The 72,089-nt window shown below is 37.8% G+C and overlaps 2 protein-coding genes across 5 annotated transcripts in view; both read right to left on the bottom strand.

Moving 5' to 3' along the window:
* Positions 1-13,672: 13,672 nt before the first annotated feature.
* Positions 13,673-45,597, bottom strand: spsb4a (splA/ryanodine receptor domain and SOCS box containing 4a). The gene is made up of 3 exons (XM_058395733.1): positions 45,145-45,597; positions 34,654-35,471; positions 13,673-14,759 (listed from the first exon to the last, which is right to left on the bottom strand). The coding sequence occupies exons 2-3, from the start codon at positions 35,357-35,359 to the stop codon at positions 14,632-14,634; spliced, it is 834 nt and encodes a 277-aa protein (XP_058251716.1). The 5' UTR covers positions 35,360-35,471; positions 45,145-45,597; the 3' UTR covers positions 13,673-14,631.
* Positions 45,598-71,999: 26,402 nt separating this feature from the next.
* slc25a36a (solute carrier family 25 member 36a) overlaps positions 72,000-72,089 on the bottom strand; it is a 21,354-nt gene continuing 21,264 nt past the window's right edge. For all 4 annotated transcript variants that reach the window (XM_058394360.1, XM_058394361.1, XM_058394362.1 and 1 more), the window contains one exon: positions 72,000-72,089. This exon is cut by the window's right edge and continues 2,628 nt beyond it. The gene's annotated coding sequence lies outside the window, so the exon portion shown is untranslated.

Raw genomic sequence — 72,089 nt, 5'->3', positions numbered from 1 at the left:
TTTGAAAAGACAGGAAGCTAGCATAACCTTGGCATTAAAACCGTAAAATATTTAAGGGAGTCATTAAGATGTATAGAAAATCCAAGAATGCACTAATTGAAGAGCCTTTAAGAGAACTTTGTACTGGACTCTACCTTTCTCTGAAGTGGTCCTATTCAAAGACTCAAGATTAAATGGTAGTATAATGATCTATATACTCCCTTTCTGGTATAATAACATTAATATTAAATACTTACATTCACAATGAATCCAACTGACCATTCATTACACTTCAACTGATTGTTCTTCAGCAAAACAACATTACATTCTCAGGTGCTGCATTTGTCAAATCCTTCTTTGTTGGTTTGTCAAATTAAAATCAATAAAAACAATAGAAAATCAATAAGACTCTGGACTTGCATCTGCCAAGCTTTTGTAAATCTCCAATGGGTGCTGGCCTTTTATGGTCAGGTGCAATGCAGGAGAAAGAATTCCTGGAACCTGGAATCAGAAGGGACTACAACAAAAGGCTTTGCATTCATTATGACCATGAACCCAGTCATCAATATGGTCAAGACGTCATGCGAGTGAGGAGTGGTGCAGTTTTTCAACCCCACTGCACCCAGAATGTGTCGAGAAACACCAATCATTCTTTCCAACACTACTCATGAGGGATAAATGAGATTCATTCAGTGTCATTGTACAACCTTGGTCCTGTAAGGAGGTTTTTTTTTTTTTATATCTGGGTCATATGGTTAATCACGAAACTGAAGGGTTACATGATTTCTGTCACTTCCAGGTGAGTTCAAACAATGAAAATTATTGGTCACTTCTTAATACCTTAATACCCCTGTTACCTCAAGTGTAAGAGGATCTGACACCCTAAGGTCCAAACATATCTTGGTGTACATTAATAGTAAATGGTGCGTTTACAGCACTAGACATTTCTCTTCTGTCAAAGCTTTCTACAGATTACATACTGGTATATTTATGGATCGCACTGGATTCCTCTGAGAAACCTTGGGGCCACTTGTTCAATGTAGTGCCTCACTGTTAATGTGGCAGTGTGATGCATTGTCCTTACCTCAGAAAGAATATGCTGAACAAGTGTCCTAAATCTGATAGAGACACCCAAGACCAAGTCCAGACTTGTTAGCAGTGTGTCATTCAAAGAGATACCTAAGTGATTCGGTTTCTGTGAATGGGATGCCCCAAAACCTTGGAAGATACAAGCATTCTTAACATTTCTTTCAGTGTAAGAACTGATTCTATCTGGATATCTGTATATTATCTCCATAAAATGGATAGTGTGCTCTTTTTTATGCTCAAGAATCTAGATATTGCTTGAGCAGGAACTGAGAACTAATGTCTGTCCATTCCTTAGCACATGGTCTTTATTGTTATTAAGCAAGCTTTTGGCAGGCTCAGACAGACCTATGACAACCCAATGTAGGTCTAGCAGCTAAGAATATGGTGTCATTTGGAGCCAATTTAGCTGCTTATATATGTTATGCACTCTAAGAATATCTCTTCCTAGCAAGTTGAGGACAGAATGATGAGTTTCTAGGATTTTGCCTGCTATAGGTCAAAGATGGATTGCATGGTTTCCAATAGCATTGCTGCCCCAAAGCTCCACAGTAGCTCCTTGAATCCTGAGCTCAGGTTACTGCTCATGTTTTGCCTTGTATACATGGGATTCCTCCCAACTCCCAAATACATTCAGGTAGGACTAGTTATGCTAAATTGCCCCCCAATAACGATGAGCATGCGATGGACTTGCCTCCCACTTGAAGCGAACTCCCTCTCCTTGTACCCAGTGTTCATGACACTGCAGCTCTGAGCAGGATAAAATTGTTTACTGAAGATAAATGAATGAACAGTCTGAGGTGAGGCAGCGGTGATATATTACTTCAAGATTTTGATTGAAGATTGTATTAATGCAAATGATAAATGAGTGGCACTGCTGACACAAGACAAAACTGACTCATTATTGCAAACCAATAGGGTTACTGTTATTATTGTTGATTTTTGAAATGTTGAATATTCGGACAGCATTGTCTGAACAGTGTCAGAAGTTTTTTCCACCATGGTACAATTATCTAAATGTAACATTTCAACAAAGTTAATGTACATAATGGCAGCGATAAGGCGTGTATCTAGCTATGCAGTGAGACAAGTAAAGAGTGCAACTGCTAAGCCTTTCTCCCTGACTTCTCTTTATTCTGTATTTGCTGGTTTTATCTGCAGTAATTCTAACAGTTCCAGCCACCTCTGCATGTAGTAATATTTTTTTTGATCATTTTGCAAATAAACAGGTGCAATACAACCATGCTGTAAATCCATAAGTGTAAAGAGCTCTTCAATGAAATACTACAATAGTCAAAAGCTTATGAGAGATGTTTTTTAGAACCTACCTTTTTGTGTCTGGAGACATTGAATTTTCATTTTCTAATAAGTGGTAGGACACTGTTGAGGTGGCTGAAGCTGCAGATGGCCAGGCCACAAGGTGAATGAGACACCACATTAGCAGCAAACTAAGATTAATGAACCAAAACTGAGTAGAGAGACTTCATTTATTAGCTTCACTTTTTCCTCTCTCAGTTTTTCTAAACCCCCCTGATTCCCATCCACCATCTGTCTGAAGACAATATGAATCTGTTCTGTTTATTCCATTGCATTTACATATGATTACTGGAAGTGTACTCCTGCATTTCCTGAGCAAACATTTCAGCATTCTGGTTGTACAGAAACGCCTGTGCATTAAGGAGAAATGTGTCAATATGAACATAGACCCAAAACAAGCGGTATTAAAGCAGCCATAGTTGTTTAATGTAGTCGTTAGGTGTGAAAAAATACTTCCTCTGATCCTCCTGCGTTCATGCTTCTCTCTCTGCTTCTTGAATATATTTACCATTGCAGGGATAAATCTGGTCAGTAAAACATGGCCACTTTTGCACCTGTCAGTCTGTATTCATCAGTTCTTTTAGACATTCCTTACTTTTCTCACTCCTGTTTTTGTATATTGCCTTCTGTTCCTTTTTATATATTATGGAGCTCTCTTGCTAAGCCATGCTATCTGGTTTGCCCCTTTGTTCTTGCACCTTGGCAGCTTTTACATTACCACAAACCTTCATCTGAAAGGCTTTCAGACATAAACATATATTCTGGAGTCAAATCAAGAATCTATTGTCATCTCATTATTATTCTTATTATCTAAGACAAATCAGTGTTCAACTACCGTTTCTGTAAACAATGACAAGTAGAGGGCAATAAAATTAGAGAGGGAATTAATTGTCATTTTTCAGCTGACTTATCTGCTGCAAGGTCTTGTGCTTGGAAACATTGCAATTCTAATAGTAGTCAGTGATGCAGCTGCTCACTCTCTATAACCTGCAGGAAATTGAGTCAATTTTCCTTTATAAATGGGCTGTAGCAAATTTTGGCTTTATCTTCAGATTTCTTTCTTCTTTTTTTTTTTATTTGTCCTCTGAGATAACACTTCAGGAAATATAGAACAACAGAGTGAGGAAACCTAATGGAATGAAATGGAATCTGTCATGTACCATGCAGAGGTGTGTAAATTATCAAAGGCAATGTCTGATGTTGTATGCTATGGCCCCATATGAATACGCCACAGCAGTTTAACGTAAAGCAGGTTGCTGGATGTCCAAGTGGTGCTCAGAAAATGATTAAATTCGGTTTTATTTGTAAAGGATTTTTATCAGTTGAGTTTAGATTCCTAATGAGCAGATTGGCAAGGGAAAAATAAACTCTCTGAAGCAACATAACAAAGTGATCAGACTTAAAACGGGAACCTCTTCTGAGTGACACTGGATAGTAGGATTACAAATTATTCCGGTAGACATTTGTAAAAGAGAAAAGACAAACAGTACTAAGCATGTTGACAGGAAGCTCTATATATGAGCATATTGCGGATAAGACCCATTGAACAAGCAGGTATGCTTTTATTATTAACTGTTCTTTTCCTTGTTGTATATGTGGTGTAAGGGGTCAGGTCAGGTTCTCAGTGTGGTTTGTAGCTTGGGGCTGTTTACATCATCATTACTGATTGGGTCCACCATGGGATCTAGCAAACTAGATGATGTAATTTAGCTGTTTTTTTCTGTTTTAGCTTGCAGCACAGTATGAAGTCAGCCATGGAGATGGCAATGGACTAAGCATGCAATCTTAAGAGACATGGACAAGATATAGTTCCCTTGGGGAATTAACTAGAGATGAGAAAAATCCATTATGTTAAAAGTTATACTGGATCCAGGCAGGTCAGTGCCAGGTGAAAAGTTGGAGATATGGACATTTGGTCAATAAATACAGTTGCTTGCTTGAGTATTTACACCTGCTTGAGTACTTTCCTTATTTGTGTTTTGTATTGGTATCACCTGGAATGGAAAAGGAATTCATCTTGGAGTCTAAACAAAAGTGGGTAGATAAATCATAGTTTTCTATATGTAATTGCATGAATCTCATAATCTAAATTACTTAAACTAGTTATCAGAAATTATATAACTAGTTCAATGGAGTCCACCTGAGTGTGTAATTGTTCAGTGGAAAGTGTGTCAGTGGAAAGCCCCAGAGTTTTGTTCTACCTAAACTGGAAAACTTAATGAAGCCCAAGTGTTATGAAAACAAGTTATAATCAGGGTTCTGTTTGGAAAAATATCCTTGAACAGAAACCTTGAACATCCCATGCTGCACCATTAAATACATTTTTTTTTAAATGGAAAGAATACAGCATGACCATGATGAAACAAGCAACCAATAGGCCAAAGATAGAGCCATAGCTCAGATGATAGAAGCTGTTACAGGACTACCGTACCACAGACACTTCACAAAGCACGAAGAAAGTTATTTATGTAAAACAAATCCATATGAATTCCATTTGGAGTATGTCAGAAGGCATATGGGAGACACAACAAGTTCTCTGGACTGAACTTTAACATTGTGATACCAACATGAAGTGCTACATTTGGCAGAAACCCAACACTGATAATCACTTTGAGAACACAGTCCCCATAATGAAGCATGCAGGTGGCAACATTATGTGTTACTGAGGGAATGCTTTGCATCAGTGAGAAACTGGTCAGGAATGCTTGGTCAGGAATGACTGATGGAGCCAAATACAGGGCAGTCTTAAAACAAACCAATTCCAGTCCAAGACACTTAAGAGATATAACCCTCAGCATACTGGCAAAGCTGGTACAAAACCTGCATGTATTTGAACGGCCCTTTCCAAACCCAGACCTCGGTTTGTTTGAGAATCAAAGTATTATATTCATCCAATCTGACAGAGCTTGGACAATTTTGCCCAGGAGTACTGGCAGAAATATCAGGATCCAGACATGCAAAGGTGATAGAGGCATATCTCAAATGTGGAGTGAATATTTCTTCAAGGTACTGTACCTAAAGATTATATTTTCAAAGCGTTTCATGATTTATAAAAGTTGCAAAATATGGTAAAAACCAAGAGAGGACACAGTTAGCTGTTCATTGCCGTTGGAATATTAGAGAATGGAGATAGTCAGCAAGGACACCAGAAAAGCTGAACTGCAAATTACCCTGAGCACAAAGCCATGTGTTGTCAGGGCTGATTACATGGGGTGACTTTGGATATCATTCTCTTAACATCAGCTGTGGATAGTATGAGGACACAATGCTTGTGGTCCTTCTTACAGGCTTGTATCTCTGTTCTTACAAATGCAAATTAATTGTTATGGACAGCTAAGATTTAGGCATCACTTTAGGCGTCTTTTCATAGATGGTATTAACTTCAGTGCCAGGCTACATGTTTCTGTTCATGCTAGGTGCATGAAACTCTTGCTAGTTCCAGACAAACATGTTTGAATTGTATTAAAAACTTTAACTAAATAATTTATTTTTAATTTTTTAAATTTATCTTTTACTTGGACTTTTTCCAAGTTATCTCTTATACATAATTGACAAAGATGCTGGATGAAAACTGATCTATATAACCCTAGATCTTGCATACATCTCTGAGCAAGCGGTGCTCCAGGCAGTGGGCCAGAATGTTTATTTTACTACTATTTTCTCTATGTTAGCTCGATAAAGATAAAACAGGCTCTATTTCTAGTTATTTAAAACAACAAAAAAAAGCCCCTCTATTTTCATTAAACTCTTTCCTGTGTGCAAATCCCACGCAGCTTTCTGAATAACACTTAAGTCCATAGTTACATCTGAGGTCTGAATGCAAATTTTGGTGTGCATCTTTTCACTATGCATATTTAAACTCAACTCTGAAATGTTGTGTCAAAACTAATTTTCTCTAGTTGCTGCTCTTTGCTCTAGCTTTGAATTGAAATAACAAATAACTTAGCAGGTTTCTTTTGAAATGTGTAGAAACACCGTCTGAATTTTTTTCATCTATACAAATTGTTCACCCTTTAACTAATTACACAAATCCAGGCTCACCGGTGAAAGACTCCAACAGATATGACAGCTTAGGACAAACCACATGAACTCTCCAAGCCTGAAAGAACTTGTTGACTTCTAGCCACTCCAGGAAGAGACAAGAAGACACAAGGTCAAGAGAGTGTCACAAACACAGACTGGCTCCAGATGGTGCACTAATTGGAAAGACTCTTTTCGCAAAAAGTTCTTATCTGACACCTGTTATTTATACTTTCTGAGCCATTCTAAGGCCGAAGGTCTTACAGCAGACATAATCAAACTCCAACCTACCCCCCCCCAATGATGGCTGCTACCAAGTTTTGCTGAGAACCCCTGCTTTTAGACTATGTGTGATGTTTTAAAATTAGGAATGCACATTATTTGAAATGAAACAGATACAAATAGAAAAGTGAGTAGGGTTCACCCTATTCATTTGCATGAGCATATACCTTATTGTCTCCGTAAGTGAGTGGTCAGGTATGAAGAAACAATGATTATGTTCATTAACATGGATTTATAGCATCATTAATATGTAACGTAATGGCTCAAGGTCCTGGTTTACTAAATGAAAGGTTGAGGATTCAAGCCCCAGTGCTGTTAAGCTGCCATCATGTATCATGGCTGACCATGCACACTGACCACAGCCGGGATATGTAAAGAAAAGAATTTCACGGTGCTGCTTCTTCTTCTAGTAACTGCCTAGTTAGGGTTGTGGTGGTTGAAAACTAGGAGCTTGTTTATATTTTGGGGATTAGAACCAACTAAACCTGTACATATATCATGGACAAAAATTAGGCGGAGTAACAGATCGAGTAACAGATATCTTGCGCAGTGTTATGGGGCCCTCTGGAGGACAAAAAGAGTGAGGACAGAGTAAGAGGATGGAGAAGGAGGCCATGATCTCCTAGCATAACCATGAATTTGATCACAAGGTAAATTATAGACTGAGACAATGGACTACTGATTGCTCAAGTATAAATGAGCTAAAAATGTAAGTCGCTTTAGATAATTTGCCAAAAACACATCCTTACTGCTTTTGCTGTGTTGACCAGGTTCCCACAGATTAGAATACAAGCCCTTCCCTTACGCAGTGTCACCCTCTGCTGTTCAATCAGCTGCAATTGTGTTGTGCCGCTACACTTCCTGTCTCCAACTATTCTGTCTATTCTCATTCAAATTTTGCTAATTTACTATTCTGACTGATCATTTTGCCTGTGTTTAGAAATAAAATCTTTTACCTCCAAGAGTAAAAAAGCAGAAAATTTGAGATTTGAAAATTCCACTCCAGGTACGGTGCAGCATCACATCACTGTAAGTTTTACAGGTTTGCACTGAGTAAAGAAATCAGCTTTTAGAAGTTTTCAGACATCATTACTATGTCAGGTTTTTTTTTTTTTTTCCGTCCCCTTTTTTGCCAGAATTTATCCACATGACCCAGGGCTCCCAAGTAGAACAACAGAACAACATGCCACAGCAATCTGTGTCCGGGAGCCAACTTCATAGTGCTCTTTTGGAATAGAAGGGGAATTCTGTCATTCGTCTGTCAATAACAACAACACAGGCCAATCATGGGTCATCATCTCTGAGCTCATGTGCTGCTTACGCCTTCCTATCTGCATGTATTTGTATTATGCTAGCCTGTGATAATGCATTTAGATGACCTTATGTATCCCAGGCAAAGCACCCTCTACAAGTGGTAGCTGTATTGTTATAATTGTTGTTGTTGTTGATTTGGATACTTTCTCCATACAGGACATTTTTTGTCTTTTTATATCAATTGTAACTACCACTGTCATCCAGTAGAGGGCGGTGTGTGGTTTAGCTTGTGCCCATTTCAGAAGGTGATCTGTGAACTTGTATGCCATAGAACAGGAAATCCCAAAGCTAATTTTGAAAGATTGAGGTTAGCAAGGCGTAAATGAAGCAAAATGATACTGAGACAGTTCATTTTGTTCTAAGTTGTCTGTGTAACAGTTTTGATTGGAAGGTGGACAGAGAGGTCCGTCATCCCATGCTTGACAAACCATGGGAAAAGAAATGAAGAAGGAGAGAGAGTGTGGGAGAGAGTGAGAGCCAGAGAGAAGAAAGCAAGGTTCTGTCAGTGAAGAAAAGGTCATTTGTGAAATGACGAGTGGTACTATGTGTCTAATGAAAGAACAAGCAGCATGTTCCTTAACAGGTCAAGACAGGAAGGAGAGAAGAATATGAATAATATTGAAGGATAAGCAAAAAATAAAACACTTGCCTAATGATGTTATAGGAAAATTAACTGCAGGATGGAGTGATGCAGCCTGACATGAAGCAAAGGAAATATTTATGGTGAAAACTAAATTATTTTTTATTCATTAATGTATGAAACTTTCGTCTATTTACAGTATTATAAATAAAAAATAAGAATTCCTTGGTGCTGTGGTATATTAGTGAACATTATTGCTTCTCAACTATGGCTAGACATACGGAGTAAAAAAAGACAAATTTCAGAGGTTAAGGTTTTATTGTGTTATTTAAAGACTTGTGGGAAGTTGTGGAGTCACTCATGCAATATTTTTTGACTCAGAATTCTAGCTATTGCTAGAGAGTCTGGCATTTTTACGTTACTTTGAATACCCACAGGAGGAGGATGTTTGAGTGACACAGCAAACATCTATCCATGTTAAGTCACCATTAGTTAGTAAAAAAAAAAAAAAATACTGGAGGTTTATCAGTATTTTTTACGGTTCTGCTGCATAGTTGACGTCTGCTGAAGGAGAGAATCTAAGGGTGATTTATCAGAGAGAAAGGAGGTGATTAAGAAATTAGATGCCTTTATAATTGAAGCGAATGGTGAGATTTGATGCGAAGTCAGTGGAGCTGGTGAAGTAAAGGTATGATATGGTACTGTGAGAAGGAGAAGGTAGGCAGCTGAGTTTTTGAATTGAAAGAGCCTGACGTACATACACTGATGAGACTTTTGTGGTGCACCTCACATTAGTGAAATTCCATTTACGAAAGCTATGGCTTATCAATCAAAGTGCACCTGGGACCAACTAGTAAATGAGCTCTGCGTGAGCTGGAAATTGAAGTTTGAGGCCATTCTGAAATGAAAATGTGTTCATTTTATGAAATGGAGACTTGTGGGTATGTGAAATTAAATGTATGAAAGGTATTTATACAGCTGACATGCTGTTGGATTCTCACTTGGTTTACCCTAATGAAAAGACTTATATAAAATATAAAAATGGAATTGCCCTCCTGGTCTAGTCACATTACACTTTATTTCACCTTAAATCATCCCATAATATTACCTGAAATTATGCCATAAGTAATATTTAATCATCCAAATTTTAGAATGTTGAACCAAAGTTCAAAAATGACCATGTTCCCAACCCATCTCCCTTTTTTCTGTATTCACTATATGAATATATATCCTGTGGAGAATTTTCTTTATGTGTCACCATGTACACCATGCTTAAACTTTAGGCATTTTGGCTCATCCACAACTTTTGTACACTTAAGGTTCTTCAAGCCTTCAAGCCCAAGCAACAGGTCCCAATAGAGGATCTGGATAAATAGAATATTAGACCCATCTGAAATCCTTTCTTGATCCACTATCACAACATGATCACCACCCATTCCTGCTTTTTCTACTCTCTTTACTCTCACATGATATTCCTTTCCCCTGTACCCATTAATACCCTGGTATCTAGTGTGCAATACATTATGAACATATGTCTACCCCCCACTTCCTTTTTGTGGTCGTTTCTCAAAAGATAGCTTGAGCCAGCTGTCCACTTGTATGCTTCGCTTGTTAGTTTCATCTCTGATTCCTTCCGTAACATTGCAGTTAAAGCTTGTTCTTGGTGCCTTGCGGTGTTTCCTCAAGATCTAGTGTTAATTGTAGATCTAGATGTGAATCCTCAGGACCTAAAGGAAGCTAGGAAAAAAATCAGCCAAACAGGATGTAGAGAGGGTGGGAGCAGCAACAGACATGACGGATGGGGAATGCTTTATTTACTCAGAGAGAAAGAGAAAAACAGTTTGTACTTTCTTATCATTGTTTGTCTGTCGAATCACTTCTTATACCTCCATGTTTTGGTGTACAACATGCTGAATTTCTTCTTTCAGTATGAAATCTATGTAATCTCTTATTCAACAAGATTCCGATCTATCATGTTTGCGATGAAATTTAGACCAGCATAAATAAAAATCACACCTATTTTTAATCTCATTAATAGTTTCCTTAGTAGATAGATTTTAGCCTCCCATTTAATATCACAACCAACCATCAACCATATTAGTGTCGCTTTCCCAAAGAAAGACGCTGAGAACGTATACAGATGTTCATTGAATCCAGGATGCACCTGCATACAGTCTGGAGGTCATGAGGTTATATGTGTCACTGAAAAGCTCCCAGGCTGAATGCTGCTGTAGACATGTCACTATTTATATCTCCATTCTCTCTCACACGCCACTTTTTCCCAGTGGAGAAGAGGAAGTGCAAGAAGGATGCCTCGCTCTTTTCACACTATATTCACAAAGGTCCCACGGCGGTGAATGAGTGTCCCGTCTGTCTGTCTGTCTGTTTTCACACACAAACATATATGTCTAATGGAAACAGTCAATGGTCAATGTCTTTGAAACAAGAAGCCCTAGTGGAAAAGGAGATTGTTCAATGCTTATTGCCTACACTGTGGCACTTGTTTTATGTATCTAACATAAAATATTTCCAATACCTCATTCACAGCAGGATGCTCCACATAATAAAGACTAATTATAAATATTTAAAAACACTTTAAATCATTAATATGATGATGATGTTTCTTCCACAGGAAAAATCTTCAGGACTTCACACTTTCTGCTTAGTGTTAAATGCCATTCCTTTTAATAACACTTACAGCATATGCCCTTATCCAGAGCAACTTACAATTTTTATACAACTGAGCAATTGATGGTTAAGGTCCTTTCTCAAGGGCCCAGCAGTGGCAGACTGGTGGACCTGGTATTTGAACTCACAACCTTCCAAGCAGTAGTCCAACACCTTAATCACTAAGCTACCACATCCCCCATATATAAAGAATAAAGAAAAATAGTATAAGTATTACCTTTAGGTTGTTATTGTTGGTATTGGCTGCACTTTTTAAAAGAAACGTTCCAAAATTTTCACAAGGTGTTCTCATTTTCTTATGTAAAAATCCTTCAAACACTGTTTTTGTACGTGATATCAACTATGCCCATAATTGTTTTTGTATTATTGTTATATGAGTGTTTATTATGTTATTTATAATAAACATTATTATTAGAATTAGTGATTAGCTAAATACACTACTCACAAAAAGTTAAGGATATTCGGCTTTCGGGTGAAATTTCAGGATGCACCTAAAATGTACTATAACCTTTCCAGGTGAACTTAATTTGACCTGCTCTACACTTTTGAATGCACATGTCCAACTGTTCAGTGTTTCAGTACGTTTTTGCAGAACTTGCTGTTCTCTAACAAGGTGCTTAACGGCAAAATTCACAACTGGTGTTTGATCCATGAATCCACCAGTAAATTTTCTGCTTCAATTAGAATTGGTATTTAAACAGTCCTCTTCATCATGCTGTTCACATTCTGACATCATGAGACCAAGACCACACCTAACAACTGATCAACAGTACCTCACCATTGTGAGGCTTCAAACAGGATGTTCTCAGAGGGAAGTGGCCACTGAGCTTAGTGTCACAGAGTATCATCAGCAGGTCGGGACAGAGATACAGAGAGACTGGAAGAGTCACAGAAAGGCACAGAAGTGGACGTCCTTTGGCCACATCCCACGTTGATGACTGCTTTCTTTGTGAACAGTGCCCTGCGGAACCGGATGATGAATGCCACTCAACTCCAGGCACATTTAAGGGAGGTGAGAGGCACCCAAGTGTCACGTCAGACCATTCAAAACCGTTTACATCAGGGTGGTCTGCGTGCTAGACGACATGCAAGGGTACCTGACCACACCACCAGACACAGGCGTCGGGCCAGGGAGCATTTATGCTGGACGAGGGACCAGTGGGCCTCAGTGCTGTTCTCTGACGAAAGTCATTTCACATTGAGCAGAAATGATGGCCACCAACGATGTTGGAAACGTAAAGGAGAGCGCTATGCATCAGCCACTGTTGTGGTGGTGTTACAGTCTGGGCAGGTGTGTCCACTCAATACAGAACTGACCTACATCTTGTGAATGGTACAGTGACAAGCCAATACTACCTGAATAACATCATTAATCCAGTCATTGTGCCCCTGCATGAACAACACAGGCCTAATTTCATCTTCATAGACGGCAATGCTCCAGCTCATCGAGGTCGCATCATTAGGGAACGGCTGCTGGAGGCTGGGGTACCTCAAATGGAGTGGCCTGCACTTTCTCCAGACCTGAATCCCATAGAAAACCTATGGGATCAGCCGAGTCGCCATGTAGAGGCTTGTAACCCCGCACCCCAGAACCTCAATGACCTGAGGGCCGCCCTTCAAGAAGAGTGGAATGCCATGCCTCAGCAGACAATAAGTCGACTCGTGAACAGCATGAGACGTCGTGGTCAAGCTGTAATTAAGGGTCAAGGGCACATGACAGATTATTGAGACATTGAGATTTTTTGTTGTGGTATACCCACCACTGTTGTTGGCTTTTGTTTCAATAAATTGTTTGAGATGAGGAAATCACCATTGCATGCTTCTACTTAAATGCCCTACTTTCATGATATAATATCACTGTAGTGTGACCTTTTTACATTTTCCCTAAATTTCACCCAAAAGCCAAATATCCTTACCTTTTTGTGAGTAGTGTATGTGAACTATATATACATATTTAAAAGCTGTCTTTTTTTGCATTGCTTGTATGTAATTAACCTATAATTTCCTGTAAACGCCTCCAGACTCATTAGCTGACAGCTGAGGATTAAGTCAAAGTCTGCTTTCACATTTGTTTAGCCCCCACAGGGAGACTTCACATTTATCAGAAGAAAATTGCACCGCAACACTGACATAATATATATATTTTATGTATTTTTAGCTGTTTATATGACAGTATCAGGTCTATCTGTGGTCACATTCAGGAGTAAACATATTATTTCACTTTGTTTCTGGTGTTAAAGATATAAAAAGATGGTTGTATGGAATACCATCTTCTTGTAATTCTTCTTATGTAGTGTCAGCATCAAATCTCGACTTATATTGTGAGTTTCACTATAAATAGTTTTATGCAATGCCTTCTTCCTCTGTACACACACATAGACACACACAAGCAATTGAAAAAAATACCAATGTTCTCATTCACTTGGATTTTATTCACATTTTTAAATATACTAATGTTTAGCGGTGTCCTTACATTCCACTGTTTACTGCAGATCTCCTGTTTGATCAGGCAGGCAAACCAGCATCAATAATAATAATAATAATAATAATAATAATAATAATAATAATAATAATAATAATAATAATAGAAAAAAAGCAGCATCCTGGTTTCAAATAAAAAGCCATTTGGGGTGGATTTATCATGTCCATGTGCTAGTATGCACAGTGTCATTTTCATTAAAAAGGAATTACATCCAGATAAATAAAATAAAACATAGCAATAAACTTGTTACAGGATCTGTGTCATAATATTCATTAATCAACCATGGGGGGGTGGGGGGTGGGGGGGGGATCACACTCACCTTAAAATTAAGGTACACACTCAGGAAAGTGACTCAAATTAGATTAGGGGAAACAATGTTTGCTTGGAGTGTTTGTGCTGTATCAGTGCACTTCATGACTAGTCTCATTAATTGGGTCTTAGCATAGTTAGTGGTCGCCCTTGTGCACAGGTAAGACCTGCTTGAAACCAGATACCGCTCCAGCTTAGACTCCTGCTCCAGAGTCTGGCCTCTAAGGTGCTTGGTTTCCTTCTGGAATGTTTTAAGCATCGCTGTGAGCTTTGAACGAGCATTCCCGAGGTTGTTTAGCTATTTTTTTTTTTTTCAATGCCAAGCCCTAACATTCAGGGAGAGACTAACAGTGGAGGGCACTGCGGCATCCTTACACTCCAACCTCACAGTCCACGTCTTCATACCATCCAAAATCCAGAAAGATAAAAAAAATTAGGAAGAAACAGAACATCTCTGGTAGTAGCCACAGATTGTAGTGTAAACATTCGCCCTCGGTGGCCTGTTCTTGGCGATTGCTTGGAGTCGCCACACCTTGAGGCTTGCGCTTTGTGAATCTGCGTGGATCTGTCCACATCATTGGTATTGGAGGTAATTTTTTAGAGATTGGGGTAAAGGCAAGGTCTCAATCTGCTGCAATCGGTCACGGCCCAGAGCTAGACGTGCTGCTCTCCTACACAGGTCCATAAGAGGCAGGGGCTCAGCTAAAGAAGAAGCAGAAAGAGAAGAAATAATATTAATTTGTGCTGAAATGTGAACAGTTTTGCATACATCCTACTCACTTGAAGATGCATTGTATTGGAATGGATGTCGGGCCATCTAACTTTAGATGTTATGTCTGTGTGGGAATGTTGTGGGCATGTTGGCTCTTTTAGTTTTATAAATAAAACTAATCAAGGGCAGGTTGTGTAAATGAAGCAGTTTTACTCATGGGGACCAGCCAACTGTGCCTACAAGCATAAGAATAACTGGCAGTTGGATTTTGAATTATAACAATGGTATGTTCGAACATTCATTCATTCATTCGTTCATGCATGCAATCATTCATTCATTCATCCATCTATCCATCAATTCAATTACATATCCATCTATCCATCCATCCATCTATTTAATCATCTATCCAGCCATCCATTTTGAGTAAGCTATTCATCCTAGTTAGGATTGTGTTGGAAATGGAGTCCATCCCAGGAATATATGCTAAGCTGGATGCCAGTACATCTCAAGAAAACCCATAAAGGTAATTAATCCTAGTAATCCATCTGTTTTTAGAAAGTGGCAGAAAACCCACACTGACAAAGAAAGAACATGTGAAACTCCACACAGACAGTAACCTAAGCTTTAGATCAAACCACAGACAAGGAAGCTGTGAGGCAGGATACTGTCTGCCTACTGGAATAAGTTTGTTATAAATATTTATATAGGATTATTGCAGTGTCATGAAGCCTGAAGTGCAGCTTGGTAGCAATGAAGCTCTGTCAAGCATTTCACAACTTTAGCCAAAGCCTAACACAAAATAATTCAATGCGTCTGTCTATGCGTGGCAAGATGGATAGTATTTTCCCGTCACTCCACATCTCCCGTCACTGAACACTCTTCCACTCCAACTAACTGAGGTTTTGAATAATAGATACTACTTGCCAATGGAGCCAGTTCCTCCAAATGATACTTCTGTTACCCATCTGGCTAGAACTAGTCACCATGTGCCTTACACTCTCCCTCACTGCTACTAACAACTTCAGCTAACTGAGGCTAATTAAAAGTTCCAGAGAAAAGGATTGTTGGTAAATGACGTGTCATGCTTCAGCAAATTTTCACATCTGACATCCCAGAGAGCTAACATGTTCTGCATGGCATGTTGTCAATTTACTTCCAGTTGTGAAGCCAGGAAAGGACTGAATCAGCTAGAACAATCATGTACCTCATGTATTTCAGTACTACATTATAGTGGATGATATAAATCTGTTTGCTCATGTAGTCAGGCCTCATTGTCTCAACAATTGCTAACACAGCTGTCCATTTAAGATGTTGGACATAATAGAAAATGCTCAGGGAAGTGTGGTCCCAAGGCTAAAAAAAAAAGTCTTGGGATATTTCTGCATCTCCCTCTTAAGTCTTTTACCACAAATTAATTGTAAAGATTAATAAGCCAGTGGTTCAGGGTGGAATTATCCTTTAAGTGGCATCTTACTAACTGTCCTGGATGATTTTAGCGCTAATATTTTCCTTGTGAAGTTCTCCTTTAAGGCTGGCTGGAATCATTAACTTGGTCATTAATACAGATGCTGTGCATTCGTTCTAGCAGTGACTGATGAGGAAGTCGTATTCCACCGCAGCCTCAATACCCATTATCATTTACCTCCTACTTCTCCTCACAGAAACACACTCAGGGTTTCTTTTCTACACCATACACACCAGTACACCTCCCTGCTGGGCTCAAGGTTGGCTTACCAAATTAGATAAGACACGACTATTTGTGCAAAAGAGGGAAAGTGCATGACAAAGATATGAAATCAAAATACACAGTAATGTAAACAGCCTGCTGGGATCCAATTGATATACACAAAAAGTTGGCATATTTGTACAGGCTGCTTGTTTCCTTCTAGCACTAGATGAAATGGATGTGATTCACAGACCATGCCAGTTTTTATATCCAAAATAAATTTGCCGTTATTCAGCCTCGCAATTTTTCCGATTATGCAAATGATCTGTGTTTTGTTTACATCAGTTGGTTGCCAGATCTTTCTTTTGTAGATGTGTCTAGTGCCAAATTTTTTGTTTTGTAGAATTGCCTATTTCTATTGAAAACAGATGCTTGCCTTTAAACCTGAAAAAAAACAACAATCAGGGATATAAAATGCTTACTTTTACAGAAAAACGTTCAGAAAATAAGGACGTGTTTTCCTTCGCTGTCAAACGCAATACAGTTCATTGATTAATTGCTTAGTTTCTTGGCAGTAAATAATCAAGTGTTACTATATTAGTTGTGCGGTAATTACTAATCACTCTAATGAATTACTATGCTGACAAAACTGTAATGACTTTGTAATGAATTTGTAACCACTATGTCAAGCATTGTCCTGTCACTGTCATATGTTGTGTTGTCTGAACACATCCATGAAGTTGAATAAAATTCCTACACCAAGTGAATTATTCAAGCACACACACGTCAATAGACTATACATGAATACACTCTTTATACACAATTTGAACAGCACCCAAAATTTAATTTACTGTGCTAAAAATACACCCAGTAGGATAAATGATACAGCTAATCAGGCTTCAGAACAGCAGGAGCCTATGTCTATGACAAGAGTCATAAAGGTCCAGAATAAAAAAATGTTCAAAAATCTCAGCATTTATATACTCCATGATTATAGAGAACATAGTGATTCAGAAAGTTATCCCAGTGATGAAACACACACAGTCTGGCCAGTCTGTGACTTGCAGCTACGACACAATAACGGCATGGTACACCAGATGGGAAGATTAGACTTGAAAGAAAACATAGAGGACGACACATGAAACCTGCTAGAGTGAGACCATCAGACAGACGCTCACCCACGCCTACAACACGTGTTGTGTTGTGCTGTACAACTCTGAACAGCACGACAATGGCTAAAGGTTGATGGTATAAATGGACTAGTGGGGGTAGTGGACTTTTGTGGGCAGACCCAAAAATTGTCGGTTTTATTGTCAACTTTTTGAAAGATATTCGATTTTCCACCATCTTATATCCCCACCAGCTATCACTGTCTGGCTGCATCGTCTCATAAAGCATGACAAAGATCTGCCTCTGTCTTCTTAGCCCATAAATCTTTGCCAAGAACGATTCTTGAGATAAAGAGGTGGCATATTTTCATGAAACAGAAAAGGAAGCAAACTAGTTCTCACCTGATTCAGGTCTGACTCACATGGTGTTCACCATGCCTGTCTACTCTGGCATCAAGTGCATCCTTCCACATCATTCCCTGAGGCTATTATTGCCTTTCAAAATGCACTGACCTAAACGTCTCAACTCTCCTGCTCTTGAGAAATGTCTATACTGAAAGCCATGGCAACATTTCTGAAAAAGTCTGCAGAAAATGGAACTTAACTCTGACTGATAATAAGCAGACTTTGGTCAGAACCAGGCCAAACTGTTCATCCTTAATAATAACCGAATCATTTACAAAGAATCGAATCAGTTCCATAATGCCACTAAATATTGTACTTGGCTTATGCAAGTAAGTAAATATGCAGTTTTGAGATGCCCAGACAGCTATCAGGATTTTCTCAAACTCCCAACAAGCCAGATCCAGACATAAACTGCAAAGACTACAAAGAATGTAGCCATGTCATGGTATAATAGCATGACTGTAAACCCTGAAAATGAGAGAATGTATGGAATAATTGAAGAAAAGTGGCGTTATGGGGTAAAATGTTACTACCCCCCAAAAAAGTGTTGTTAAAGCCACATAATCAATGACTTTTCCGTACTTTTCCACCCCTATTTCAGAGGCACAGTAAATAGCTTTGTCATACTGACAGGACATCCGCAGAGAAATGTAGTGAATTACGTGACTCCAGGGCTAGAATGGATAGTCCTCTAATGGAAGGATTCATCACCTAGCCAGACCAAAGTGACACTCTCTGATATCTCTCTGTCTGTGTACAACAAACAAGCCAGTTTTACTACTTGGGAGGAATATAAGGCTTCGAATATTTGGAAGGGTTTTTGGAGTACAATGAGGATAATGGATGAACATCTTCTAGAAAACTTCTGCTCCATTTCATGTAACTTCCAGTTGGACTTTGGACAATTGAACTTAACTATAAAAACAAGAAGATCCAAGCAAACTCTGACAGATATTCACATGAATACAGACACAATTGCTGCCCACGAATTCTTGGAAGCATAACCAAGATGAAGCCAAAGACTTGCGTTATGTTTATTAGCTCACTGTGAGCAAAGTAATCCAAAAATGTTGTTTGAGTTAGCGGAGTTAAGGGAATGGCTCAAGTCATACATGACTAATTGTTAGGAGAAAGTGAATGATAGTGGTATAAAAAATCATTTGTTACGCTGATGTCACTCAAGCTAGATGAATAACACCATATTAATAGTGTTAAGCAATGTCTAAAGGACTACTGGTCTAAAGATTCCGTGAGCTATTGCAATCCTCCTCTTCTGCTTCGTTTAGCAGGTGCAGGATCACCAGCAGTGGGGGAACTTTTTTCTACAAAACCCCCCAGCTATGGAACGATTCCAAGAACTATGTGTTATTGTGAGAGTGAAAAGGTAATGGAGCTGGTGTTCCTAGTGGTGGTGGTGAGGGTGGAAGTGATAATGGACTAGAAAAACATTTCAGCTAACCTCACAATGATCAAACAGATTTTAACTTTTCCAAAATTGTCAACTGATGCCGACATTGAATGCTATTTTCTTAGCATAATAAGTCATAATAAGATCACTGAGAATGGTTCCACATGGACATCCTGGCCTGAATCTTTAGTCAGGGATTTTTTTTTTTTTTTTTAAATGAATTGAAATCTTGCTTTATGACAATGTCTATTATTAAAAGTGCTATCCAAACAAAACTGTGTTGTACATATTGTACCAAACACCGCACACTAGCACTGAGTCACTCACGTTGCATAATCTTCCTAGTCCAAAGCAGTTTCTTTTCCATGTCCTAAGAATTTCAAAATTATTCATTTACAAACACATATGACTCACAGTGTGTATTATTCCAAGCAGTAAGTTACCTTTTAGGTCTTCAAATGACTCATTGGTTAAATGTAGAGGTTCTTTGTCTGAATGAATGTGACATTTTCCATGACTGGTATATTTTTGAGTATATGCGTACGTGGGTGTGCACCAAAAATCATGTTCTTGCAGCTTCTAGCATCTGGCACATAATTAATGTGTCTTCAGACCCCCTGATTGCTTACATTTGTCACTAACTAGCTCTCTCTTACATACAGCATAAACACACACATACACATATATACGCTAATCTATTATAAGCTACACAGTGGTCTAATTTAAGCCAGCTTTATGTGGCAAACTGGTAGTAGAGAAATTCTGGCTAGGGTGTTATTTCAAATCTTTAATAGCAAAACAAAGCAAGTTTTCAGTTTTATGTGCAGTTTCTCTCCCTGCAACATATTGTACATAGCACAAAGTTATGCATCACGCACTATTGAATCGTGACTCAGACTCAGACAAATCTCATCACATATTATGCATCGGTAATGCCTTTTTACGTCTGCGAGTAGGCGAAGTTTCTGCTTAGTTAGCAGAGCAGCACCTGTGGTATTGCACTGTCCTGTATTGCCATGTAATTCATAATCCATGATGATTTATAGCTGGTTTTCGGATGCGTGGTTCATGAATGTGTGAATTGGCAAATTAAAAAATGATGGAGGTTTCACCGGTGTCACACAAACACAGGTTCAATTTTCGGAGAGAGCCTCTAAGATGACTTTTTTTTTTTTTTTTTAAATAAAAAGCCTGGATAAAGATTAATATACTGAAAGCACAAGCTTTGTGGACAAAATGTAAGAATTTTGTATCTGAGAATCGCGTTAACGTGAACTGAGCCAACATTTTATCTACTGAGGGAATTTCTTGCCTAATACCTTATTCTTACAGTTAATATTCTGGTGAAAATGTACTGAGCATTGAAGTATCATATACCCATTTTGTAAACACCATTATTGTTCCATGATTGAGGTAAAAAGGAATATTGCCAGATCCTACACTTAGGTCCTTAAGAAATCTAGCAGATGACCATTCCAGCTCTACAGCATTAACTTGATGTAATAATGATTTGTTTTATGTATTTCTATATTCCTCCTTACTTATTAAGTGATAATGAGTTAGGGGTGTGACACTGTGTAGTGTGTCGCTAATGATGTACTTCTAGTTAGTGTGAAATCTTCTGGGAGGCGCAGAACCACACACACAAATCTATACAGCCTTTTTTTCTCTCATTAAAGCCAGGAACAGTGCCAGGCAGATTCAAATTGGTGATATCCTGCTGACATAGCAGTGAGTTGCGGAGGGGGATTTGAAATAATGAGCGATGTTTGGTGGGGGGGTGGCACAAAACCCTGCAGATCCTGGCATGGCAAGTGCACCAAACTGAAAATGTATTTCTTATTGTATCTAGGGAAAACAGGAGTTGCTTAAAAGATTTGCAGTGATGTGAGAGCATGAGGATAAGAAAAGGTAATTAAGATGGTGGTGATGATGATGATGATGATGATGGACCAGGAAACTTGGCAATGATCAAACAGATGGCGTGTGTTTTCCAGCGACTTCTTTTTTTTTTTCAAAACCACGTGATGCTGGATCAAGTGCTATTTTCTAACAGCCACATTGGGGTTCTCATCACGCGGATGCTGTTTTCTGCTGCTGAGGATGGTCCCACGTGGACATCCTTGACATACATGGAATTGCTTTGGATTGTACCATTTATAGAAACCATGGAGATGGCTTTAGGACTGCTTGGGCAATTGAGCAAGGCTCTTAACCCTCTCTGCTCCAGAGGCACTGCATCATAGCTGCCCCTGTGCTCTGACCCCAACTTCCTCAACTCGGATATGCGAAGAGAAGGACTGTGCTGTAATGTTTGTGTGACAATAATAAAGGCTTCTTCTTCTTCTTCTTAACTGACAGGAATTTAATCAGTGAACAATTTCAACAAGAAGTTCATGTTAAAACTATAAATTCCCTGGTTACCCAATTGCACTTGTTGACCCTTACACTGTCCAGTTCCCCTTTAAGTCTGGTCCTAACATCTTCTCATGGAGTTTTTCCTTGTCATCACATATTTCTGTAAAGCTGATTTACTGTTAAAACCGCCAATTAAATATTGTTGAATTCAACCAGATTTGCAGCAGATAATACAATAATTACAACTAACAACATTCCTGCAGTGATATATTGGTAACACTAGACTCTAATTAGACGTTTATTTCAATCATCTCAATATCATATCAAATATCAATATCTAATTTGCTTTGTTTCTTATAGTACATTTATCCGGTCTGCATTTCCTATCCCACTTTTTTTTTTTTCTTAAGGGAAAATATTTGTATTATTAGATACTATTGTCTAACGTGTCTGCCAAATGAAGATCCGGTACCGTTGCTAGTAATTTAAATAAAGCGAATCATGGGAAATCCTGGATGACATGATTCTGAATACGAGGATATTTCCCTTGATTAATTATCGACGTTAATCTCAGACTGCTGATTCTAAGTGGCATAAGCGAGGCTTAAAAAAAAAATCTATATTAAAAAGAAATCTTACAATTATACTGTAATTCTTGAGTGGTAGCCTCATATACGGAATACTAGACAGCTATAATAACAGCGTATTTGACACCGCCAACACAGAAATGGTGTGAGTGGGTGTTTCTTTTTTTTTTTTTTTCCAGGAAAGCCACAATTTCAAAAAGCCATCATCTACTCTTTCCACACATGTACACACACACACACACACACACTTGGCTATGGATTGAGATAGAAATGTTTTAGATCCAGGTGCTAGCTCTTTCTCTCTCTCTCTCTCTCTCTCTCTCTCTCCTCTATTTCACACACACACAGAAAATAGATAACACAGATGCTGAGATGGGGTTTAAAGTTTACCACACATCCAAACTGAGAATGCAGCATGCTGGGAGATATACAACACATAATATAAGAAAAAAAAAAAAAAAAAAAAGATTGTTTTTTCCATTTTTCTTTGTTTTTTAATTCTTTCATTTTTTAAACAACACTCCTCAGCCTTGTCTCTTCTTCCCTGTTCTCTTGTCTTCCTCTTTTTCATCTTCTCCATATCAAATACCTGATTTCCCCTCCACCCCAGACATGAATCATTTAATTTGAGTTCGATGAGTCATTTAGTCTCACTCCTTTATCCTTCTTGTTTATCCTTCTCCATAGGGGAAGGAATCTAAATTAAGCCTCCACTATTGCCCAGGGAGAGCGCAACACAGTAGGAGCAAAAGCACTGAGGAGGGAGTGGGAAACCTTCAGCCCACACACTCTTTTTTGGCTACATATATCAGATTTACCATGTGACCAAAACCATTTGAAAACATGATAGTTGAATTCTCGAATCTGATCAGTCTAGACATGATAGAGTAGCTTTGTCTTCTGTAAAGCCTCTCTGCCTAAAACAGGTTGATGTTATTTTATGTTGTATAACAAAACATAACAAAACAAAATGCTTAATTGTTGATGTTATGAATTGTCCGTAACATTATTTTGAACCTTCATGGAAGGAACTTTTGGAACATTCAGTGAGTTTTTCCACCTCGGGATAGTCTTCAGGACAGAGGACCTTGAGGTGTCTGATGTTTTTTAATTGTATTAACTTGTATTTAGCTCTTATTTTAGACAATCCACAACATTTAACTGAAATAGAAATCGATAAAAAAAAAGAGTAATAAATAATTTTTTTAAATCATTCCAATATTGATTAATCATTGATTATTTTATACATTTTATGTCTTGCCTTATGTATGCTATATTCAAAGCCGTATTCTAGATAAGTCTATCATTTGTGTCACAAGTTATAAAATGTGAAAATACACACATCCTGCACTTGTACTATTTATTGCAACTCATAAATACTTGAACAGACTTCCTGAAATCCAAAACACTGGCCAAGGTTGTCCCCAAGGTTGTATTCAACATACAGTAAAACACAATCAATAAACTTTTATTTATTTATTTATTTATTTATTTATTTATTTATTTATTTATTTATTTATTTATTTTATAGTATTTATTTGTTTTTTGTTTTGTTTTTTAAAAAAGGAATCTACTATTTTGCGTCGTGTGATCTTGAGCTCAGGTTACTGCTGATGTATAGTTTCGCATGTTCTCGCTCTGTTTATGGCTTTCAGTTTTCTTCCCACCTCACAAAACCTTGTTGGAAAATGAACTCGCTACTCCAAATTGCCTCTAGGTGTGAGTAAGTGTGTGAATGTGTTTGAGCATGACGCCTTGCCAGGGTGTAGTCCCATCTCACGTCATTTCCAATCCAAGTGACTGCATGTTGTGCTACCAGTGAAGTTATGAAATTTCCATTTAATATCAGTCGCTGTTTTCACATTCAGTTCTAATTCATTTGTTAAAATGTCATGAAAAACTAGTAACTGGTTGCCCAGGCTAGTGATTTGTCCACCGCTGAGATTGTAATCTTATATTTAATTCAAGTTTATTTCTAACAATGGATATTGTCCTGGAGCATTGTCCAGAAACAAGTTCAGAATATTCATGGTAAAATTTTACATTTAATATATTCATATATTCATTTTCAGCGATCAAGCCAGATCTGACAGTGGTGAGGAAAAAAAAAAAAAATCTCCTTGAGAACATATGAGGAAGAAACAAGATTCAAAATGGAATCCATCCTCATCTGAGTGAAACTGGATAGTGTGATTGTAAATAATTTCCGTTCTATAACTGTACACTATATAGTCAAGTGTCACTGTGTAACCAGGAGCTTTTGTACACAACTTATAAATAGGTAATTTCTGAATACATTACAGTTTTAGCATGAATCCTTATCTATTGAAGATATCAAACGTTAAATGATGGAGGCCTGGCAACAAAACTGATTTTAACTTATTTTATATTGTATCTACCATATTGTCTAAAATGTAGCTAGTTACTTACAAAGAAGCTTACAATTATGGAATTTATCATGCTCAGAAATTTTAGAAAATAAAAGAATTTCGTTAGGATATGTAAGGTCTTTTTACAAATAAGAAATTTGAAAATGACATTTTAGATCTTTAAAAAGAAAAAGAAAAGACAAGACAAAAAAAAAAACAAGGTTGCTAAAGGTGTTATTTTACAGTTATATCTCAGTGATAAAAAAAGATCTTCAATGGCCGTGAAATTGCACTTTTCATCCACTTTCTTCCAAACCTCCACCTCTCCCACAGGCACCAACTTTTATGTTCCATATTTCAGAATTAACCACAATGGTCAAAAATGGTTAGAAATATGCAAGCTAATGAGCTAGACAGTTCAAAGCCTTCTAACTTACATCATGCCCTTTTTAACATTAACAACTCTTAGAAGGAAAAAAAAAGTTGACTTTAGGTCACAATTGGTTCAGGTATTAAAACAGCAGATATTATTGTATATTCATTTGGAATTCCCGAAGCTATATATATATATTTTCTAGATGGCAGTTCAAGTATTTTGCACCAGCAGCTTGTCTGGAATTGTAATCTAGAGATTGATCTGAAGATTTCGCTTCTTCATACCATTCTTAGTGTATTTTTCTGGTGGTACTAATGCACTGGTTTCCACAAAAAAATGAAAACAACTAAACTGGATGTCGGATGCCAAAATTCAATGTTCAAGTGTTCAAGGTTCCACTATGCTACATTACACACTGTTTCCTGTCTGTGGTAACATTACTGCTGTTTATATTGTCTCATAATTTTATAAGTATTAAGCCAGATGTAGCAATGTTAACTAAAGATGTGTGTAATGTACCTGCTCTGTGTGAGAAGTTTGAAAGAACAAAATCTCCACACTGAAAAGTCACCTGAGAAAACGCAATCTGATTCACTTCGCTGTTTTTAGCTCTTGGTTTCCCCAGGGCAGGTGACACACTAAATTGCCCTTTATTTCTACAGCCATAAACCTTCTTAAAGGTCAAACATTTTGCAGTAATCAAATTTTTTGAGAAGCTGGGTGGCCAGTTGGGATCAAGTTGCTTGTCATTACTGATAAACTCTAGCCTGGTAGATTCTAGAGAACTTAATGACAATGAATGAAGATCCCAATAAAGCATATTGTTGTTGTTGTTGTTGTTATTATTATTATTATTATTATTATTATTATTAATCTTTCTAAAGATTTTTCAGAGTATAAAACCAAACCAATTACCATCAAATTACTCATGGGACTCTTGCCCTCAATCCAAAATATGTTGACGTTTGTAAATAAAAAATGCCAATAAAATGCCAATCAAATCCTTGTGGCCAGAGATTAGTTTATTCAGATCTATCCCAGGACTGCTTGAATCGACTCATGGTTCATAAACATAGCTCTGAGGAAGTATTTAAAGATTCTAGTATGGTCACATATAAAGAGTTTAGTCGCATTCAAATGACATTTTCTCAAAATCTGTATGTTGGATTTAGCTGAAAATTAGTGTACAGCATCTTTGTTCCATTCTCTAAGAGTATTTCTAATTATGAGCAGGTTGACGAAAGAAACTGGCAACCATCAAATGTCAGGAGGCAGGTTATAGGGTTAGATTTGTGGTTTCTGTGTTGTAGCCTGCATGGAAGGGTGGCACAGTGGTGCAAAATGGATTGCAATGGCATTTCCACCTCACTGCTCAAGGGTATTTGATCTGGATCCAGATTTTTATTTATATTACCTGTTAGACCTAGTAGCGTGTTATGTGGATGATCTTGTTGATCAAACTGATTGATGATTTTCCATTCTAAACTTGCTAGGGCTTATGTTTTCCATAAAAATGATTAATGGAGTTGTGGATAGGAAAATATTAAATCAAGCTAAGACCATTCCTAATGACATAATCCAGTGATGACAACAGAGTAACTGAGGACCGTATTTTGATTGAGATACATCCAAAAGAAAAACGCAATGTTTCAGCAAAGTCTGTAGTCTGGAAACAGAAAATTTAATTTTTTTCCCAAGCTGTCACAATCAGAATAATTTGTGATTATAGAATTCCATGAGTCAGTTGGTCAGCTAGCTGTTATTGAATAAACATGATCTGGTTGAGTTTTTTAATGTACTAAAGGTAATGACAAGTGATTTTCTAAACTCCAGCCAAGGTTTCTTTTCAACTCCAATGTTTCCCAGCTACCTTTGAAAGATGTGGCTCTTGAGGCAGCTGCTTTCCAAATCCCTTCAAGCATGACAGTCCATCTTAATTCAGCAGGCAGGACAATAAGACAGAGGCTTGGTCGTTGAAAGGACCGTGTCCGATGAACCAAAAACAATTTTGAGCCCAGATATTGGACAAACCAATTGGGAAAGAAGAAAAAGCTGTTTTCTGCACTATAGGGAGAGATATTCAAGGGATTGGAAAGAGCTGGTTCACCTAGATTGCAGATCATGTAGCAGGAGGCGAGGCAGAGCAAGAATCAATCAGACAGCAGAGAAAGAGAGAGAGACTGGCGCCCAGTAGTAAACAGTAAGCCCGTTAGGCCCTTCATTGATTCATTAGTTCTTGATCTACTGTTTCATTTCCATCTCCCCATCAGTAGCACAAAGCTTTTAAGGACAAATGCTGATTCGCTGAAAATCTTTAGCTGAAGCGGAGGAAGGCGAGGAAGCCAAAGCTGACAGAGCAGATGTCTCTCTATCAGAATTCCCACGCTATCGCTCCCACTAAACACTAGAAGGCGTGAAGTTAAATTTGGACCAAGAGATGGAGAGTTGCAAAAAAAAAAACAACACACACACAAAAAAAAACTTCTGCAATAAGTTTCCTCTCTGCAGTCGCATTAGCTCAGTTGCGATTCGTTTAAATGACTCCTCGGACGTATTTGGATGTTCTTTTATATTCTCAACTCGTGTAGCTCTAAACAAACGCCGTCAAGCTTAACATTCCCTCCTCAAATCACCATCAATTATTTAAAGTTGATAGTCTTATTCCTGAACACACATTACAGGAGCGTTTTAATAGCCCAAGTGAAGTCCTGCTAGACCAAACCCAGTCCAGAAGGAATTTCACAACAAATTGCAGGTTAGATCCAAAAAGCTGAATCAATAATGGGTTTATAGATTGCTACAGGCAGTAAGCCTCTGTTGTCAACACTGAGAGCGAAGCACGTTCTGTACAACTCAATATCAGGTAGACAGCTCAGCGGATACGCCGGCTTCCCTCGACGTTAGCAGTTGTCACAGTTCCTTTCATTACCTCCCACTTAATGTAACATTCTTTTTCAGTCTCTGTTCATTTTTATGTGTGTCCTTGGGACCCATTTTTGGGCAATTATTATGAAATGAATTAGAAGAGATAGGGAATAAATATATTATAAATATGTATTGAGCTCTCATTCACATTCAAGTGAATGAAATGAAATCAATTCAGTGGGATAATCTGTTTTTTTTTTTTTTTTGTGGTAAAAACAAACAGAAATGTAGAGTTCAGAGAACTGATGAGTAGTGAAATGTTTCGATCTAACAAGAAAGAAGTCCAGATGACATGACTCAACTTCCAGATAAGCTCACCTGGATGACTGAGAATCTTCAAAGATATAAAGGACTAAAGAACTACTGTTGTGTTCAATTAACTCGATATTTACAACCACTGACTATAAAAAAAAAACAAACAAAAATACTCCACTTTAATTTGGAATTTCTACTCGGAAAGTTGGGAATGTTTCTTCCATCGTTTGTGTCAACAAACTATCACCTCACTACTGTAAATGAGTTTATATTTGGATTTACTGTAGATCAGTCAGCAAAGACACAATAGTTGGTCAAATTAGTAGCACTGTAGAAAGTAAACGTAAACTCATGATTGTTAAACGTAAAGTGTTAGCTGGAATTTGCTTGAATTGAGAATACACAAACTAATCTAGAACTCATTCGCTCATGAAAACCAAATTTTTCCCTTCAAAAAAATGTCAGAAAACTAATAAACGTATTCACGTCAGCGCTCCGGCACAGCTTTGACGTGATTTGAAAAGGTTCGTACTGTGAAAGTTGTTCGATTCCACATCCCACACCAGGGCCTGTTCCATTGCTTTCAACAATCGACGCTTGCCTCGGCTTTGTTTCCTCTGTAACGGAGAAATAAAGCTGACGTGCCGACTGAAACGACAGCTCATAAACTGATGCATGTGTATACACCCCCAAAAACAACTGCTGCTGGTGGTGGAGCAGATTTTCGATTTGAAGTGCATTTCATTCTCAACATGCTTCACTACAATGTAATCTGTTGCCGTTACACAGAAGTCCAAGAAGGGGTTCAATACAGAGAATTATAGCGTGACACTTTTGTTCTAGCAAAGCACTCTTTTTCCCATTAACATTCCTCTCCTTTTCTTTCTCTCTTTTCTTGACCGGATGGTATTTTCTGTGTGTGTGTGTGTGGTAGAGTGAGGACAGATGTAACAGCTGTACACGACAAAGTGGAACTACAGCTGTGCAGTGTTAAACGAAATCCGACCCAACCGCATAATCCTCTAATAATAAGCCCTCAATTAGCATGCAGACGCTTTTCCTCGAACGCCAGACTTTCCTAACGTATTTTTTCCTCCAACGTGCTTCTATTTTTCAGCTTTTGTCTCCATTACTTGCAGGTTCAGTCGCTTCACTTCCACTCCACCTCATTTATAGACTTCAAAAGCAAAAACTGCCAATGAAACAGGTGAGCAAACAAACGTGAGGTGTGCCATTCAAGCAGGAAATAAAAGACTGCAGACAAAAAAATAGGCTGCATGTCCTGAAGGTGAATCGGGGTAAAAAATACTTACTTGAAACATCATCCGTTCGATGTCTGTTTTGTGTCCTACAACATTCACTCAACCCTGTTACATAAACACACTCACCCCAACGAAAGATTTGGTATATTCCATAATTATGTCAGCTCAGATTTTTCAAAGAAATTCTATAGTTTTTATTTTCTGAAAATGTGTGCTGTTGTACTAATATTGTAACAAACAATTCTTAATGTCATTAAGTCATTAGTATTAGTATTAGATGCTAGATATGCTAGTGAGGATTTTGTATATTTGCCCATTGAAAAAAACAAACAAACATGAAATGCATTATCAGTAAAGGTTGTAAAAATGAGATTTTGATTATATTATATTTATGCTTTCTTAAATATAAAATTACAAGCACTAAATGGCAATGCAATCACATGCAGTCCTAAATGACAAACCAATTAAAAGACCCCTGCAGATTTCTCTGTGTAAACACATATGATCAATACCGGCTACTCTGCTTCTCTGCTACTGAGGGATACATACTGAGCGATCGTACATCTATACACACTTTTAATATTTAATCCTGATGCTTAGCCTTGCACGAGGTTGTGTATTTTTTTTTCACTGCACATAACGGCATAAGACTCTGTAATATGATTAAAACTTCCTACTGAAGATTAACAATGAGGTTATTTTTGCTTAGGATTTATTACACTACTAGTGGAATTCAATACTTGCTGAATCCCCAATCCTCACCACACACACACACACACACACTTGAGCTCCTTATAGCTAGACGTAGTCCATTGTAGCACAAAATGGTGAACGAATGATTGACCCCTAGAGCAGGCTTCCATTACAACATGTGCTTGAGTAAATCTTTTACGTATATTAATACAAATGTTAAACTAAACACTCTCAAGAAGATGCTCAGAACCCGGCTCAAACTGGAATATTAAAGCGAATACTAATTGTCTGACACTGCTGGGCCGGAATTTCTCAGTCTATCTAGATATCACGACAGCAATTATCTCTCTGACGCTCGTCTACCTGCCGCTGTCTCGTGTCATTTCTTTCTGCCTCTGTCACCTCATTTATTCTCTTTTCTATCTCACATCCCTCATTGCCTGCTGGATGAAGGATGTGTACCGCTGGGGCATATGCCATTGTTTAAAGAATTCGAAATGGTCCTAATTAGAGAATGTAGTAGGTGTGTAACTCTGTGATTTGTGTTTCTATGCATGAAATATAAAAAATCTCATCGATACCTTGCTATAACAGGAAAGCATGTCACGTTATTAAGCGGAAAGGTCACGTCGTTATGTGAAACATCGTTAGCGTCACGTCGTTATGCGAAAATATCGTTAATACAAGAAAAATGTTACATTATTAGGTGGAAATATTATTCTGACCAGAATAGGTCACGTTGTTACAAGAAATACATTGAATTATTGCATGAAAATATCACGTTATTACGAGAAAAGATCAAGCTTTATTATGTGAAAAACACGGAGTTATTATGAGAAAAATATTACATTATTACATATTGTTATGTAAAAATTGTGTGTTATACTGATAAAACTTCATAATTGTGTACATAATTATGTAAAAATATGTTCTTAGGAGGAAAAAGGGGTGGCTCAGTGGTAGGTTTCTTGCCTACCATGTGGAAGGCCCTGGTTTGATTCCCAGCCAATGCCCAAACCCAAGCCACTGGATTCAGTGCTGGTCCCAAGTCTGGTTAAAATGGGAGGATTGCGTCAGGAAGGGCATCCAGCATAAAACCTGTGCCAAAGTTGTTGTACGGGCCACTTGGTCCGCTGTGGTGACCCCTCACACACAGGGAGCAGCCGAAAGATCAACAACATGTTATTATGAGAAAAGATCACATTAGAATGAAAAACACATCATGTTATTGTGAGAAAAATATATATTATTACATGAAAATATCATGTTATTACAAGATATACATTGTGTTTTTGCAAAATATGAGACTCTTATGTGAAAATATCACGTTATTATGAGAAAACTTTGACATTATTACGTGAAAAGATTTGACATTATTACGAGAAATAATTGACATTATTACGTGTAAATTTGATGTTATTACGAAAAAATTGACATTATTATGTGAAAAGTTAATGTTATGACGAGAAAACAACAGGTTAGTTATACTTCAACGAAGATGCCAAAGACGTTAAACATGGTCGTGTCAAACCGCTTCACAAATCTCAAAAATTTGCAGTACGACTGGCTAGAAGATGTCCGGCTTGGACGGATGTTCAGCTAGAAGGTTACGTTAATGAGCTTGTTCTAATATTATTGTCTTACACAGATTTGAAGATTTGTCCAGATATGTGTGTAGCCACAAGACCTTATCATAAAGGTTAAACAGCCAGTTTAAATTAGTATTCTGTACTTTCACGGACTGTGACAAAGACTCCGGGAGTTATACAGACAGCACGAATCCCATGCCAATCGATCATAATTACTACAATCATCTGCTGGTAATGTTACTTAACAGACATCCAGTCCAAATAGTGCTTTAGTCAGTGCACCCCACTGGGTTCCCAGTGCCACGGTGGGAGCGTTGTGGTTGGGTGTGCTGCATTTGCTGCTTTTCATTTGCAATCATTATACATAGCTGTAATAAATTAACTGCTAGTACTACAGAGCTACTGCTTTGTACACACACACACACACACACAATGTCTGATGACACACAAATCATCTCTCCCACACTCCGTCTGTGCTTCTCCAGCTTCACATAATCAGGGTTTTCAGACATGCTACACACACACACACACACACACACACTAATCTGCATTTTAGCATTCCAGCAAAATTATTCTTACACATAATCTCTTCCTCTCACATTACAGTACTTCTCTCTCACTCTCTCTCTCTCTCTCTGTGTGTGTGAACAGCTTTGTAATAATGCATGTCATGCAAAATGTCCTGGCTCTAATGCATTATCTCTCACATTTTAGTGCTTAATGTAGTTCTCGAAAACCCAGCTACAAAATCCAACACTGATTCAATTGTCTTTTTTGTTGTTGTTCTTGTGTAAATTGCGTGAACTGTTTATTAAAGGTGTGTTAGAAACTTAGATTCCGTTTAAAAAGCAGCCTCATATGGATTAAACACTGATAAATACAATATTTATTGGCTTATCATGTGGCAGGAGAGCAGGACCTACAATCTTGGAGCATGGAGAAGAGTTAATAACAGTGGTTGCCAAATTGGGGAAAAATTGCAAGTGAAAGTGCAGACAGTGATGTACAAAACCATTTCTTTTGTAAAATATGTTACAACGTTTGAGAAATGGATTACAGTGCAGAACTGTCCACGACACTCACCTTGTTTCCCATCAAAAGCTAAAAAGCTAGGTTTCTTTTTTCTTTTTTTTCCAATGGTGAAAATTATGGGGATGGTTTCTTGTGGGTGGTTTTTGACATGTAGTTAGTCTGGGAATGTTGCTGAAACCTGGCAACCCTGGCTAACACACCTGCTGTATCATAAACAGTTGTACAAAATCTAAATCCGTTCAAAATGAGCTGCTAGACAATATCCTGGATGACTGGATTTTGTCACTCATCTCTTACCTGCCTGTTAAGAGGTTACATTTACTTTACAGTAGGTTAAGTATTGATGGACTCTTGTCTTGATTTTGTTTGACGCTATGATATTACTCGGGTTGCGCTGCCTCACCAAAGTCTATAGTCCTGTCATCAAGAGAAATCTGATTGGCATGTATGTATTACGTTCTGATGGACAGTCATTATTTGCCAACAAATAGCAATCTGTCTTTCTCCCCCTACATCTTGTCACAAACGATGGGAAGAAAAAGCTCCACTGCTTTCATCGACTAAAAAAAAGAGAAGGAATAAGTTTCTGCATTCCTTCTTTCTCGTTTCTAAGGCTGAACGGATCGTTCTTTCCCTTCACATAAAACCAGACTCTTAAACAAAGCTCTGATGAGGTTTGAGACTTCTTAGGCTGCACGCTGAGTTCTCCCATTACAATTTGCATCGGATCCCTTTGTGTTAAATCAACCGTAACTACTTTCAACTTTAAATGGTGCGCTGGTTGTTCTCAGCTGTGGCACTATGGAGGCAATACACAAAAGAGAAGGACTCGAGGAAAACGATAGGCCAAGTGAGCTTAATAGGACAAAAAGCCATTTTAAAGTTGTCATCGTAGCATTAAGCTCATTATGGGGGTCTATTTTTGGTGTTTGGAAATGCCACCACGATGTCAGGTGACACATTAATAATAACTTCTCTTTACATTCTGGTGCATGATTACGAGAAATCTTGTATAATGTTCAAGGTTTTCTTTTTTTAATAGACCACCTTCAGTGTACAGTCAGAGAGACAGTTTACAGATGTATGGTAATTATTAGCACAGATAATATCACTAGGAGTGGGTGTCCTGCGAGAATCAACTCAAGGCCACAGAGCCTTAAGTAAACAACTTCAACTGCACTTTTGTAATCCACCTCATGAAAAACACTTTTTGTGTGAATTAGATGAAGCAATTAATCCAGACTGCTAAATCCAGACTGTTCTTATGAGACATGATTCACAAAGGTGAAACAGCTTCGAACAGTCTTGCTAAGTCAACAAACTTGTGATCTGCATACAGACGGTTCCCATCTGGCAGAGCCAGATTACCAAAAGTGTTTCAGCACACATCAGATAGGAAACGTACCGTTCTAAATGCAACAAAAGTGGACACATGCTGGTATATGCCCTTCACAGTAGATCCTGGGAACACTGAGCTCAAGGCAGAAACACATCCTGGATGGGATGCCAATCCTTTAAAGGGTACCATGAATACAAAGATTTACAGCTAGGAGGAATTTGGAGTTGCCAATTCACCTACTGCCATGTTTTTAAGAGGTAGGAACAAACCACAGGACTGCCCATGATCAAATCTATGTAAGAAGCAGTGTTAGAAATTAAATGCCATAAGGTAGTCTATAAGCTTTAACTGGGAAAAAATGAATTAAAGAACATTCAGTTTAGTCTACATTTCTGTTTAGTCTGATTTTTAAAATTCCTCAAGTCTAGGTCTTGATCAGGTGTTATATTGGGGAGATACAGAGCAACAGATTTCACCAGAGCCAAAAAAAAGTGTAAATGAAAAGACTTACGATCCAAGCCGTTGATGTAGCGAATGGTGATCTCACAGTGTCCCCATACTGCACTAACGATGGGATATAGCTTCTTTCCCTTGAGCCCTCTGAAGGCCACTCCAAGGTACTGTCCATCCACCATGAAACTAAGTGTCCCCTCATCCATATCCAGCACCACCACCAGGGTGTCAGGAATAACAAAGGCTTCCTCTGGCTCAAGGAAGCTAGGGTAAGTAGGTGCTGATGAAGCTGGTCGGTTTTTGCTGTTGTGGTAGAGCTTGTTGCGGCCCAGGTCCCAGCCCCAGGACTCGTTGTCACTACCTACCAAAGAGGTGTATCCTACTGAATGGAGTGGTGCCTCTGATGTGGCCACGCCCACTACGGCATGGGTGCCTCGCTGTCTGGCGGGCCAATGGATGCGCCAAACATGGAGGCCACGTGTATAACCCACTCGCCCTCGGATGCAGTCTGTACTCTGGGCCACCGGGTGGCGATGGAAAGTCAGCTTGTCATCTTCCTTGATGAAGATATTGAGAGAGCGATCATCTGGGTTCCAAGCATGCTGCAGCTGATTCTCGGAGGACACTGATGGCATATCTAGCAGCAAGTCAAGCCTGGCTGGCTTGAAGAAATCTGGACCTCGGAGTTCTCTCCGTAATGGGCGGTAGGAGGGCTCGCCTCTCACGTCCACCGATTTGATGCTTCCTGAAATCTTCTGGCCCATGGTTCCTCAGTGGGATGTTGGGCAAATTGATTGACTGTTACCTCATCAAATCGCGGGGTGTCAGGCTGGTGTCTGCTGAATCTGGCCAGCAAATGCTAGCTTCACACAAGCCCTAAGAGGGAACACAGACAACACTTGAATTGTATATAAGGACAAACACATACAAAGGTATAGAAACAATTTCATAAAAGATGATGGGGTATGCTGTTATATATAAAATAATCAACTATGGGGTGGTGTCAAGTGGCCTGCCACAAAGTTTTACTACAATGTATATTTCAAGATTACTTAAACATACTTAAACACTAAAATAGTAGAAAAACGTAGGTGCCCCTTACAGCTAGATAAAGCAGGGCTGTACGACAGAACATTTTAGAAATGTAGCCAATTCATATTTAATGAGGCTCTTTTCAGAAGAGCTGTAGCACACAAAAACAAAGCAGGAAGGGAGTAAAGTGGGTAATAAGTTATTTCCACACACCCCCCCTTTTCTCAACTTTAAAGGCTTCAGAGGTGTATGCATTAAATAGCTAGAGAAAGGTCGCGGTTTGCATAAAAGAAAAAGTCACAGAGCTGTTTCCACATTAAAGGCATACTTCATCAAATGATAATGTGGCCAATTAATTCAATTAATCTAGTGGGGATCAGGTAACATGACTGGATTTAACTCTCAAGTGCTAACTGGAAGTGCCTCTGTTGGCCACAAAAGCATTTTGGCCTCCTTTAATGGTCAGGTTGAAATCAAACAAGAGAGAAGAGAGATGATGTACGATTGAGGTAATGATGAAAATGTGTTATAGAGCAGTATGAAGCACTAGCATGCAGGTCCTCCTACAGAGAGTGACGCACTTTCTTTTTCCAGGAATGAGTAGATGCTTCCCGTTCAAAGCAACAAGAAGCTTTTTTTTTCCAAAGGATCCAGCTGGCAACACAACATAACACACACACACACATAGTTTTGTCTTATCTGCATGTTCTATGTACTAATATATATTAATGTCTGGAAATTTGGTCCTCACAATGTTACAAAAACAATGAGACACCATTTTCCCACAAAAAGCGAGAAAAAGATGACAAATATTACATCAACACACACTCTTACTCAGGCTATGATCAAACAGTTCCTGGAAAAAATATGGAAATAAGCAGTGATTCAAATGTAGGCACAATACATGCTCACACACATTGAAAAAAATGTTAATTGTCTATCTTTTTTCTTTTTTTGTGGAGAGCTGTGTCCTCAAAAGGTCAATGCGGCTAAAGAGAGTTGTGTCCTTGACGTGACACTACAAAGATATAAAAACATGCCCATAGAATTATACAGTCATCTAAACACTCGTCACACTGAGGTCACTAAGAGATGAGAATGAATATAAGAGATGACAGGAAGAAGAGTGGCCAGACGTCCAGTCAGGAAACCTGGGTAAATGTTACCAGTAATAAAGGGAAAACAAATGAGGTCATGAGAGACGGAAAAAGGTGGTGGGGGAGGTTCTGAGGAAGGGGTAAACAAATACACAACGGCTGCTGTAGACAATGATTTAAATCAAAGATAATGAAGGTATTGCTACTCTAAATAAATCCTGTGGTAAAAGTTAGAAGTTTAAAATTAGTCACTCAAAATAAAGTAACTTTTAAAGCCTGGGAGTTGATGCATGTAGTAAAAAGTAGAAGAATGATTTTAGCTACTGATAATAAACACTTTTTAACGGGAAACCAAGATTAGCTAAGGCTAACTGCTTTATTCTTAATCTCCCAAATGTTAGCTAGCATGCTAATACCTCTGACAAGGCTAATAGCTATCTATATAGATTATAGTGACAGATATTAGGTTTCAGTGTAGTAGTGCGGTGAGTAGACATATTTTTCTGTTGAAATAGAAACGAGTAAATAGAAGTTAAAAGTATTATGTGAAAGGAAAGTGCAGGAAACAAAGTAATGGAAACAAAAGACTTGTTTCCAGATCAATTCTTTCAATAAAGTCTGGTACAAATGGACATAGATGTATGCAGAAAGCTTTAAGCATTTAGCATTTTCTGAATTTGCAATTAGGACACAACCAATCATTATGCATCAACAGGTTTATCAAGGAAGTGAATGAAGACTTCTGACTTGTTCGAACAAATTCTCGGCCGAAAGTCATCCGGAGGCTGTACAGCGTAAATTGCATCGGTTCTAAACTTGGAGTTAATGAGGCACAACTTACTGATGTTATGACAGTAATAACTACGTTCTAATGTAGCATGAATATGGTCTTTAACCACCCAACTGCATAACACACAGATATTGGGCTTCATTAGTGTCATTGCTTCTTTATAGGACCTCTGTTTTCTTTCGGAAAAATACAGTGGAACCACAGCATACGGATTTAATTCATTCAGGAGGTGAGTTCTTAAAAAGAGGTGTGTAGTTGTGTGTGCATTAGGGATGTACCCGAATACGTAATGTGTTATGTGATGACGTATTTCAAACGCATCAAGGTACAGCAGAACTGCGGCATATGAATTCAGTTTCTTCCGGAGGCGAGTTCTTAAGGTGAAAATTTGTAATGCGAAATGAATTTTCCCATAAGAATGTAAAGGAACATAATCCATTCCAGCACCCAAAAATGTTAGCAATATTTCCTATTCAAAGCATATGTAAACTGTATGGCTGCTTACAAAGAACTGACCAAAGTCAAGCATTCCATGTCAAGGCTCCTCACAGGAAGTCGTTACACCAAGCTTGGGCTGAAAATAGAACAGACCACCCACGCCACCAATCTGTCAACAGAAAAAACCCCGAAAAATCACCTAGCTTTTGAACACATGCCGAAGGCAATGTTGGTATCGTGGGTTTTAAAACAGCTTTTTCTGACTGAAACAAAATCCATAAAACTCGATTCAGATGGCTTCTCTTGGGTTTCCACTTATGCAAACAAGTTTTGATTGGCAACTTAGCCGCCATTTGATTCACTTAGGTTGTTCGGTCATATGCTTTGTATGGCGATGCAAAATTTCAATTCTAAAGGCAAAAATTCATAAGGGAGGGCATACCTATGCTGAGGTTCCGCTGTACCCCTGTAAGACAGCTAAGATACAAAATCTGTGATCTGTACTGATATACGATGCAATGCTATGTTGTTTTCTCTTATTTTATTTGCATTTTCTCGACATTCCAAAAGACTTTGGTTTAAACTAACAGAATGAAAAAGACAAAAAAAAGTTTTGGGATGTGTTGTCATTGTGAAATAGCTTCATCACACCACCTCATTGTTGATTATTTTCCCCATTGTGTTTTAAGTCCTTACATACAATCCCCTGAATATGTATGAACTACTGTATTGGAAATCATTTAGCATAGTGTAATGATCTTGTGCGGTAAGACAGTGTCCCCCTTTATCGAGGATAAATGTGAAATCCCGATGTGAGTGGGGTAACACTGCTTTCTTCCTGAAATACATCAACATAACCTACTTTTATGGCGCGTGGTTAACGCAGTAACGTGCAACACAGACGGAATAAATATTTCAACTGTATTAAAATATAGCAGAATATTGCATATTAAAGTGTGTTGATCTGAACATTTTCCAATTAGCGAATGTGCTGTAAGTTGCACAGATCATGCTGACATTGGCTAGATGTTTTACTTGATCTCTTTCAGATGACAAGAGTGTGAACAGCTGGTGTTGGAGGTGGGTTTGGATTTTAATTATATTGCTGGAGGAGTCTCATATGTCTTTTAGTGGTGTGAGAGCCATGCTCATGGTGGTCAGGTTTGTTTATTAGACAAAGTTCTATTTGTTTACAGGCCAGTAGTTTTGGTGCTTTATAAAGTTGTGTTCAATGGTACATTAATAGGAAAGGAGAAGATGTTCATGGGTATGGCGTGTATACACAGATCTCTGGATATTTTATCTACCTATCTTTTTTGACGAGGCCCAGCTTGGTGGTCTTGAGATTTGATAGATTTTTTACCTATTTGAACAGTCTAGGGTTGGCGTGTGAGAAAATCCAATATCTAGAGACAAAGCTATACAATTTGTCTGGCACTATGGAGGGGATGAATGTGTTGAGCAATCTGTTAAGCAACAATCGATGAACAGCTTTTTCTCACGTAACTGACAGAAGGGATAAGGCGATATGGATGACAGTGAAGATCGCATCATCCCTGGATCTGTTGTGGTGACAGGAAAACCATTTTCTCAGAAAGTACTTGAATGCTGCTGGTCCTACAGTCAATAAAACCAAAGGTTGCTATTTTCTTTGGGACCCTTTGGCAGATCCCCAATGGAAACAACCAGATATTGTTCATGACCTGCAACCTTGCATACTGCCATACTGTATACTGTCCTTGGAGGTTCTATGTATGGTGTAACTGGAACCTTCCACATTTTTCTATTATTAAAAAAAAAAAAACCTTACCTTAGATATTTGTGAGCAAAGATTATGCCTTCAACTACTTGACATCATATGTTAAACTGCAATAAATGTAGAACTCTGAGAACTTTTCCATTATTATGATTCCCATATAGTACAGAAATATAGAAGTTTAACAAGGAAGTGGGTGGAGCTTCAAGCATGGTGCCCCATTGTGGCATTAATCCATTATATATGAACCTGGTTAGCGATGTCATTAAATATGCTCCACCTCTTTGGTCCTACATGGAAACCTTTTGCATGGATATTTTCCCAATGTAGATAAAAATGGTTTGCTATATTTAGAGATAAATTTTTGATATGTTAAACAAATTAGCTAAAGAGCTAAATCAGTTAGCTAGGTAGCTTTAATGAAAGTGCTACTGAGGCAGTTGTTCAATGTGTATAGCAGCCAATCAGAAGAGAGATACAAACAAAAGAAATGGGAGTGTGAGAGTAAAGATTCAAGACCCATAGACTTTTAGATTTAATGCTTCTTGTTCTTGTGAAGCATTTAGAATTATTTCTCTTCATCATGGAATTTGTATCAGTCGTGAAGTTGTCTCGCTAGAGAACTCGTGATATCTGACTAGTGACTAATAGGATGTGGATGTGTTTGTGTAAATTTCTGTATTTTTATACTCGGTTATATCAGGCAAGAGTGAGTCATCCAGGGCATCTGCTCAACCTCAGTGTAAAGCTTAAATTTATTGATCGTTGTTTTGGCTAGCATGCTAACCCTATCTGACTCATGCTTAATGTGTTTGACTGGCTGGAGAACAAACATACACTGATTATATCATGAAAATTCATTTGGGTAATAAAAAGAATACACACATCAGAAACGTGACAAATTTTTTCTTTGCGTTATATTTATGTGTCAGTCGGCCACGCGAGTGCTAACGCATACTCATCTCTGATCACACGCGAGCCTTCAGAGCAGCACGCTGTGAGACGAGAGCCGACACAGCGGTGCTCTCTGAGATCACAGTCAAGCAACCAAGAGGCTTTGTTCTTTCATCTGGTACTCTGCATAATAAAGTTTTTCTTTTGCTTTTAATTCTCATCATGCTTCTGTAATAGAGAAGAAGCATCAGCATTTAATGATATCCTCAAGCCACACACTACTAATTAGTTTGTCAATACAACATTGTTTTCATTACTATTAAGACATATTACTTAAGTGAGTTATGGTTATGTGGTTTGGGATGCTGACCTCTTGTGCCTTAACAAGCCATGAGATTAATCCATGCAAATGAGAAGAAGACATACCCTGTTATATTAAATACTATAATTCAGTGCCTGGAAATGGCAATTTTCTGTCCTAAGGGAACAAAATTCCAAAACTGTATTAGTTAAATCCCTGAGAGTAGGACAGTATCGAGTGTTGGAGTGTTTCTGCATATTCTTTCAGTCTTTTTTTTAATGAGGGTTAAAGGGTAATGACATTTTTTTCTGGAACTCCCACCTCCAGGTTTATTTCATTATAGTTTATTCAGTGTTGGAAAAGAAAGAAGGTTGACTTTATAGAGAGACTGGATGAAGAAAGACTTTCTTTAATTTTATGAATTTTGTTTATGTGTCTCATGGAAACACACTTGGAAGTATTCCCAGAAATATGTCTACCATTTATTTTTCTCATCCATTTTTTTATATATATATTTTTTAAATAATTAGACTCTAAGCCCCTGCTTTTAACACTAAAAGCAAACATACAAAATTAAATTACAATCCATGATCAACTGTCTGTAACCAGGCGTTACTCAGAACACGGGAAACCGCAGCGCAAACAAGGCAGAGAATAATCCTAAGAACAAACCAAGAAGTTGGGCAAAAAGGTCAAACACAGCATAAATCAGGAGAATAACGAGGTTCAGACCTTACACAGTTGTCATGTTTGGCAGTGAATTAAGGTTCTTTGTGTTTTGTAGGACTGAAAAAGAGGTGTGTAGTTGTGTGTGCATTAGGGATGTAACCGAATATGTAATGTGTTATGTGATGGCATATTTCAAACGCATCAAGGTACAGCAGAACTGCGGCATACGAATTTAGTTTGTTCTGGAGGTGAGTTCTTAATGCGAAAATTTGTATTGTGAAACTAATTTTCCCATTAGAAATAATGTAAATGCAGATGATTCGTTCCAGCCGCCCATAAATATTACTAATATTACCAATACGAAGTCGTACCACCAAGAACAGACCACCCATGCCACCAATCTGTCAACAAAAAAACGCTTGGAAAATCATTTAGCTCTTGCACACATGCCGAAAGCAATGTTGGTATCGTGGGTTGACTCTTTCCAAACAGCTTTCACTGCCTGAAAAAAATTCTTAAAATTCGTAAACTCACTTCGGTTGGATTCGCCTGGTTTTCTACTAACACAAATAAGTTTTGAACGGCTCCTAGACATACGTGCAAATTAGCCGGCGTTCACTTCAGTTTGGTTCGTTCGTATGCCGAAAATGCTTCATATGCCGATGCAAATTTCTTGCAGAATTTCAATTCTTAAGGCGAAAATTCATAAGGGAGGGCATTCGTATGCCGAGGTTCCGCTGTATGTAGCTTGTGGGAGAATCTTTAGCTAACTACCTGCTAGGAATTTGTTTAGATTTTGAGCATTTGTTAGAAAAGATCTCAGGCAGGTTGTGGCATTGTCTTACACCTGTAGTGTCGCTGGATGCTCTCACCTCAGGCTGTTGGGGGCAGTTAAAGGGCGGTGAACATAAACTCACCATCTGGTGTTTACACTCCACTTACTGGCTTTATTTGATTTGAAGATCTCTCTCTCTCTCTCTCTCTCTCTCTCTCTAACTCGCCATCCTCTCCCACTTTCAAGATAGCTATACTATCATTCCTGCAGTCCCTCTCTCTCTCTCAGTCCCTCTCAGTCCCTCTCTCTCTCTCTCTCTATATATATATATATATATATACCCCCTGAATTAAACACCCCCCTCCCCACACACACTCTGTCCTCTAAGACAAACTGTTGCCACCATACAGACATATACAGTCACTGTGTGACCAATATGCACCATCCCAATAGCAGGCATCTGTTCTGCCAGGTGGTGGTGGTGGTTTTTTCTCACTTAGAATGTTCTGGAAGCGGCAGGAGAGGCCTGGCCAGGCACAGTTCCTCTTTCCGTCGCAGGTTATTAAAAAAAGAGATGATTTATAGCAGCTTTAAACTGCGACACGTGCGATTCTCTGGTGAGATGACACACAGACGGAGGTGAGGACGTCGGAGGTTGTCAAATCCAAACTCGGTCGGGGGTAAATGAAGTTCAGCCAGGACAAACACGAATCTAGAGGTAGGAAATTGGATTACCCGCATCAACAGTTCTCAAGTAAACATTCTCGTCCGCTGACCACGCCCAGAAAAGATTTTGCTGAAAGATTTCTTTGATCAATACCCAGACTGTTGAGATCACAGAAAGTTTTGAAAGAATCTCTAGCTGTAAAGACATTGTTCAATCAAAGGGGGATTCCATGACTAAGGTGTAATTTCTGTTGTAATCAACCTCATTGTTCACAGTGATTGTTTGCAAATGAGCTGTGTAGGATTAGCAAAAACAGCGACAAAATGTTAACTAGCATCCTTGATTAGAGAACTAATCAGTTTCTTTCTATCCTCTTCAGGAAATTCACTTTGGTGGTCCCTGTCAAGTGAATAGGCCATCGTATGGACTACACTGAGTAACTGTATACCTATGAAGTAGGTAGATGAGATTAAATAACCACTTAGTGTACGTATTGTATGTCCACTACAATACTGCAGTAAATCAAGGTGTTTCTGGAGACTCATGACGACGTTTTGCTAACGGTCCGGTGGTAGCTCAAGTGGTTAAGGATCTGGGTTGTTGACTGGAAGATCAGGGTTCACGCCCCAGCATTGCCAAGCTGCTACTGTTGGGCCCTTGAGCAAGGCCCCCAACCCACCCTGCTCCAGGATGGAATATACGAAGAAAGAATTTCACTGTGCGGTAATGTATATGTAACAAATAAAGACAACTTAACAATATATGTAAAGCAAAAGTGGCTCAACAGTCCTCTTGAATAGTTGTTTTCTGCTTTAAAATAGCATTGTGTTTTGTATTTTTTTAAGTATTGTGTTTCAAAACTGGGAGTTATTCCTCTAATAACACAACAGTGTTATTACTCAACACCTTCTGACCAATCACATTTGAGAATTCAGCATAAATGAAAATATACAAAAAGGAAATCTAAAACACACACACATATATATATATTTACTCAAGAGTTTCAAGAGAAACCGTTCAGCCATGTGAAGACCGTGTGTTATTCTAGTGAGACGCTATAGTGTGTCAAAGGGGAGTGTGTGAGAGAGAGAGAGAATGTTTGAAGGCTAGGCAGTCTGACAACTGCAAGGGTCCATGCACACACTCACACACAGACACATAAACATACACTGAACCAGCACTGTCGCTATAATTCAACCTAAAAGACACTGGAACAATTTGACACACATTAGGGGTCGTTCTTGGGCGCAGCTGAGGCCAAATGTGTCTCAGGGGGACAGCTCCTGTGTCCAGTGCTTACACAGATATAGATGTGTTTTCCATCCAGAAGTGCAGGCTGGGGGTCACACACACACACACACACACACACATATCCAAAAGTGTGCTCGTCCCAGCCAGACTCTCTCTCTCTCGCTCTCTCTCTCTCACACACACACGCTACACTACCATCTGGAGTTAGCTTCACTACTTCAACTCTTAGCTAATATAAACACATTCCTATGCTGGCAACTGGCAGCCACAAACACACAGAGCTGAGAGAACATACCCTCTCACACACACACACACAAACACATTGAGAACACATTCAAATCTCATTACAAAGGTGGTCCTTTTCCAAAACGAAAAAAAAAAAATTAAACAAGCCAATGCTGGGACATGTACAAGACAGGAGAAAGACTCAACAGACGGCAGGTGACGCATGGAGAGCCGCCGATCAAGCCACGGGTCTTGCACTCTTTCTCTAATCACTTTATCTTATCAAGCTGAAGCAGCTGAGAAAACGGCTCTCACACACACACACACACACACCTGGTCCTATCAGCAGTTCTTTCTGCCTTGACCAGCTATACTGTCCTACTATATGAGCATTTAACACTCTTAAGGTTCCAAACATCGCTGAGAAAAAACGAGACATTATTCCTATTGGCCAGAAGCCTTCCTTCCGTTAGAGGAATTAAAGTCAACATAGAAACACATTAAGAAAGGGAAAGACTTGAGAAGGTGTGAAGAGGAAACACTGGTGTCTTCCCGAAACTCCCAGACACACGTTAAAACAAATACAGGTCCCCAGTTTCCTGTATTTAAACATACACACAAAGACACATACATACATATATACACAACGCTTACTGTTGTGGAAGTCCTGTCCGGAGTAGTTCACTTTTGTCCCCACGCACGGGACACGGCGTAACGGAGAAACAAAGCACGGCGAATAAAAGGAAATCCAAGGAAAGAAAAAAGCTCCTCTGCATTGAAAAGGACACACTGCCTCTCCCTTCCCTTTCTTTCTCCCTACCCCGCTGAGGCAAAAGAGAAAAGAAGCTTCTCCCCTGAGATGTCACCCCCCCCTTCTGTTCTTCTGCAACCCCCTCCTTGGGGCTAATCTGTCCCGTTCAAGCTGGGAAAGTCCAACTCCTCTTGTTCAATCAGCCCACGGGTGAAGAGGACGAGGCAGAGAGAGGGAGAACGAGGAAAGGTAGATGGTGTAGGAACGCAGCAGCGCGAGAGCTGCCTCATGGTGAAAAGCGATCCTCTGTTCTTGTCAAGTAGAGACAGGGAGTGAAAGGACAGAAGAAGAGAAAGAAGCGAGAGAGAAAGAGAGAGAGAGAGAGAGAGAACGCCCCTTGCCCCACCCCCAACTCTCACACTCTGCCTTTCTTGGCCAATCAGAAAGCCAGAAAGATACACAGGGAGCAGAACAAGAACACACACGCTTCACTAATTTGGTACTCACCACTCGACTATGAATGTAAAAGGCGCATCTTTTGTTTTCTTTTCTTTCTTTAACCGTCTCCATTTACATTTCTTACGTTAATACTCCTGAGAGAATTTCAGAGCTAAAATTCGCTAAGGTATAACTTCCAGAAAGTTCCTTGCTAACGAAGAAGGAATGGTGGCAGCAGTTAACTTTAGAGGCGCAACCATAAATGATTCGTTTACAGCTTTAAACAAGGCAGTTAACACTGGTTGTACTTTGTTTTGTCAATGTTTCTAGGCAAACGAGGCATAATGTGAAATAGCTAATCAGACTAGAACTCACTTTCCACTTTCTTTGCTAATGCTTTTTTTTTTTCATCCGTTTATCATCACTGTTCATCATTTTCTTTTTTTAAATACGTCCCTCTCTTCAACACCTACGACTCATTACATCTTTAAAACACACTTTGTAGCCTCCTGCTGAGTGTGTGTACACTCACAGAATGATATGTGCTTCCTGTCCACTTCCTCCCAACAGAAAGACAGACTGCGAACGAGTGAAAAAGAGCGATGTTGCTTTTTTCACATCTTTCTACCAGAAGCTGACCCTCTTTCCTCAACTCCACTAAACTCAATCACCCTTTTCAGACCGCCTGGTATGAAAGAAAGGCTGTAACACTCAAACACACACACATTTCCAGCCGCAGACACATTAAAAAACTCTTACGTCCTTCAAAACGTGCGAGCTGGTCACTGCGGTTCTAAAAATAAGCCGGGTTCAATAGACGAACCGCTAATCGTCGCGCTGTGAGGAAGTTGGGATGGTTTTTCACATCATAAAACTACAAAAAAGATCAAGTGGCATGGTTGGGAAAATGAATCGTTTCCAGGCCTACTCTATTAACTCAACGGAAATCTCATAAATACTTAATTTGACCATGCGTAATTTATTTTCCTGTATATCAACTAATAAAAACGGTTATAGAGGAAGCAACTTATATTTGAATTGAGAGTTGTATCTCTCATAGTTTAACTCCATCCTTTCTTGACCATGCAGGCTGTAAATTGCCCCTTGTTTTCTGCTTGAGGGCATTTTAACACTTTAGGAGCAGCATGTGGTGGAGAAAGAGGGGGGAAAAAAGGGTGGAGGGAGAAGGAGGGTTAATCTGATGGACAAAAGGAGTCCTCAGAAACCCCACACACTGTTAAAGATAAGGGGCCTTTGGAGCGATCCAAATTTGGGTGGGTTTTGGGGGTGGAAGGGGTTTTAGAGCAGAGAAAGACCTTCTGGCAAAGCACGTGTCACAAATAAAGTCAGCCAATTGTCCACAGTGAAGGGATGGAGCTGGGGGATGGAGGGATGGAGAGCTTGGGGGGAGGAGCACAGAGGTAGTGAAAGAAAAGAGAGGGGGGTATGCTCATCTGGACAACGTCAAATAGCCAGCACAGATGGTGTACACACAAGCAGCGATGGACAGGCAGGTCAGGAAGTGAGCGGATGGGTGACAAATCTGTTCGCCTCGCTGTCTGGTTTATGTACAGCGTACGAGTTATACACATGGGGAATGTTGGTACTGTAGGGTTCATGCTCTTCTTTTGTCAGGGTGTGACAGGATACAAATCACTGCTACATCTTATTAGAAATGATATTGTGTGTGTGTGGACCAATCACAATGCTTCATTACAACATAGAAAAAAAGGCATACTTGATACATATTTGGCACTGATAACACATTTGTATGCACACACACACACACACACACACTAAGAGTGGGGTGTACTGCAAGCCATTGTACTCTAAATGACACTAGCATATAGGGGATTAAAAGAACATAGTAGAGAAGAACAATTTGTTGTATTGAACCACCCTTTAAATGATCGTTTGAATATATTTTTAAAACTGTTAAAGGATCAGTGGATTATCTGACACAAAGACACTCCTCTTTTTATGTGTGTCTGACTGGGGATGGAATAATCCATACAGTGAGCCCTGGAGATGAGGGGGAGGGGAAATAGCAGGGGCATGCTGCATCACACACCGAAGAGAAAGCTGTGTATACACACACACACACACACACAGTTTTAAAACAAGTTTCTTTGTACATCAGCATCTCCATAGATACAAACACACACACACACCTGACTGGAAACGGAGGGAACAGACAGGAGACGAAACAATCTCCAGGCAAACAATAAACAAACACTTGCATGAAGGAAAGAAGCGAAAGCAAAGCCTGGAGATACCTTTGAACAACGAACACACACAAACAACGTTGCAGACGCTGCAGACAAGACTTCAAACACACACACACACACACACGCGCGACTCAACCAACACAGCTTCCCAAAACTACTCCAGAGAAAGAGACATTACAAATACTGTCCCTGCTTGCAGACACCACAAACAAAACTCCAAATGCAAACAGATTACATCACTTTGGGGAACTGACCCTAGCAGCCAATTACAACACAGCTTTGGTCAGAGAGACGTAGCAACAAGCAACACACTCTAACATCTGTCACTCTTTTGGTTTCTGAGAGGAAACCATTTTACAGCTCGTCGTATAGCAGCCATTTTTATTTTATTGAATATAAAATTTATACTTTTTCACTGCATTATTTTCTGACTGTATTTCCCAAATGGCATGAGGACTCCTTGAATGTTTGGGTGATGATGCCAGCTCATATGCCAAGAGCTTCCCAGCCCAGTTTAACACCAGTTTAACACCTATGTGGGATATTTCCTAAGGGGAATATCATTTAGATGAATTTCCAGTTCCAGTGCACACATGGAGGCATAACACCTCACTAATACACTTTATATGTTTTCTTTTATTTTCTCACTTGGCCGCATCTGTTAGAAGCCAAAAAACATTGCGTCTGGGATTTATGCAGCAAAATATTCTGAGTTCTGAAGTAACAAACAGAAATCTCAGAATCACTGAATTATGTAATAATAATATTGAATTATGTGTTATATCTATAGTCTCTTAAATACAACCCTGTGTGCCTTTATATCCCTTTTCACAGCTTTTCTTTTGCTACATATGCTAATAAGCTGTAATTAGCATCAAACAAACCCTCTAGCTTTAATTAATTAGCCACATTAGCATGGAAGATTGATTTTGTGCACCATTTTCATTCATCCTAAAAGTTACACTGTTTTTTATTCAGATATGGTTTACTCAAGTTCAGTTTATTAAAAAGACAATACAGTTCAGGATGTCTGGGTTGTGCAGATTTTTTATAGTGTTTAACAGTTTGGGATTTAATAAAAAAGTACTTGCTTATAATCCTGGAATAAATCAAGGGAATAGAAAATGCTGACTGATGAAGCAGAAATATATATTTACTATTTCCTTGGCCAATTATGAAATCATAATGTATAGTATATTGTTATTATCGTGCTTTTAATTTGCTATTTTGAGTTGTCAAAATAAGGTTTTTGTTCTTTTGTTCTTGAGAAACGCTTGCTAGAAAACAAGATGTTTTGAAGGATAAACTGACTGAACACTCCTCTGTCACACTTAAAGCTCACATTGTTAATAATATCATCCATTAAAAAAATTAATTAATTAATTCCATTAGTCCTCCATTAAAAAAAAGGATTTACGTTTACTTTAAAGGGATGATTCTATTAATTGATAGGGACATATTTTTTCCTTATTTATTTATTTTATTTTATTTTTTAATAAATAAATTGACATTTTGTGGTTATATTAAACAGTCAGTTATTGGAGCTGGACTTCTCCTCCTCCACACTCGAGCAGATATAAAAAAAAAGGGTCTAATTCTGAAGACAGAATCATGCATAATTGAGACACGCCTCTATTTTAAGCAAGCTCCACCCTGAACGCTTAACACAGTCCCAACTGTCTGAAAAGAGTTTAACTCTGTAATTATGTCTGAGGTCTAATTACTAATTTGCATAATTTCCGAATCTGAATATAGAGCATAATGAGCATGTGGGTGTTGTTTGTTTTTGTCTTTACGGTGGTGTATTGTTATTGTCTATGACAGATATAGGCACAGCATGGCTTTTCAGATTTTCAAGTATCTACAATAATGGAAAAAATTGTGCTGTTTTCTATCAAGCTAAAAAAGTCACAATTCTTCTCTTTCTCTCTTCACCCCTGTTGCAATCCAAAACTTGAGGTCTTAGACGGTTCAAAGGTCAGGGCTTAATCAGATTGATGGGCCCTCCACCCCCTCCTCCTCGCATACACACACATGACCCCGTCACCCCCACAGCCTCTACGTCGGCTGTGACCCCAACCACACAGGAAGATGACCCACACCATGTGACCAGTATCCCTACAACCACACACAAGCACTGACTGACACTGGGTAGTTAAACACACCGTTGTCACACCCTACAGCGGCAGCTTTAGGCCATATGTGATTGCTCACATGGCGTTCAGGGGTTCATTTTACCTCTTCATTTGCTATTCTATTCAGTTTGGCTTGCCATCATGTTACATTTTGCTCTGAGCGGCGGTTCAGTAGCAGCTGGCTAACAGGCTGCTGTGTCTGTATGTGTTATTCACTTTTTCTCACTTCAATAAATAAAATCACAGGACACATATACAGCATATTATTTAATGATATAATATCTTTTTCTTACTCCATCTCTCTCTCTCACTCTCTTTTGCCTTCTCATTATCTCTCCTTTTTCTCTCGGTCTTCCTCTCTGTCTAAAATATTCAGACCCACGGTCTCCAGTTACTTGGCTGGCTGGCAAGCAAGAGGCTCAGATGCACTTTCCGCTATTCTGGGCTGAAAGTGTTGGAGCGTCCGTGTTTGTGTGTTGGTATGATTGTAAACACCATGGCCACAGCTCTGTGAGTAGCTTGTAATAAACGAAATAAATCACCATGCTACATGAATTTATTTGTTTTAGTACGTTTTAATCATGACGTCTAATTCACTGGGACGCGTATGGTGAAATTTCTATGTAATGTTATACTAAATTCTATTCTAGTCTATTCTAATAATAGACATATATATATATATATATGAAATGTGGGAATGAATTCTTCTGTTAGTTATTATATATAGAAATATTTATTTTCTATATTATATAGAAATATTTATTTACAGAAGGAGTCTGCAGTGTCAGCTTGTTGTTAAAGTTTTCTTCCCAATGAAAGTCTTCCTGGATTTTTTTTTTTTCCGAGCTTTTATTAATCAGATTAACTTTAATAAAGAAAGAAAAAAGGAGTGTGCTCACATATGATTACTATCAGACGAACTCTAAAGATTCTGCATTATTTACCAGCCTTCTCCAGCCTGCTATTCTTTGTCTGTAGCCACACCGGCAGCCATTTTAAGGGTCACGTTGATTTCAATTCAGCTGCTGCTTCAGTGTCGTCTTACTCACCTATTCATCCCCCGCTGGGGCACATGAATGTGGAGCTGTTGGTGGATAAAATGAGCTTGAAAAACGACCCCTAAAATGGCATTTAACCCATATCCAAATAAATACAGGTTGAACTGTTGGAAAAGGGTAAGTCAACAGAGCAGAGAGGAACATGGAAGAGTTGGGTTACGTAGCTTCATTCATCTTAATTCACATGCAATTGGCTCTTTTTTGCCAAGCAAACTTACATTGCTTAGTTGGATGTATAAAATTTTAATGCTAATTTAAAAATTTAAGCATTAATTTATAGTGAAAACTCAGATTTTTTTTATATCTATGTATTTCTGCTGGAAAAAATATGACTTTAGAGGAAACTTTAGAAATTAAAAAAATTAATATTCCACCAAACTAAAAAAAATATATCATTATATGGACCTTGTGATTTAAAGAGCTAGAACCAATAAAAAAAAGATATGTAATAATAACTATATTGAGTTTACATTTTCTCCTCATGTTTTTTGGGTTTCCTCTAGGTATCCTGGTTTCCTACCCCAGTCTAAAGGCTAACTGGTGTCTCTAAATGGTCTGAAATGTGTAAATGGATGTGTGAGTGTGTGATTGTGCTCTGCAATGGACTGACATCCCATCCAGGGTGTCTTGAGTCCGCTGGGAGATCCCAAAGGCCCACAGTGCTTGTGTAAGGTAGCGGCAAGTGCCACGCCTTACCGAGCACCCATGCCTTGCAAAAAGCTTGGCATGGGGGGGGGTAAAAAATTGTTTTTTTTTGCACATTACTTATTATCTCTTTTGCCTTAAAACTTCTAGCATTTAGTATTTTTGTTATATATTTTTTATTATATTTTATTTGTTATATTTTGTATATATTTTTGTTATATTTTAAATTCTAGTATTTAGTATTTTTGTTATATTTCTATTTTATTTATTTATTTATTTATTTATTTATTTATTTATTTATTTATTTATTTATTTACTTATTTACTTACCTATGCTTGTGGATACTGCTGGAAATTGTAAATTTCCCATTGGGATGAATAAACTATCTATCTATCTATCTATCTATCTATCTATCTATCTATCTATCTATCTATCTATCTATCTATCTATCTATCTATCTATCTATCTATCTATCTATCTATCTATCTATCAGTGACGCTGTGTAGGATAAGTAGTTCAGAAAATGGCTGGGTGGCTGGATGGCTGGATGGATGGATGGATATAACACCCATGCTATTGAACGCTTCATTCCTATTGGTCAGAAAGAGTCGACTAGTTTTATGGCATTAATAGTCAGTAATAGACATAGACAGTATCCCCAGCTTTAAGCTCGGCTACTACTAATGTTCGTTGTAATACGTTATTCTACACAGACACTCTTACAGTGGACAAGTCACATTAACGAAGATTTATTCAGTTTTTGTGGAAGGAGTCTCTCGTATCAGTGCTTTGTAACAATAACAAATACATCTGGAACTTTTAAGTTCTCAAGGATGAAGAGCGTTGTGATTTTAAAGTAATGTGAGAAGCTACATTGTGGATATTCCACAAGAATATAGGTAATAAATAATTGGGGAAAAAAGTATGATGATTCATTCTGTAACAGATGTGGAATAAAACACTTTGCTGATAAATTCCACTTCAGGGTGGGAAGAGTAGCTTCACCTCCATATTGTGGCTTATTTGCTCTCTTTAAGCTCCCTATTCATCACAGTTGATTCCGTTTAACCAACCACTTACCCTTTCTGCTTATTATTTTAAAGATTCTTATTCAGGACCTACAATATGTTGAGACTAATTTGTAGTTTGTAGTTATGAGTGTGACAAATGTAAGTTACGCAGTTTACTAGGGGTAAAAAAAAAGACTTTATGATTAATTGCCAGAAAGAAAGATAGATGGAGTGATGAAGGAGCAGTGGGGTGTCTGTCTTTATCGCCGACTAATGTTTTCCTCATCTGTCCTTCAAGGACGTCCAAATAAACACACAATCTCCGCTCGAAGGTCAAAGGTCACCAAGGTCACATACTTACTCTAAACAGACCAGACAAACTAGACACCATTTTCTTTTTTTCAAATCATTCCAGACATCATCTAAAAGAAGAAATTATTTAAGAAGGTTATATCAAAGCTCAAGTATAATTTTATTACATTTTTAAATACATTTTTAAGGTTTTTTTTTTTTTTTTTCATTTTATTAGTCTGGCTTCTCCTTAAAATGAAGATGTACAGTGCACACCAATGAGATTATCAATATCTGAGTTAATATATTATATCTTCAGCATCAGGGCTTCATAGAGATAAAAACCATTTATGTTCTTATTTACCACAACTAATAAAAGTCCCATGTTCTTCGTCATGACCCTTCAACTTCAAAAAAAAAAAAAAAAAAAAGGTTTCCATGACAACTGGGAAAATTGATGGAAAGATGGTGGCTTTCAGCATATGGAGAAATAGAGGACAGAGAGAGAGAGAGAGAGAGAGAGATGAAAGAATGAACAAACAGGGCAAATACAGGAGTCTAATGAACATCCTATAGAAGTGTGTCACATTTCCACCCTTCCCACCCTTCCATTATTAATTCAGAGTTAATTTGCTAGGAAATTCATCCGTATCTGTATAACAGCCTTCCATGTGCATAAACATATTAGGCTGTCAGTCTTTACCGATTTTTTTTATTAATTACAACATAATTACAAACCCTCCCACCCTCTGAAATGATCATTCCAGCAATTGTTTTATTAATTAAAAAAATGATTGTTTATTAAATACATGATATAATAATAGTTATTATTTTAATAGTTCATTAAATATTTTTTTAAGTGGTATTCAACCATGAGTCATTTATTTTTGAATTATATTTTCACATTTTTTTCTTGATGATTCATTGATTTTTACATTATTTTTTTCATTGCAGGTGATATTTATTCATGATTTGTTTATTTTCATGTGAAACGTACACCTGATTCATTTGTGATGTTTATTTTCACATGTGATTTTTACACCTGGTTCATATATTTGCACGTGATTCATTCATTTTCACATGTGATATTTACAAACGGTTCGTTTTCACTTGTGATATTTACAAACAATTCACTGACTCTCTCATGTGACTCATGTAGGATTCATTTATTTTTACATGACATTTACACAGAATTCATATCTTTTTGTATGTGATATTTACACACGATTCAATTATTTCCCCATGTGATATTTAAACACGATTTATTTATTTTTGTGGTTAATTCTTACACTCAGTTAATTTTTACTGGTTATTTTTACACATGAATCTTTCACTTTCAAGTGATATTTATACATGATTCATTTTCCCATGTGATACTTCCATGTGATTCATTGATTCATTAAATACCTGATTCCTTTATATGCACATGAGATCCTTCCGCCTGATTTATTGATTAACTGAATATTTACATGATTCCATGTATTGCACACGTGATATTTCCACATGATTCATTGATTCCTTGAATATTTACATGATTTCTTTATTTACACATGTGTTATTTATGCATGATTCATTGAATCATTGAATATTTACACAATTCCTTTATTTGCACATGTGATATCCCCACATGATTCAATGATTCATTGAGTATTCACATAATTCTTTTATTTACACATGTGACATTTACAAATGATTAATTGATTCATTGAATATTCACGTTATTCCTTTATACGCACATGTGATATTTACACACGATTCATTCATTTATTGAATACTTACCTGATTCCCTTATTTGCACATGTCATATTTCCACATGATTCACTGAATATTTACATGATTCCTTTGTTTGCACATGTGATATTTCCACATGATTCTTTCATTCGTTGAATATTTACATGATTCCTTTATTTGCACACGTGATATTTCCGCATGATTCACTGATTCATTGGATATTTACATGATTCCTTTATTTGCACATGTGATATTTACATATGATTTATTGAATATTTACATGAATCAAAGTGCTGATACTGGAGACTCCTTCCAAAAAATGAATTATCACACTTAATGCTGATGTTGTGGATTGTCCTTAACAATGAGAGAACAGCATGTGTGCATTTTATATCGGAATACAGCTTTCAGCTGTAACTTTCCAGTTATTCATAGGATTTCATTTGAACTATAGCATTCATGCGTCTTAATTCACGCGTTTATCACAAGAAATCGGTAAAATCCTCCCTGCTTTGGTCTACCAAAATAAATCGTATCTAATGTGTGTATAGAAAGAACAAAAGGCTCTTTGTGGACTGTTCTAGTCATCTCTTTCATCTTGATATTGCTTGATGAAAATGACAAAAGGCCTCGGGATCACAGATGAGATACTCAATGATGTGACTCCGTTCGATGGTGTTTTTGGTGTCTGAGCGACATGGGAGGATGGGAGAGTCTTTTATTAACGCAGCACGACACAGCCTTGATCTACACCCGTCTGAGAATTCCTTTCCCTGCGTAAGATAAATAGTGCACAGAATTTGAGAATATCATGGAATGAACAAAATGACCGGGTGAGATGTTAAAGGAAAATAACATGATTGTGATGGGACACGTCCCCAGCTATAAGTTGATTATTTTCTAACAATTCCATGTCCAAATGTGTTTTATGCTACTTATACTGCAGCAATGCTTCTTAAATGACGATTATTTCTTAATTAAAGAATAACACTTCACAATTTTTTTTCCCAGTTATGATTTGATGACTGTCTATCAAAGTTATTTAGCATGTTATGGAGTAACTAAAAAAAAAAAGCCAACCCTCATTTATTAATCTTTGGTAACACTGGTCAGGCTAGTGGTGGATCTGGAGGGTATCCTGGGAAAACTGGAAACCAGGCTGAAATATGCCCAAGGGGAAATTTGGTGTATTAAATCCACCTTCACCTTGACGCCTTATAGACAGTAACCCGATTTCAGGTTTCCTGGAGCTGTGAGATGGGAATTCTGCCTAGCAGAAAACTGTTACAAAAGTGCTGACACTGGCGACTTCTTCTCTAAATGTTAAATACCAAAAACACCACCGTTTAACCATCAACAATTACACCCTTGTGTACTGTCTATTATTCGTTTTCATTTTTCATAAGCATCCACCATACAAGTCGCTGTGGAGTTTGCTGCTACTATAGAAACGAAAACCTAGAGCCTAGAATTGTACTCGATGAGATACAGTACATTAAAAGACATGGTGAGAAACTGAAATTATTTCTCGAGCAATACAAGACCACTTCATGTGTGCAATTTATTTATTTATCTAATTTATCTAATAAATGCAAAACAAATCCCACAAATATTGACAGAATTGAATTGCTGAATTAACCAATCAGACACTATAGAAATGAGACAAAGGTAAATATTGACATCTAATAATATTTACATACGGTATGCTGAATTAATCATAAAACACACCTAGTCGTTATTATAACATTTCCCTAATGTACTTCTTCTTTTTTTTTTAAATGTTAAATCTTAATTTCGCAATCTAGGGTTTATCCACACTGTCACTGATTCTAATAATAATTCATTTTTAATTTAATTAATTTTATGAATTACAGTGACCATGCAGCAATTTAGCAAATATCCGTGGATAACATTTTTATGTACATAACATTTAAACAATTTACATTTTTACCCATTAAAGCCATATTTTGTGTAGTATTTACATTTCCCAGATCCTAAATTTCAGAGAGAAATGTTGTGGTTGCAACGATTGTTGCCTGATAGTGGAGCCACACATGACTACAGATGATGTCATGTAAGAAAATCCAGTCAAGATTAAGGCCACAATCATGAATAACTGAGTCAAGCCTCTGTTTGTGCAAAAAAATAAAATCCTCCAGCACATCACTTATAAAGTTCATTGAACATTCTGAGGTCTGAATGCTGAATAAACATGTGCACATCATTCACTGTTCCTTCAATTATAAAGAAAGCCTCTTCTAGTTACATATTATCATTCTGTTTTTCTTGACTTTCCGACCTTCTTCACAAGGGTTTAAGTGTTTCAGTGTTTCTTATCCATGGCTGAAATGCTGCACATCTTGAACTCATATTCTCAGCTCGTGTGCGAGTTCCTCTTCCTGTCGCTCTGTGCAACAGTAGCATGTGTTGATAAAGGTGACCCTTGCCGAAATCAATAGGTGCAGCTTGAATTAGTCAGAGTCATATGAGAAGAGGATGTAAGCGGAGCTTCGGCTCAAACAAATAGTTCCCCACCCTCCATCTCTCTCTCTCTCTCTCTCTCTCTCTCTCTCTGACTGCATGTTCAACTTTCTGCCCATGTTGCATATACAGAAAAAAGCAACATCACTGCTTTCTCAAATGTGACTGGATCCCTGGATGATCATATCTAAAGAATTCTTTAAACTCCAAGCTTCTCATACCGCTTCCTTTCCCATGTATGCTGAAAACCCTTTTCAGTACTTATTAAAATATGTGACACTTTTCAGCAGAAGGGAATAGAATAGAACAGAACCTAGACGAAGCAGTGGAACCATTAAAGAGTCAGTTATGGAAGAAAATATACATAATAAGAGAAAGAAGAGAGAAAACTAAGAATTAAAGAAGTGTACGTGTGAGACGAACAATAGTGATCAGTGATTAGTCATAGGGGAATGATTGGGATTAGTAATTGGTCATTGGGGGTAAATGTTGATCAGTGATTGATATTTGGGAACAATGTTCCCAATATTGATCAGTTGGGAACAACTATGAACAGCGATTGGTCATTCCCGAACAGTGGTGATTAGTATTTGGTCTTGGTGATCACTGATAGTGATCACTGGTAGTAATTGGTTGTTGAGAGAAATGGTGGCCAGTGACCAGTCACTGGAAATAAAAGTGAACAGCGATTGTTGGGAGCGATGGTGATGAGTAATTGGTGTTTGTTTAAAATAGGTGCTCAGTGATTGGTAACTGGATACAATAGCAAGCAATGATTGGTTATTGGGGTAGTGGAGATCAGTTTTTGGTTAAAAAAAATGGTGATGAGTGATTGTTCAGTGAAAGCAATGGTGATCAGTCTCGCAATGGTGATAGGTCTTTTTGGTAGAAAATGGTGATCAGTGATTGGTTGTTTTGAACAATGATGATCAGTGACTGGTCAGTGTTGAAGTGATTAGTAAGTGGACTTTTGTGGGAAATGTTGATCGGTGATTAGTCGTTTATAAACAGTAGTGACCAGTGATTGATTGCTGTAGTAAAAAATAGTGATCAGTGATTGATAATTATGACCACTGACTGGTCTCTGACTGGGAAGACTTTTGATCACTGATTGGTCATTTGGGAAACAGCAGTGATTAGTGATTGGTTGTTGGCAGAAATGGTGATCAGTGACTGGTCATTGGAAACAATGGTGCACAGTGATTAGTCACTGGGAACATAGATTCACAACTCATTCACACAGGTAATGGGGAAAAAGTCACCAAAGTCACTTGAATACTATAAATGATTGATAAGTTCACTATTCAGTATTAACTAGAAGAGGATGGATTCCTTTTGGTTCCTCTCGAGGTTTCCTCCTCATTAACCCTCATAAAACCTCATTAAATCATCATATCACTTGTTGCCCATGTCTTTGGTTGAACTTGAATTTCCTGTATCCAAAGGATCCATACTTTTGTAGCATATGAATTGGGGTTTAGTATGCAGATATACCGGTCTTCAAGATCTGAATAATTAATTAAAATGAACACTTTTGACCATTATTCCTTGCTACCACACCCCCTTTACTTATGCTTGCTGAACAGTTAAAGTTTTAACAAACCTCAGAAGTTGTTTTGGGACGCTTTGACAATAACTTGCAGGAAATAAATGAAGGTGTTATGTGCTGTTATAAAAAAAAAAAAAAATTGTGATGCAGGCTGACATACAAATGGACTTCCTGTTACAATCCCTGTCCTACAAATTCCTGATTTTTTTTTTATTCCACTTATTCCACATCAATTCACCGATTCATGATGTTTTATTATATAATTAAATATATATATATATATATATATATATATATATATATATATATATATATATATATATATATATATATATATATGTATATTTAATTATATAATAAAACATCATATATTTTTGTTTATATTGAAGTTTTTGAATGACTCAAAGTTAAGAACGTACAACTTTATGTCTGACTGTTTCTCTGACACTTCCTATACACTGAAAATGTTACCAAATAAACTTTGTTTTATTATGATACAGTATATAACGATTTGGTCCTGACCAATCAGAATCAAGCATTCTACCACACTTATTAAACAGTAGTACTTTTACTCTAAAAAGAAAAAAGCTCATTTCTACCACTAAACTCCTCTTGGTTGATTGATTATATTTAGCCTTAAAAGGAAAACTTATTGACATTTTTGTTCTCAGAGGAATTATTTCATTTCTTTAACACACTGCTGGAAAAAGTACTGTCCAGGTTGGTAGCTGTTGTTGACAAAATGGATAAAGTGCTAAGCTAGACATTTCGACGTCAGTTTATCGGACTGAGCTAAAAGCTCTTATACTGCCGTCTTGTGCCTCACTTAATGGACTTGAAGCATGTCCCTGAACGTAAAGGAAAAGCGAACGTGGACAAAACAAACACACAAAGCACAAAATGCACTTGCATGGAGACGAACACAAAATTAGGAAGGCGTTGCTGCATTCCCAGGAGTGTTTAAATTCAATGTGTTTTTTTAATTTATACCCTGTTTTTTCTTACGTATCAATCTATTTGACTCTCTGTTACTCTGAGTGACTCTCGGCAGCCTAATCCGGCTCACACTCTACAAAGAGACAGAGAGAGAGAGAGTAAGAAAGAGAGAGAGAAACGTCATGGAGTCTTTTCCCTCAGACACACTGTGAAGTAATCAGGCCAAAGTTATACACCTCTCACCTTTTTTAACCCGAACCTAGCTTGCCCTCTCATGACGACAAAGACGTTTCGTCATCTGGGCAGCTACTGGATGTAAATTCAGACTGATGCATGCACTCAGGTGCTCTTTCGGGGCTTTGACCCAGTTCTTGTTCCTTGCTCCAAATGCTAGGACAGAATGAATGAATAAATAAAAGGGTGGAGCCATGTGCTATTTCTGTAAATTTTGGAACCAATTTGCTAGACATCTCCCTCTCCGTGTCTCACCTTTTTGTCCCTAGTCCTGCTCCACTGTCTCCAATACACACACACACACACACACACACTGCCTCTGGGATGAGTGAAGATAGTGGTGTCATGGGAACCCATTTATCTGACTTGTCATACACACTTACACACATGAAAGTAGGACAGATGTGGTGCTAATAAAGGACAAATAGCAACATCACTAGCAGTTTTATTCTGGAGTTGAGTGAATGCTTCTGTGTCCAGGCTTCTCAATGCATCGTTAATGATTAAAGAACAGCTACTGAAGGGTGACATCACCCCCCATAAAACTCTCAAGTAGCGAGTCAAAACACACACTCACATACACACACTGGGCTGTAAAAGAGAAGAGTATGTCGTCATGGGAACTCTTAGCAAGCGCCTACCATGCAAACACACTTGTATGTATCAGGTCTCTTCGGCAAACAGGATGTTAGTGCTGCCATTACCTTGATTACGTTACAATAAAAAAGACAAAATTTTTAATCAGACCTTGTTCATGAAACAAATTAGTTCCTGGTTAATTGTCCAAACTTGTTAATAAGAAACCACAAAATACAAATTTTAATTTTTATTTATTTTTTTTTTTTTTACAGATTTTCCTTTGACTATAACAAGGCGTGGAAACTGGAGACTCCTTAAAAATAAATGATAAACATTTTCTTACAGAAAACTTCACAATATTAACAACAAATACCTTGTTTTTTATGTGGAGCATCAATTCAACAGCATTGTGCAAGTGCTATATTTATACAAGTATAAGCTCCATCCATCCATCCATCCATTTTCTGTACTCCTTGTCCAGTGCACAGTTTGCAAGGAACCTGGAGACTATACCAGGGGACTCCGAGCACAATGTTGGGGAAAACCTACTAATGACAATTTAATGTTTTACATTAAATGTTTAATTTTACAACACATGTCTTTGGGGTGGGGAAGAAAACCAGAGTCCCTGGATCACACAGAGAACATGTAAACTCAACACACACAGGGGAGACTATCTATAATCAGGCAGAACCCTCAAGAAGAACCTCTATCCCTGGAGGTGTGATTCACCATTTCACTATGTGTATTGCCTCACTTGTCTGTGTTTGCTCTAATTTCCAATTCTAGGATTCTAGTTTGTTATACATGTTGTCAGCCTGTGTGTGTGTGTGTGTGTGTGTTGTGTGCAACATTTTATTTTTGCAAAATTAAACACAATATGATATTATCAGTATTGTGTTAGTTACTGAATAGTAATTTCTTGATTATCGAAGTTTTGTATAAAAGCAATATAACATTCATAATTGTGCTATAAATATTGAATGTAACTGAATCATCTGGGAATCATGAGTAAATCACAGCTGTACTGATATTCAATACAATAATACCAGTGCTTAATTAACTCTTTTTCCCAAATAATGGAAAATGTTTTGTTGTGTCCATGTTCAGCATTGAATGCCATGTCCCACTCCACAGTGGTGGTTAATATGAAGCCCATATGAAAGGAGACACTAATGGTAGTTTTTCAGAAGTATTTCTGTTTTTATCTAGCCTACCAGGGGTAAAATATTCATAGAAAAGTTTCAAAAAAGCCAAAATGGTTAGTATTTTTTTCACAAAAAGGTTGTTATCTTTAAAGTAAATGCTGATATCAAACCCATTTCTGCTCTGGGAGATACCCCAAGTGTTTGTTCATAAACAGCTAAAATTTGCAGGTGTTTATCTTCAACCACTAACATTTTGTGTAAGGTTATCCAACAGAGGGAAAAACACACTCATTTTATATCAGATTTGTTGCCAGAAAATCATTCATTTGTTTATACTAAAGTTTATACAAAGCAAGAAAAATCCCTAGTGTTGAATTAACACTTAACTCTATAGAGGTCATTAGTGTTCATTTCACACTGTAGGTGTTAATTCAACTGTGGGGAATGTGCTGTGTTGGAATACCACAACAATTCAAAATATGTATATTTAATAAAAATGTATTAACAAATGAGTCTGAAGGTGAAATTATCATCGAGGTGAAAATCCATTTTGAGATACGTAACATCAGAGTTTAGAAAAACAGATTTATCCATTGAAGTCAGTTCGAATTTTCATTTTAGAAATTATGAGACAATTAGAAAGCAAATTTTTAAACGTTATCACACATTGAATTTTATTGTTATATAAGATCAAAAATCGTCCCTAAACAAGCTAATTCACCTTAAAATGTATTCGAAACACAGTAAAATATATTCTAAAGTGCAATACAATGTTTCTGTGCAACACTTTTCACTGATTATCACTTTGTCACTTTACGCTGAAAGGTTTCTTCAGCTCTATGTTTGTAGCTAGCTAAAATTAGTAATATTTAATGCTAATAATAACTGATGTTAGCTTTACAATATTAGCTTAACAATGTTAGTTTTCTGATGTGCTGAAGACTTTCTACCATTTAGGCTGCTTTCTAAAAAAACAATTGTAACTGTGGGTTTTCATTTCATTTGATCAAATACTACACCACTCTAGAATAAAGGGATGAAATTCATGTGGTTCACTCTTTCCAGAATGCTAGCCTTATAATACTGAAGTCACAGTATGACTTACAGGTGCAGGGGGGTTGTGTGGCACAGCTGTGTTTGGAAAACCGGATGTGTGTGATCAGAGATTGTGGTCGGTTATGACCTATCAGCGACCCCTGCATGACAACGGTAACTAAGGTGGGAACAGCAATTACGTGCAAAATTAAAATAAAGAATTAACACAAAGAGATTCTAACAGAATTGAGATATTTTATTTATACATTATAAGGACTCTATTTTGGACATACTGCATATTCCGCTGACCAGTGAGGTGATATGACAACACCCTGAATACGTATGCAAAACTGAGACGAGAGACAAAGCTTGTGATGTGGACTTAGACAAAGCAACTGCTTTGTTTAAAAAAACAAAGAGCCAAAGTCAAACTGAAAACGAATAATAAGACCGAGACAATAGAACGAGTTGAGCATCAAGCAAGAAAGCAGTCTGAATTCAGCCAGTTGTCCAATTCATTATGAAAAGAATGAAGTCTTGATAATGTGGCTGCAGATTATAGAGTACTGTGCAGAAAAGAAAGAAAAAAAAGTACATTCAAAGACCATTCAAAGTAACCAGTGATGGTTTCTTGTCTGTCTTCAGAGTAGAGACACATTTGGACTGCCCATATATGTGTATATTAACTAGGAAACAATTCTAAAATACGGACAGCTCTAAAAATGTGATCCTGGTTGCATCCCATCCCACGTGTCTGATCACTAAGGTAAGTGTGGTCAATATGGAGTGTGCTCTCTCTTTCCCCAAAACAGGACATCCATCACTCCCACACAGGATCCCAGCAAATGATCCCAATTAAAGTAGGCTAAGTGTGCCACCTGGCCCATCCCTTGGGACTAACACTCAGGCCAGCTGAGCTCACAGCGGTCATTCCAAAAGGATTTTAAGTAATAGTGGTAGGATGATCTCTAATCATAAGATTTGACAGAGATGGGTGAACGATATAACCACAAATCTGACTAGCAGTTACAAATCATGCACACAATACATAATGGTTTACTATAATGAGCTGTAGACTATTCATATGCACAAAGGAGGCAGATGTCTCAATAAGTAGAAAAAAGAGCACCAGGTGCCATGTGTATTTGTGGTTCAACTAACCCAGGATAATGCCCCAGGGGTGGTGTGGAACACCATGTGTGATTGTGCACCTTAAACTATGTATGTGTATATGACGTACATCGAGACTGCAAGCTATTTATTTTGGCTCCTGATCTGATCAGGCATTGAAGAAAGCGACACTTTGATCAATCGTAATCTATTCAGTCTGAATGTAATAATGACGCCATCATGTCATTATCAAAACAAAGAAGAGTGCTTACAGCAAAGGATCAAAGTTTTAACATCTAAAAAAGACGTTAATGAAAAGAAATTTAGCAACTGTTTCTTCATCAGTGTTAGCAGGAACACAGGTCAAGTGAAACCAGTGATTTTTATCACAGTTCCAATCAAACTGACAGCAAGGTACTGTATTTACTCCATAAGGGTGGTGTTTGTAGCAAGTACCAGGACTTGGTGATATGCTAATATGATATCATTAATGTAGTACATATTAACAACTTCAGTATAATGAATATCGTTGAGTCTATAACACCATTTCCTTATAACTTACTGAATGTAAGTAATAATATTAATACCTTTTGCCACAAGCAAAACTAAAATGGTTACACTGTAAAAGCTTTATGAGTAATGGGAAAAATGCATTAATATCTTCATTTGTGAATAATAATGTCCTAAAAATGTGGTACTACATTTTGAAGAACATTTTGAAATTTATTTTTAAAGTTCTAAACAGATCCTGAGATCTACTGATAGCCGCAACATTGGATTGACTTATTATCATACTATGAATTCCAGCCCATGCTTACTTCATGCCACTGCCCATTACAGTAAGCATAGAAATGAAGCTATAAAACTGTTGTTATTAGTATTGAAGAATTCGTAACCCATACACCAGGACCTAGTTTTCTGGTCTTAACCACAAGCTAGTACCATGAGCTAGACTATGAAAGTTGACAGACTACTACTTTACTGAATATAAAACTGTAGGCATATCAGAAAAAGGTATAGGTGTGTTTAATTCACACAAATGAATTGTGCATCATGGTCATTTGCTAGCAGAACAAAAAGAAAGAGCTCATGAGAATGAGATTCATCTTCCAGGCTAAATTGCTCCAAGCAATGGCGCTATTTGCATTTTTATGGCCCTCAGGCAGGCAGACAGGCAAATAAGCCAGGGTGAATGGGTAAATGGTTCCTGTGGAAATAGATAAAAAGAAGGGAGGTGGTTAAAGGCTAGAGAAAACAGGTACAATGTTTCACCAATTTTAGGTACTTCCAAAAATAGTGCAAGCAAAATGAGAATCACTGAGACTTTCCATCAGTATTGTTATTCAAATCTCAAATAGAAACAAAACTACCATATCATAGTACCATAGGGTACTATAGTTATTGCAAGTGATAAAACTTTGGGTAATACACAATTGGTGTTGTATTAAAGGAATATGGTCATAATATTCTGTGTGGAAAAATGTAGGTTTTGTCTTAAGTCCAGACCAGAATAATCATTATGCCTAGTAAAATTGCTGTGTATAAACAGGATAATAGCAAGGGTGGAGAAAATCAGCTGGATAGCTTCCTGCCAAGATGGCATCGAACCTCTGTATTCCTGGAACATTCTCGCAAATTTCCCACCAAGATAAGCTCTGGTTTCGAGTGGGAGTAATCCAATTAAATCCATACCTATTGTTCTAATTTACCCTTCCTCAGTTTCAGAGATGGTGAATATTACCTTGATAAAATATGCCAAAATATAATAAGGAACCAACCGGGCATAGTGGTGTCTGTAGTGGTGTCTGGCACACTCTTGCCTCTGGAAGGGGTAACATTTACCTGTAGTACAAGGATAAGGTACACAATGAGGCTCGGGTATCAGTAGCCATGACTTCTCACTGGACCTGCCAATAAATCATGCCCATGAGGAGGAGATGCTCCTTGTAGAGTGGGGTGTCATGGTAGTTCAGACAGGGTAAAACTCAGTTACCCTAATGATTGCATAAAAAGGAATGTTCAACATGTACACCATTACTGAAATTCTGTGAGATGGTTAATAAAAGTTAATCTGCCTCTCGGTGCATGCAAGGTTGGCCCATCAACAAGGCAGTTCTCCCAATCTTTTTGCTGACATGACTTCCAGTAAAACACAGTCTATAAAGAAATCAATTAGAGTTTAGAATCCCATATTGCATTATAAGGAAGGGTAGGGTTAGGGTTCCTGTGGGAAGGAAGGTACTCTAGGGATCAGACATTGCACCAAATGTACATGTTTGGGTGCACAACATTCAGAGAAAGGTTTCCATCTGAGGGCAAACATTTACCAGAACGTCTTCCTGGACTGCAGGAGATTTTATTAGAAGTATGCAGGACCAATCATTGAAGTGTGGGTAACCTGGCCAAGTGCAAAATCTGACCATCAATTTGGGGCAACAATTCTATTCAGGAATGAAGGTGTTGTCCACTTGTCAGAGCAGCTGTGCAAACCAACTTGTACCCTAAGTCCTGGTAAAGTAGTTGCTCTCAGGTTATCTCTGGGTGGACCTTTCTGAGGAACCACACTGGTCATTATGGAGATTAACAAACAGACTAACATATCACAAAGCCAGTAACAAGAATTTGAGGGCTATAGAGATGGCCCTTATTTCTAGTTCTAATGTGTTGTAGTTTCATACTGGAAGTCCACATTTCCCCTGTCCCTTTCTCTGACATGAGGACTTGTCTCTATCTGTGATATTTAGGGTTTAGCCAACAGGTGATAGCTTGAAGTTTGAAAAGGTTGGAATGAAGTTTGCACCCCTGCAACATAATCATCAGTGCCACATGTTGCAACAGTAGTTTCCATTTGCATTGGAGTTGGGTGTTGGGGGCTCGGTGGGTGTGGAGGTAGTTTCTATTTGGTAGAATAGAAATAGAAATAGATGTATGATGAGCTAGGACCATTCAGCTGTGATAGTGACACATATTGAGGAAAAACTTCAGGGAACCCACAACAGATCAACCGACCAGCAATCTACAGACGGAACTTTGGTAGTAGCTAGAAAGTTCAGAAAGGACTACAAAAAATAGAAAACATACTTCCCATATCAATGAAGAGAGAACAGAAGATTAAAGGCATTTATCTTCTTAAGGCTGTTACAGAGATGTCTGTCTTTAGGTGAGAAGAAAAAAACAAAACAGTGAATGTATGCCAATGGTATTTATACCAAAAAAAAACTACTACATATGTTCACTTTGAGATGGAAGAAACCCTAATATTGTTATATGGAGTGTCATGCATTGTAAAAATGCTGTCAACTGTGTTACATCTGCAGCAGTGGGAGTATAAAAGAAAGGAGAGATAAAGATAGATGGCAGTTAATGGCATGCTGATGCTACGCAAAATTTTTTATTAAGGGCTTAAATCTCATGACTGTCTTCATCATGGTGAAAGATTTGCAGCTCCACAGCATGTGATAAATAAGTAATCTGTTGTAAATAAATGGAGGAATGCATTTCTAAATAACTCATCTGCTGTAATCACATGTAAACATTTTCTGTAACACAAAGATGCTGTAAGTATTACTTTACCTTTATAAACGTATAACCGTAATTAAGCTTGGAAGGAAGTAGCAAAGATTGCTGATCTAGAGGCGGTTGAAGCTAGTATGAAGTCTAACATTTTACTATCAAACAATTCAAAAATACTTTCACATGAATTAGTGCAACACTTTATGTGTGATGATATTTTAATGATCTTTAAATGAATGCATTGCGGTGATGGGGTGATTATATACTAGATATGGTATATGATTGTGGAATATGGTTTACAGGCTTATCAAGGTTATTGGATATGTTGTCTAAGAGATCTATACCACAAAACAGCAACAAAATTTACACTATGTATTAATTTATTACTATAAGATTCTTCTGAAATATAAAACAAATAAAGATCATAAGCTCCTGTATTACTTTTATCCCTCAAAGTTAAATGTCACATTGTGAATGTTACGAACATGGGATAATATGTATTCTTTTCTTTTATTGCTTTCAGGTATACCCAATTCCCCAGTAAACAAAAAAGTGTACTTTAATTCTGAAGAATTGTGCAACTATATTGACACTGGGAACCTGAAGGGTTAGTTTAATTTCTTTATCTTTTGATATTATTAGGACAGATGCCTGTTATTTCTCTTTTCAAGAGAACTCTTCACTCTCAAGACACTGAGGTTAGAAATAGCAACATGTTTTTATCATAGTGGCAAATGCAAAGGCAAGAAGCTATGTATGTTGTGTGCCCATTAGCTTTCAATCACTATTTTTTCTAGACTAATCGTTAAATGAAGTAAACAACAATAATTATACACAGTTATTATTATACAAAAATTGGCACAGATGCAGTGATTTACAGCAGGGTCCAGGAGACTGTAGCCATACAAAAAGCCATACAAAAGTCTCTCCTGATCATGAGATTCTCACAAGACTAAAGGAAAATATTCAGGACAAAAAAAAAAAATACAAGAACTGGCAAAAAAGTCACTTCCCAAGTTTAATATTGGGCACAGAACATGGAGGCTGGATAGCAGAAAGGGAAAAAATGCAACCGAATTCTGTGATTCCTTCCAAGATGATAGAACTGGAGGCTATTGGTGTCAGCATACTCAAAATGAACAGCATCATGTTTGTCCCCTAAACCCTACAGCAGAAGAACCCCATTGCATTTTGAGAAGTGGGGCTTCCTTAATGATGCTGGACTTCAATCAATTTCTGGGTCACAGGGTTAAGAGTAAAAGTAGGAAATCAATGAAGTATTAGATTTTATTGTTGGGTTGCACACCATAACTGGGCAAATACTAAAAAAGACAAAAAATTAACATGACTAGTTGAAAATGATAATAATGTCCCAACAAATGATAAAACCATAAAGCTTTAACGCTACCATAATCGGAGACTATGAGCTATCTGTTCAGTCATCTGAAATAATTATGATTTGTCTAAGACTTTGAGTCCAAGGGTGCCTATGTCATTTAGTTTCTGTTATTAAGTTGATTATCTGGGCTTCCTATGTAGACTATTAAAATGATCTATGTGTAGTTTATGTCTCTGATGCCAGATTTTTCATAAGTAAAAGCATTTGAAATGGTGGGATTTTAAAAGCATCCAAACACCTTTCTTTCAACACAAGAGCTAGCCATTAAGCCCAAAAAAAAAAAAAAAAAAAAACGGGATAGAAAATAAGGACTGTCTTTTTTTCAATCTCTATATTATATAATCAAGAAGCAATAAAAAGACTAATATAATGATGTATATCTTGCTGTGTGAATAGTATTAGTTTGATTTATTATATGAATCAACTGGCTTAAGATATTATAATTCAGCAGTGTATAAAATAGCACTCGATGCAGCATAATCTATTTGTTTGCCTATTTGTTTGAAAATATTGAATGTTGAGATTCAGAATTATGCAATGGAATTACTCTGTATGAATATGTCCACACATATTTTTTTTAATTTATTTGATTTGCCTGGTTTGAAGGATAAGCTGACTCTTAAAAGTTGTCTGCTATAGTTATGTATTACTTATGTATTTCATATTCGCCTAAGATGGGATGGCATGGTTTTGTTGACGGCTTTAACTGAGACATTCTATTAAATCCTTTATAAATTCTTTACGTTTCATTTTCTGTAAATATTCATCGTTAAAGTGTCCATCATTAAAGTAGCACAAACTTTCCTATGTATGGAAAGCCATTTCTCTCACACAGGATATACATCTTTTATCGAGTTGTCATCGTGTTTATACAGCTGCTTCTCTTGCCACTTACTGTCACAGCGGGTCAAAAACATGTTTTCATTAGTATTTTTATTATGTCTTCCATAGCCATGTACCGACCATCAGTCAAATCCCTCTCTACTGATAACAGTGCTGCATAATTCGACTCCTGTAATGGGTTTTGCACTGTTGCAAAACAACCAATTCCCTCTTCTGTCTGGTTTAATAGCTCTATTACTTTTGCTGATGAATAGACGTTAGCCGTCGCTTTCATTCACTTGCTCTGTTCTGTTAAACAAATCAAATGAGTGGATATCATAGAATGAGCAGAGCAGAGGTGGACAAATCAGAAATGTATGTAGTAGTGTGTCGGCTTGTCTCATGCTTGAGTTAGCCAGAAACATAATTAACATAGCTAGTAAGACCAACAAAAACAACGATGTACTGAGAAAGTCCACCCCCCCCTCAAAAAAACCCCCCAAAAAACACTGACACTGGAGACTCCGTTCTTAAATGCTTACAGAAAATGTAATCTCATCAACGATTACGCAGGTTTTTTAAATGTTAAGGTGGATCGTACAGAATAAAAGTCACAGCGTGAGTCATTATTATAGAAAAGTACCCTTTACACATGGAAACCTTTTGACCAATCACAATCAAGCATTCAACAGCAATCCTTTTAATGCTAATACCTGTGGTGTAGTTACAGCGTCGAGGTATGTCGCAGGCTGGTACATCCGCCCTGCAGAAAAACCTCTGCAATGTAGGTGGAGTTTCCCGACAGGAAGAGGTTCAGAGCAGTAAATTATAGCTTAACAGTTCCTATATCGGCAGTTCAGCTTGGTGAAGGGCTGCAGCTTCCATTACTCGACTGCCACTAAAGCCTTCTTCATACATCACCCTCAGCAACATGCTCCGCTGATATATTACACTCACGGCTAATGCGAAGGTAATTACAGCACGGATTTTAACATAGCTAGATACGTGGCCTATGAAGAGTGTGTTGAAAACTGGATTTATTGGTGTTATATGAGGATAAGGACAATGTATTCCCTAATTATTGTGGAAGTACAACACAATACAGTGAAGAAAATCATCATGGTGGATTGGTGGAATGGAGTTCTGGAGCCATACCTGATTCCACTGGTTTAATTTAGGTTCGGATTCTGTTTGATTGGAATCTAAATCTGCACCCATTTGCGTACAAGACTGAACTTGGGTCTGAATGCTTTTAGATGTCCTGTTTAGCACAGGATATTTACAGAATTTGGCAGACAATCTTATCCAGAGGGACTTACATTTATCTTATTTGCACAGCTGAGCGGCTGAGGGTTAAGGGCCTTGCTCAAGGGTCCAGCAATGGCAGCTTGGCAGTGTTGGGATTTGAACTCATGACTTCAGTTGTTCCTGCTGCTTTCAGGTCATCCTGCAACTCTTTTCACATAATTGCTGCCATTAGTCTCAGACTGTGATGAAGTCTTGCATGGAGCACATATCCAGCGACGATTAGTTTTTAGGGCTTTTCCCATCATAATGACACCAGTGTTTATGGCTCTGTAGCTTTTCTCTTCAAAGTTTCGTAAGCTATTTCAAGATTGCCACTTGTGTGAAATCTTCCCAGCTTATAGAGGGCGGCAGGGATAGTAGATTTTTGTAGCTCAACCCAGAAGTTAGCATCACCTTAGTTTCACAGACAAAAAGCCATTAGGATTTTTCCATCGGCTTCTGGATTCTCGACGACTGTTGTAGTCCATTTCAGCCATTTCTTAGCTTCCACCTTTTTCAAGACATGAAAAAATCATGAGTGGGGTATTACTGATGTAATTTATGTCATAGAATAAAACATGAAAATATCCAGAGCTGGTGTAATTCCTCCAAAAAAAACCAAAAAAACAAAACAAAAAAAAAAACAGGATGATGGAAGCGCAAAACTATGAAGTAATTTCCAGGTTTTTGGACCTACAGCATTCTGAGGTAAATATTGTGGTAACATTTACCTCAGAATATTTTTATTTGTGGTATTACTAGGAGTACATTAAATAACAAAATACAAAAGAATTTGAAGACTTTTTTTCCTCATTCACAGGACACGGAAGGAGTCTCCAGTGATGGTGTTCCACTTCACTGAATGTAACTATTAAGGGATAAAAAGTATATTTCTTTTTTGAAATCTTTGGAAAATTGATGTGGCAATGAAAATTTTTTAGGTAAACAAATCAACATACACACCTTCCTTGATGTGTTATTTATTTATTTATGCTGTTTATTCTTCCAGTACTTTTTTTTTTTTTAATTAAGCTAAATTGAAATTATAACCTAAAAAATGCATAGCTTTCATCTTTCAGTAAAATCAAGTAACTCTTTCATCCTGAAGTAAACACTTAACACCACACTATTCATTTATGTGCTTTTTATTTACTTGTTTTTGTACAAAAAAAGGAGGTATGATATTACATAACCAGCAAAAGGTCACATTTTTTTCTCA

The sequence above is a fragment of the Hemibagrus wyckioides genome, linkage group LG07, assembly GCF_019097595.1.
Source record: "Hemibagrus wyckioides isolate EC202008001 linkage group LG07, SWU_Hwy_1.0, whole genome shotgun sequence".
Taxonomy (NCBI): Eukaryota; Metazoa; Chordata; class Actinopteri; order Siluriformes; family Bagridae; genus Hemibagrus; species Hemibagrus wyckioides.
The sequence above is the reverse complement of the archived record's forward strand: the minus strand, read 5'-3'. Positions and strand labels throughout refer to the sequence as shown.

What these genes read in the sequence shown, in the direction of transcription:
- spsb4a (XM_058395733.1), bottom strand. Translation starts at nt 35,359, where the DNA reads ATGGGCCAGAAGATTTCAGGAAGCATCAAATCGGTGGACGTGAGAGGC. An exon ending in CTACATCAACGGCTTGGATC is followed by an intron (nt 14,760 to 34,653) that starts GTAAGTCTTTTC and finishes CTTCTTCTTTAG; the next exon opens with CTGAGCCCCTGCCTCTTATG.